This window comes from Heterodontus francisci, chromosome 7 (genome assembly GCF_036365525.1).
Source record: "Heterodontus francisci isolate sHetFra1 chromosome 7, sHetFra1.hap1, whole genome shotgun sequence".
Classification (NCBI taxonomy): domain Eukaryota; kingdom Metazoa; phylum Chordata; class Chondrichthyes; order Heterodontiformes; family Heterodontidae; genus Heterodontus; species Heterodontus francisci.
Window position 1 is genome coordinate 12474396 of NC_090377.1, and position 72089 is coordinate 12546484.

Sequence of the window (72089 nt, forward strand, 5' to 3'; positions counted from 1 at the left end):
AAAAAAAAAAATCAAAAAGCTAATGAAATGTTGACCTTTATGATAAGTGGGCTGAATCACAAAGAGGTGGAAGTTTTGAAATAGCTGTACAGAACTGTGATTAGACCACATCTGGAGCACTGCATTCAGTTCTGGACACCACACCTCTGGAAGGATATTTTGGCCTTTTTGGAGGTGCAGTCCGGATTCACCAGAATGATACTTGGAATAATAGGGTTAAATTATGAGGAAAGGTTGCATAGATTAGGCTAGTATTCCCTCGAGCGTCAGAGATTAAGTCCTGACCTAATTTAGATGTTTAAGATGATTAAAGGAGTTGATATTGTAGAGAGAGAGAAACTATTTCCTCTGGTGGGGGAGGCCAGAACAAGGAGGGCAAAACCTTAAAATTAGAGCTAGACTGTTCAAGGGTGATGAGAGAAATCTTGAACTCTCTTCCCCGAAAAGCTGTTGAAGCTGGGAGTCAATTGAAAATATTAAAACTGAGATTGATCAGTCTTTGTTGTGTAATGGTATTGAGGGTTAGAATCAAGGCAGGTAAATTGAATTAAGATACAGATTGACTGTGATCTGATTAAATGGCAAAACAGACTTAAGGAGCTGAATGGCCTCTTCCTACTTGTATGTCAACAAAAAATTGTACACAACTGCGAAATATAGACAAGATTTTATTTAATCATTATTGCTACATATATTCCATGTATTCCAAAGATTTGATCTGCAATATTATTTTTCTAACTAGGGAGTGTTTGATTGTTTCTTTTGATTGGTTTTAAACTAGATGGAACAAACTTTTTGCGCAATGCACTGCAATTTTGTTTATTAAAAGAAAGACAGGAATCTGCATACACTGAAGATCTGAAGTAAAACAGGTCAAACAGCCCCTGCAATGAGAAAAGACAACTTCAGGGGCAGGATCCTTTGCCAGATTTGCTAACTTTACTTTTCAGCTGGCCTGTGATCTATTTCTGTTTGTCGTTTACCATTTTTTGTCGATTTGCTTATTAAGAATGTCTGAGAACAAAGGATTTTAAAATTGAATCACACCAGTTTATTGATCCCAAATATTGTCACCGTCAGGACTACTTTTGAGGGTCTAATACTCCTCACCTTCTTCTGCCTCACCTTCACCCTCAATGCTGTCAGTGCCTACCTCCTCGTAATCTTTCTCCAAGGCTGCCATGTCTTCACGGGCCTCCGAGAACTCCCCTTCCTCCATCCCCTCACCCACATACCAATGCACAAAGGCACGCTTGGCGTACATCAGATCAAACTTGTGATCGAGGCGAGCCCAGGCTTCAGCGATGGCTGTGGTGTTGCTCAGCATACACACAGCACGCTGCACCTTGGCCAGGTCCCCACCAGGCACCACAGTGGGAGGCTGGTAGTTGATGCCAACCTTAAAACCAGTTGGGCACCAGTCAACAAACTGAATGGTGCGTTTGGTCTTGATGGTTGCAATGGCAGCATTGACATCTTTTGGCACCACGTCACCCCGATACAGTAAGCAACAAGCCATGTATTTGCCATGGCGAGGGTCACACTTGACCATCTGATTGGCTGGCTCAAAGCAGGCATTGGTGATCTCGGCCACAGACAGTTGTTCATGGTAAGCTTTCTCAGCTGAGATCACAGGGGCATAGGTAGCTAGAGGGAAGTGGATACGGGGGTATGGAACTAAATTGGTCTGGAACTCTGTCAGATCAACATTCAAAGCACCGTCAAAGCGAAGGGAGGCTGTAATGGAGGATACAATCTGACCAATCAGCCTGTTCAAATTAGTGTAGGTTGGGCGCTCAATGTCCAGGTTTCTGCGGCAGATATCATAGATGGCTTCATTGTCTACCATGAAGGCGCAGTCTGAGTGCTCGAGGGTGGTGTGCGTGGTCAGGATGGAATTGTAGGGTTCGACTACAGCCGTGGAGATCTGAGGAGCTGGGTAGATCGAAAATTCCAGTTTGGACTTCTTGCCATAGTCAACGGAGAGACGTTCCATCAGGAGGGACGTGAAACCGGAGCCGGTGCCTCCACCAAAGCTGTGGAAAATGAGGAAACCCTGGAGTCCTGTGCACTGGTCAGCCTGTGAAAACAATGCATAGATTTATACAAAAACAATACAGCAGAACTAGGCAGGAAGTTGCCTCCTGCAGTGCAATTCACCCTTAATACAAAGGATTTTGTGCTGGAGACAGGTATCACAGCGCTGGGCCGAAAAGGCTGGGGAGGAACCCTGCCTCTGCCTTTTTGTGTGGCTATTAATAGGGCCTCAATTGGCCTCTGGGTGGGAAGACTGTCGTTAGCCTATCCAGCCCCCGGGAAGATCCTCCGCACCCCCCCCCGCCACTTGTTACGATACTCTGTGCTCCCCCGCCTCCTACCCCGCCTCAAGGGCCTCACAAGATCCCGGCCAAAGAGTGCAAAGGAGAGCCACTAGACTAATTCCCAGTTTAAAGCCCCTTAGTTATCAAGATAGGCTAAAAGGGCTGGGACGCTATACTTTAGAGAAGCGTTTGACTTAGGAGTGATCTGATGATGATGGGACTAGATTGTGTTCAACCAGAAGTCATAGATTTAGAATCATTGATAAAAGATCTAGAGGGAAGATGAGGAGAATTTTTTTCACTAACCATAGAGTTGTTGGGATCTGGAATGCTGTCGCTGAAAAGGCAGTGGAAGCTGATTCTGTACATAATTTTAAAAGGGAGTTGGACAGAACCTGAAGATTAGAAGCTTACAGGGTTATAGACAAAAAGCTGGGGTGTGGAATTGAGCGTGACTGCTATACAAAAATAAAAATTAAAGGGCTTTGGTGAACACAAGAACACAAGAACTAGGAGCAGAAGTAGACCATATGGCCCATCGAGCATGCTCTGCCATTCAATACGATCATGGCTGATCTTGGGCTTCAATTCATAAGATTCACAACCCTTTGAGTGAAGTCATTTCTACTCATCTCTCATCTCAGTCCTGAATGATTGACCCCTAATCCTGAGACTGTGTCCCCGTGTTCCAGATTCCCGGACAACTGGAAACAATCTCTCAGCTTCTACTCTGAATCTTGTGTGTCTCAATTAGATCACCTCTCATTCTTCTAAACTCCAGAGAATATAGGAGACCGCACAGGAGTACTGTGTGCAGTTTTGTTCTCCATATTTCTGGAAGGATATACTTTCAATGGAGGGAGTACAGCGAAGGTTCACTAGATTGATCCCTGGGCTGAAAGGGTTGTCCTTTGATGACAGGCTGTGTAAATTGGGACTATATTCTCTGGAGCTTACAAGAATGAGAGGTGATCTCAAAGAAATTTACAAGATTCTGAAGGGGCTTGACAGGGTAGACAGTGAAAGGTTGTTGCCTCTGGCTGGGGAATCTAAAACATGGGGGGCACAGTCTCAGGCCGATCATTTAGGACTGAGATAAGGAGAAATTTCTTCACTCAAAGGGTTGTGAATCTTTGGAATTCTCTACCCCATAGGGTTGTGGATGCTTCATCATTGAATATATTTAAGGCGGAGATAGATTTTTGGTCTCACAGGGAATCAAGGGATATGGGGAATGGGCAGGAAAATGGAGCTGAAGCCGAAGATCAGCCATGATGGTATGGAAAGGCGGAGCAGGCTCGACAGGCTGTATGGACTACTTCTGCTCCCATTTCTTACGTTCTGACTCGGGCACAATGGGCTGAATGGCCTCCTTGTGTGCTCTATATTTCCATGACTCTTAAGTTGGCTGTGTGCTTCATTTAAAAAGGTTAGGGAGGACCAGGGGTCACAATTGTAAGTCGTACAAGGCCAGATCTAGGTTAGATGTCAGGAGGTGGTTCTTTTCACAGAGAACGTTGGAATTGTGGAACAGGAGCTGTGTTGAACAGTGAACACCAGTTTACTGAATTCCTTCAAGCAGGTTTCAGGCTGGGTTGGAGATCACCGCAAACAAGAGATAGCTACCTGGTAACGTTAATCAGTGCCAGAGTGGCCAACTGAACTAATTTAATCACCTGAAGGGAGGGAGAGTAATTTCCTACATTTTTCACCCAAATTGGCCTGGGTTTTATTGAGTGTTTTGCCTGTCTTAGGAGATCATGTGGTTTTGTGTGGGGTGGAGAATGTATATTTTGTGATGCACAAGGCATCACAATTGTGTGGGACTGAATGGAATAGAGGTTCTTTTCCTGTTCTCCATCATCCCTCTGTAACACCCACTGATTAGATACAAGCTCTTAGGATACTGGGCATCGTAGACTATGTTGAGTTGTGCCCACTTTCATCCATCGTTAAGAGTACCATTGGCGGCTGTCCGGGCACTAAACTCTGGAATTTCCTCCCTAAACATCTCCACCTCTCTCCCCTCCTTTAAGATGCTCCTTAAAACCTACTTTTTTGACCAAGCTTTTGGTCACCTGTACTAATATCTCTTTATATGACTTGGAATAAAACTTTTGTCTGATAATTGCTCCTGGGAAGCACCTTGGGACATTTTACTATGATAAAGGCACTATATAAATACCAACTGTTGTTGAAGAAACCAGGGCCTCTGAACCTTTATGATGCAAGTCCAACTACATCAACAGATTTTTGCACAAGTGAACAAGTTGGTATTCCAACTAAACATGCACTGCCGATGAGCACTGAAAACAACATTTTCCAAATCTCTAGGGCCAGGGAATTGAAACTGGAGAAATCAAGGAAAGCTGGGCTGCCAGGACTTGGAGGTCCCACAGGCAAAGATTTAGACATCCCTTAGTTAAGCTGTTGGATAAGACTAGAGCCCATAATCCAGGCCAACACTCAGTGCCAGTACTGAAAGGGTGCTGCACCTTCCAAGCTATCGTCTTTCTGATGAGATGTTCAACTGATGACTCCATTTGTCCTCTTGGGTGGATGCCAAAGATTCCACAGCCACTACTTGGAAGAAAAGCAGGAGTGGTTCTCACCCAGGTGACCTGGCGCCATTATTTATCCCTCAACCAAAATCATTAGAAAAAAAGAAACAGATGTTTTGGTCATATATCTCATTGGTGATTGTGGGATCTTGCTTTGCACAAATTGGCTGCCGTATTTCCCTACATTACAATTGTGACTACACTTCAATAAGCACTTCATTGGCTGTAAAGGTGCTCTAGAAATGCCAGTTCTTTCTCTTTATAATTCACAAACCCCTCGCCATTTGCTCAATTCTTACCAGCTTGCGAAGTCTGTCCAGAACCAAGTCAATCAGCTCTTTGCCGATGGTGTAGTGCCCACGGGCGTAGTTGTTGGCAGCATCTTCCTTCCCGGTAATGAGCTGCTCAGGGTGGAACAGCTGGCGATAGGTACCAGTACGGACCTCATCTGGAATGCAGAATTATGAAAAGTTTGTTTGCTTGTCTAAGAACGTAGATACTGACTCATACGCATGCATGTGACATATCATCAGACCCGAAGCATTAACTCTGCCTCTCTCGCCACAGATGCTGTCAGACCTGCTGAGTATTTCCAGCACTTTCTGTTATTATTTCCATTTCCAGCATCTACAGTATTTTGCTTTTGCCATAGTAGAGGACACTATCAAAGTTGGTAGGAACTGCGTCTATGATGGAACCACCATCTAGTCCTGTATACCAACTCACATATACTGGGATAACAAAGACCCAGGATGTGGAACACTGGGATGTTAGTCAACAGGACAGTTCTGCCTGTTACTCAGAGGAAAGTCAAACTAGTAACAAATCTAGAATTGCACTGTGCAATCTACCTAGCAGTACTTGATCTGACATACCAGGCCCAAGATAGTGTCTGAACAGAAATTGTAACAGCCCAACTCTCCCATTGAAATGTTTAAGGTGATTAAAGGAATTGATAGGGAGATAGAGAGAAACTATTTCCTCTGGTGGAGGAAGTCTAGAATAAGGGGGCATAACCTTGAAATTAGAGCTAGGCTGTTCAGGAGTGTTGCATGGAGTCACTTCTTCATACAAAGGGTAGTAGATATCTGGAACTCTCATCCCCTAAAAGCTGTTGAGGCTGGAGGTCAATTGAAAATTCATAAACTGAGGTTAATAGATTTTTGTTAGGTGGGTGAATTAGGGGTTATGGAAACAAGGTGGTTAAGTAGATTTAAGTTACAGATCACCCATGATCTAAATGAAAGACGGAACATGTTTGAGGGGCTGAATGGCGGAAGTTCTCCTGTCCTATGTTCCCAAGAAGAAAACTGAAAATATACATAAAGGAGAAGAACAGTGTGTGTGAGAGGGTTCTGACTTGGAGAACCATGGCCCCGTGGTTCTTGGACTTACCAATCACAGTTGGTTCCAAATCAACAAAGACAGCTCGTGGGACGTGTTTTCCCGCTCCAGTCTCACTGAAGAAGGTGTTGAAGGAGTCATCGCCACCTCCAATGGTCTTGTCACTGGGCATCTGTCCATCAGGCTGGATACCATGCTCCAGACAGTACAGCTCCCAGCAGGCATTGCCCATCTGGACACCAGCCTGGCCAACATGGATGGAGATACATTCACGCTGTGGGACAGAAATAAGCAATTATTATTACATAGGAGTTAGTTAGAACTAACAGCACAGTTATGGAAACAAGGCGGTTAAATGGAGTTGAAATACAGACCACCCGTGATCTAACTGAAAGACGGAACAGGCTCGAGGGGCTGAATGGCGGAACACTTCTCCTGTCCTGTGTTCCCAAGAATAAGAAAATTGAAAATATACTTAAAAGGAGAAGAACAGTGTGTGTGAGAGAGACCCAACAGGTCTATGCCAGTGTTTATGCTCCATGCTTGCCTCCTTCCACCTTGTTTTATCTCATCCTGGTCACATAAGTTTGCATTCCTTTCTCCCTCATGTGCTTATCTAGCTTCCCCTTGAAAGTATCTATGCTATTCGTCTTGACCAGCCACTTGGTAGCGAGTTCCACATTCTAACCACTCTGAGGAAATAAGTTTTTCCTGAGTCCCCTATTGGATTTATTAGTGACCATCTTGTAGTTTCAGACTGCAGCACAAGTGGAAACATCTTAACTACATCTACCCCATAAAATCTCTTCATCATTCATAATTAGAACTCTACAACCCTCCAAAACTTTGAGCCCCTTCAACTCTGGTCTCTTGCCTATCCCTGACTTCCTTCTCTCCACCATTCGCAGCTGTGCCTTCAGCAGCCCAGGCCCTAAGCTGTGCAATACCCTCCCTACACCTCCCCGGCTCTCTCCCAACAACAACTTGCATTTATATGGTGCCTTTAACAAAGTAAAACATTCCAAGGCTCTTCACAGCAGCGATTGTCAAACAAAATTTTACACCGAGCCACATAAGGAGATATTAGGAAAAATGACCAAAAGATTGGTCAAAGAGGTAGATTTTAAGGAGCGTCTTGAAGGAGGAGACGCGGAGAGGTTTAGGGAGGGAATTCCAGAGCTTAGGATCCAGGAAGCTGAAGGCACGGCCATCAATGATGCAGCGAAGAAAATCAGGGATGCAAGTACTCTTCTACATCTTAAAAGGAATACAATATGGCCTGAAACTACCCCCACCCGCACCACTCCTTCACTATGAGTTCTGCAAATTCGTTTCTGACATAAGGGACGGAATTTTTCATTGGGCAGGAAGCCCCTCTCACTGGCCGAAGCCAGACCAGGATTTTTTGCTCCCCAGGCCCTTAATTGGTCTTGGGTGGGACTTCCACCTCCTTGAAGCAGGAAGTCCCACCTAATAGAGCTGCTGGCCAATCAGCGGGCCAGCAGCTCTTAGTCCCAGCAGCGCCACTGGGAGCGGTGGCCACTGCTGGGACTACACCCAGCCATTGGAAGCAAGGTGAAGGTGAAGGTGAAAGTTTTTAGGGCCTTGCCTTCAGTTGCTTTGGAGTCTGGTGTTTCAAGTCAGGAACTGCACAGGCCCATCAAATAGACTAATATTGGCATTTATACTTCATTCAGTCCTGAGAGTGTGCCACTTGTGCCTCAGTTCTTTTGCTTTCAAATCTGTTACCACAGAAACAGAAGGCTAGGGGGGAAATAGGAAGGGTGGGTAGAGAGGGAGGTGAGGTGGGAGAGGGAGAGAGAGAAGCGTGGGAGAGAGAAGGTGGGGGAGAGGGAAAGGTGAGGTGGTGGAGAGGGAGGGTGGGAGATAAAATGGGGTGTGGCGGAGACAGTGGACGGAGAAGAGAGGGAGAGGGTAGGAGAGTGGGAGAGGGAGGGTGGAAGAATGAGAAGGGGAGAGAGAGAGTGAGGAGGGGAGAGAAGAAAGAAAGGGAGAGAGAAGGGAAGGCAGGGAGAGTTAGAAACAGAGAGAGGGCAGATAACACGGGGAAGAGGGAGAGAGGGGAGAGAGCATGGAAAAGCGGGTGAGAAGGGGAAGTCAGAAAAACAGATAGAAACAGGGGTGGGGGGGAAAGAGGGAGAGGAGGAGAGAGCAGGGAACTGAAGAGAGAAAAGGGGAAGGAGAGATTCAGAGAGAGGGAGCAAGATAACAGGGAAAAAGGGAGAGAAAAATGGAGCAAGGGAAGAGGGGGATCATGGAGAGAGCTTGATCCCAGTAATCTGGAGTAGGTTTAAACCCACATCCCTGTTGTAAACGGAAGAGTATCCAACCCACCCCACAACCATCAAAAACTTTGTAAAAGTATTTCTTTGGGTGGGGCACTATTTGAATTCCGATGAAATTCTCGAACCTTTGGCCAGGACTTCTAATAAATCATGCAAAGGGATTATAATGTGGATAAGTGTGAGGAACGGAGGTGCAGAGTATTTCTTAAATGGCGAGAGTTTGGAAAGTATTGATGTCCAAAGGGACCTAGGTGTCCTTGTTCATAAGTCACTGAAAGCTAACATGCAGGTGCAGCAATCAAATAGGAAGGCAAACGGTATGTTAACCTTTATCACAAGAGGATTTGAGTACAGGAGCAAAGAAGTCTTGCTTCAATTATATAGTGCATTGGTGAGGCTGCACCTGGAATACTGTGTGCAGGTCTGGTCCCTTACCTGAGGAAGGATACATTTGCCATAGAGGGAGTGCAGCGGAGGTTCACCAGACTGATTCCTGGGATGGTGGGTTTGTCCTACGAGGAGAGATTGAGGAGACTGGGCCTGGATTCTCTGGAGTTTAGAAGAGTGAGAGGTGATCTCATAGAAAGTTACAAAATTCTTAAAGGGATAGACAGGGTAGATGCAGAAAGGATGTTTCTCCTGGCTGTGGGGTCTAGAACCAGGGGACACAATCTCAGAATAAGGGGCAAGCCATTTAGGACTGAGACGAGGAGGAATTTCTTCACTCAGAGGGTGGTGAATCTTTGGAATTCTCTGCCCCAGAGGGCGGTGGAAGCTCAGTCACTGAGTAAGTTCAAGTCAGAGATCGATAGATTTCTAGTTATTAATGACATCAAGGGATTTGGGGATAGTGCGGGAATATGGTGTTGAGGTAGACGATCATCCATGATCTAGAATGGCAGAGCAGGCTTGAAGGGCTGAATGGCCTACTCCAACTCCTTTGTTCCTATGTAAACTCAGACATTCAATTGATGGAGCAGGATTTTTCTGGCCACAAGATCTGAAGCCGAAAGTCTAAATTACCCCGGAAATTCTAGGAATGTAAATTGCAGTCCAAATTTTCTGTCCCTTCACAATTTACCTTTTTTAACCCCCACCTTTCAAGTCACATTCCCTGAGCAGCAAGCACTTTAAGCCACTAGTTTTATCCCCATGCATTAGAATATCTTTTATTTGCACAGCGAGGTACTGCCATATGAGGTATCAGATCCAATCCCCACCCTGTCTATAAAGAGCACTTCTAGTTATTGACCACTCTAGGACCTGCTACCAAGGTCCAGGACGACATACTGAGGGACAAACTAAAGCTTGGGGCAGCCACAGCAAAGGTTCAAAGGGGAAAGACCACTGTGTAAAGCCCTCCCACCATAGTATACCAAGGAGCTGGAAACTGTGTAAAACTCCTCGGGCTGTACGCACCAGAAAATGTTGGATGTGTGATGTAAATGCATATTTTAAATAGAACCTGAAATGGCAAGTGTAGTGAGGCACCTCGGACTGTATTGAAAGAAACTGATTTGCATTGCACTTTATGTAATGCCAAATTTGAACTGTTAATAATGTAATTTTTAAAATTTTATGAGTCAGGTATACTTTTGGAAAAAAAACCATAACACCTCAGCATTCTGCTAGTCATGTTGCAAAATCCTTTGTTCCCCAACCCATTACAGAGATCCAGACTAAACAAAGAGCTATGGGGAAAGAACAGGGGAGTGAGACTAATTGGATAGCACTCTCAGAGACAGTTCTAGAAAAGAGAAGGCTGAGGGGGTGACCTAATGAAGGTCTTTAAATTTATGATCACGTTTGATAGAGTACACGTAGAATGTTTCTGCTTGTGGGGATATCGAAAACTGGGGCTCAAAATTAGGGGTGAGCCAAGCTAAACTATTTAATCCAGTGCTGTGCTTCATTCCAGCTATTGAGTGAATAAATAAATAAGATAGACAGTCACTCATAAATCCAATAGCAAATTCAGGAGAAATTTATTTTGCCAGAGAGTGGTGAGAGTGTGGAACTCGCCACCACAAAGAGTGGCTGAGGTGAATAGTATGGTGAAGCTGGATAAACACGAGACAGAAAGGAATAGAGGATATGTCGATCGGGTGAGATGAAGTGGGTGGGAGAAAGCTCGGGTGAAGCATAAGCACCGGTATAGACCGGTTGGGCTGAATGATTTGGTTCTGTACTGTAAATTCTATGTAACTCTCGAAGAACAATGGTGGGGGCGGGGAATGCAAAAAATGATGCTAAGCTCATGACAAAGTCCAAACTCTCCTGCTCCCTCAGATTCTCCACCCTTCCCATAGGTGAAGTGCCAGATCACTTCCACCCACCTCTGACGGACTCCACAGTAACATAGCAACTGTTCTAGGCAAACAAAGACCTTCAGCCATCTAGCCCATGATTAATCCCATCCTTTGATAAGGAACCTGTCTGGTTCCTTTCTGAAACCTCTTGATGGTTTCTTGTTTCAGCACCTGTGTCTATAATAATCTGATCCACACATTTACTGCCGAGAATCCCAACTGTGAACATACATCCGCCGGTCCAGACACGAAACAGAGACGCTGGGATAAAGCAACCATGGTCTGCAAGGCACCCCAGGCAGAGACTCCCCAGGCAGCAAGACTCTAGAAACAGAAGACTCCCCAGGCAGCGAGACAACCCAGACAATGGCTTGTCAGACAGCAAGACTCCCAAGGCGACAAAAATCAGCAGATATTACTGGTTCTACAGAACACTGCAGTCCCCTAACCCCACCCCCACACTGCCCAACCGATTGGCAGGGTTTCAAAGCGTAGCAAGTTGAGAGATATGCCCTTGTGCAGTATCCATCATACTAGCCCATTATCCACGCATATCATCCAGAGCTCATTGCCTCATTACCAGCACCCTCTCTCTCCTATACAGCAGCACCTCACATTAAAAATTCCCATCTCTGTTTTCAAATCGCTCCATGGCCGCACCCCTCCCTGTCTCTGAAACTCCTTCAGCCCGACAACCCTCTGAGATCTCCGCATTGCTCCCAATTCTGGCCTCTTATCTATCTCCCACGTCCTTCATTCCACAATTAACAGCCGTGCCTTCAACTATCTCGGCCTTAATCTCTGGAATTCTCTCCCTAAGCCTCTCTGTCTTTCTCTCTCCTCTTTACAATGCTTTTTAAAAATCTACCTCTTTGACCAGGTTTCTCGGTTACCTGTTCTAAAGTCAAATTTTTGTCTGATTAATGCTTCGGTGAAGCATCTTGGAAATTTTTATTAACCATATTAAAAGCTCTGTTTAAATGCAAGTTGTTGAACAGTATTTAGCATGTCTGAATAAAGCCAGCAAGCTCACCATGGTTTTAGCTCTCCTTTTGTACGACCTTCAGGATCGACGAAGAAAATTTTCAGCAGACTGTAGGCTGCCTCCTTCCCTGGATTTATAGCAAAGCAGGGACAAAGGGTTGTGAAAGGAAGCTCGGAGGGAGTTTGTTGGTAGCAACCAGCAGAGAGATCCGATTGTTTACGCAATCAGCTTTCTCCAGGAGACGAACGGTCAAATTACTCGACTCAGTCACCAACGCAACAGAGACAGGCTACCAAGGGAGTGAGATCTTAGTGACAAGAAGTTAAACATGGTATTTGCAAACACACTGAAAATAGCCTAACAAGACGGCTGCCTAATTTTACTGTAGCCCCAAGCAATCAGCTCCAGCGAGTATATTTTCAGCTTGAATTTCATGCCTTCAGCACACTTTCAAGTGTTTATTAACTCTGTGTGTTGCTGGGGAGGGGGGTGGAAGTGGGGGTAATGCTGGGTGGTGGTAGAATGCAAAAGGAAAAAGAAAGAACTTGCATTTCTACAGCACCGCTCCCCCAGGCAAGTGCAACATTGCATTTGGGATCAGGAATGCAGCAGCTGAATGGGGTTAAGGGATATAGTAATACTTGCATTTCAATTAAGAGAGAACTCGCATTTATATAATACAGCAGGTTCCATAACTTCAGTCCCAAAGCATGTTACAGCCAATGAAGAATTTTTGAAATGTAGTCACTGTTGTAGGAAATGTGATAGCCATTTTACGCCCAGCAAGATCCCACAAACAGCACTGCGATGACAACCAGATAATCTGTTTTCAGTGCCGCCAAAGCAAAATACTGACGATGCTGGAAACACTCAGTGGGTCAGGCAGTATTTGTAGAGAGAAAAACAGAGTTAACAGATCAGCAGAACTGGAAGATGCTCGAGATGCAATAGTTTTTAAGCAAGTACAGAACCAGGTAAAAGCGGGAGGGTGGGGGAGATACAGTGAGGGGAGGAAAGAACAAAAGGGAAGGTCTGTGATTGGGCGGAGAGATTAAATGACAAAAAGGATGAGGTAATGAGACCAGTAAAAGAAACAAAAGATGGGACCATTGGAGGTGTAAACAATTACAGCAGAATATCAGAGAGGAAGGAGCATATACGAAAGAAAGAACTGCTATTTCTACTGCACGTTTCGTGGTTTTAGGAAGTCCCAAAGCGCTTTACAGCTAATTAAGTATTTTTGAAGTGAGGTCTCTGTTGTAATGTAGGAAAGATGGCAGCCAATTTGCACAGCAAGCTCCCACGAATATCAATGTGTTAATGATCAGATTCTCTGTTATTTTCAGTGATATTGGTTGAGGGATAAATATTGGCCAGGACACCAGGGAGAACTCCCCTGCTCATCTTCAAAATTGCCCCATGGGATCTTTTACTTCCATCTGAGAGGGCAGACAGGGCCTCAGTTTAATACTTTGCCTGAATGATGGCACCTCCAACAGTGCAGCACTCCTTCAGTCCTGCACTGAAGTGTCAGCCTAGATGTTTGTGCTCAAGTCCTGTAGTGGACTTGAATCCACAAGGTTCTGGAATGCACTGCCTGAAAAAGTGGTGGAGGCAGATTCGATCAAGACCGTCAAAAGAGAATTGGATAATTATCTGAAGAGATAAATTTGCAGGGCTACAGGGAAAAGGCAGGCGTGTGGTACCAGGTAAGTTCCTCTTGCAGAGAGCCAGCACAGGCATGATGGGCTGAATGGCCTTCTATGACTCTGACAGGAGTAGCTGACAAATGATCTTATGCCCCAGTGAGATATATATATATTAATACATAAATAGAATAGAAATAGCAGATATAGTAGAACAGACTTTATGATACAGATCAATTTATAATTTTTTTTATTGATGAAATTTAATTTAATTCCACTTCTATAATTTAAAATGGTAAAATATGATTTTCCTACCACAATGTTCATTTAAACACAAGGAAAATAATTTTACTGTCCAGACGATTAGATGATGAAGCATGGTCATGCCAATGTTATTTTTATCAGCTGTTAGTAGGATGGTTTATATTGATGGGGATGGAGCATCATTGATGACATTTTCATATAAGTGATTGAGTCTGGAGACCCAATATCACTGGAGATCAAGTTAATCCTGAGTGTTGATGCCATTGTCAGGTTTCAATTTAGAACTAAATGTGCCTTCATATTTGGACAGGTACAAAGGAGGGGGAGAAAGGGCTGTGTTAGGGCATGTGTGTGCGCGCGTGTGTATGCTTAATAATATTCGAACCAGTGCCTCGTCTTATTGAACATTTGAAACCTTCTAGAAATGGGTCTTGGGTTCGATAGAGTAAAATTCCCCCTCCCCTGCCCCATTCCCTCTTTAGTTTTACGTTACCCCAATGATGAGCCCTCTCCTTGCCCTGCCCGGAGTCCAGCAGCTGTGAGGCCCACGTTTTACATCCAGTACCTTTAGCTGTATGCTCACTGGCATTGGACCCCTCTCAGGTGGCCGCAATCACACCTGCATAACAGGTGAAAACATTTTCAGCTGCACTAATAAAGCTCTGCAGAACCTGTTCGAGATTAAATAAACCACTAATGAGGTTTATAAGCCAACTGTCAATCAATAATGGTTTATGTTGGAAAAAAAATAGCAACTCATGATTTTTATAACAAATTTCTTGATTTTTATGAGCTTGTCTCTTGATTTATGAGACAGTGGGGTTGGCATGTCTGTACAAGTCTAGTCTGTGCAACCTGACCTCATGATTTAACCCTTTTAGCCCCGGTATCATTCTGATGAATCTAGACTTCACCCTCTCCACCTTGTCCTTGCTGAGGTGCAATGCCCAAAGCTGAACTCAGTTACTCCAGATGGGGGTCTGACCATTGGGTCAGGCTTAGCAAAATTAGTCGACAAAGTTACAGGTCACCTCAAACTGTGCGGCAACTGAATGGAAAATTATACAGACTCCTGGTTCTCACACCGACAGCTAGAGTGTTATATAACTGTATAACTGTAGTTATACAGTTATGTAGTTATGCCAGAAGTACTGCACAAAGAACAGCTAGGCGTTGCGCAAACGACTACTGGCAACACCTATGCAGTCATATTCAGCTGGCCTCAGACACCGGAAACATCAGAGGAATGTATGATGGCATGAAGAGAGCTCTTGGGCCAACCATCAAGAAGATCACCCCCCTCAAATCTAAATCGGGGGACATAATCACTGACCAACGCAAACAGATGGACCGCTGGGTTGAGCACTACCTAGAACTGTACTCCAGGGAGAATGTTGTCACTGAGACTGCCCTCAATGCAGCCCAGCCTCTACCAGTCATGGATGAGCTGGACATACAGCCAACCAAATCGGAACTCAGTGATGCCATTGATTCCCTAGCCAGCGGAAAAGCCCCTGGGAAGGACAGCATTACCCCTGAAATAATCAAGAGTGCCAAGCCTGCTATACTCTCAGCACTACATGAACTGCTATGCCTGTGCTGGGACGAGGGAGCAGTACCCCAGGACATGCGCGATGCCAACATCATCACCCTCTATAAAAACAAAGGTGACCGCGGTGACTGCAACAACTATCGTGGAATCTCCCTGCTCAGCATAGTGGGGAAAGTCTTTGCTCGAGTCGCTCTGAACAGACTCCAGAAGCTGGCCGAGCGCGTCTACCCTGAGGCACAGTGTGGCTTTCGTGCAGAGAGATCGACTATTGACATGCTGTTCTCCCTTCGTCAGATACAGGAGAAATGCCGTGAACAACAGATGCCCCTCTACATTGCTTTCATTGATCTCACCAAAGCCTTTGACCTCGTCAGCAGACGTGGTCTCTTCAGACTACTAGAAAAGATCGGATGTCCACCAAAGCTACTAAGTATCATCACCTCATTCCATGACAATATGAAAGGCACAATTCAACATGGTGGCTCCTCATCAGAGCCCTTTCCTATCCTGAGTGGTGTGAAACAGGGCTGTGTTCTCGCACCCACACTTTTTGGGATTTTCTTCTCCCTGCTGCTTTCACATGCGTTCAAATCCTCTGAAGAAGGAATTTTCCTCCACACAAGATCAGGGGGCAGGTTGTTCAACCTTGCCCGTCTAAGAGCGAAGTCCAAAGTACGGAAAGTCCTCATCAGAGAACTCCTCTTTGCTGACGATGCTGCTTTAACATCTCACACTGAAGAATGCCTGCAGAGTCTCATCGACAGGTTTGCGTCTGCCTGCAATGAATTTGGCCTAACCATCAGCCTCAAGAAAACGAACATCATGGGGCAGGATGTCAGAAATGCTCCATCCATCAATATTGGCGACCACGCTCTGGAAGTGGTTCAAGAGTTCACCTACCTAGGCTCAACTATCACCAGTAACCTGTCTCTAGATGCAGAAATCAACAAGCGCATGGGTAAGGCTTCCACTGCTATGTCCAGACTGGCCAAGAGAGTGTGGGAAAATGGCGCACTGACACGGAACACAAAAGTCCGAGTGTATCAGGCCTGTGTCCTCAGTACCTTGCTCTACGGCAGCGAGGCCTGGACAACGTATGCCAGCCAAGAGCGACGTCTCAATTCATTCCATCTTCGCTGCCTTCGGAGAATACTTGGCATCAGGTGGCAGGACTATATCTCCAACACAGAAGTCTTTGAAGCGGCCAACACCCCCAGCTTATACACACTACTGAGTCAGCGGCGCTTGAGATGGCTTGGACATGTGAGCCGCATGGAAGATGGCAGGATCCCCAAAGACACATTGTACAGCGAGCTCGCCACTGGTATCAGACCCACCGGCCGTCCATGTCTCCGTTATAAAGACGTCTGCAAACGCGACATGAAATCGTGTGACATTGATCACAAGTCGTGGGAGTCAGTTGCCAGCATTCGCCAGAGCTGGCGGGCAGCCATAAAGACAGGGCTAAATTGTGGCGAGTCGAAGAGACTTAGTAGTTGGCAGGAAAAAAGACAGTGGCGCAAGGGGAGAGCCAACTGCGCAACAGCCCCAACAAACAAATTTCTCTGCAGCACCTGTGGAAGAGCCTGTCACTCCAGAATTGGCCTTTATAGCCACTCCAGGCGCTGCTTCACAAACCACTGACCACCTCCAGGCGCGTATCCATTGTCTCTCGAGATAAGGAGGCCCAAAAGAACTGTAGCATTTCTCAGGACAATCGGAAACGTTCAACGAACATGCCTTGCCTGCATCAGTTACACGCCGAAAGTAAACTCTGTTCTGCTACAGTCACATTTCGGGCCCACAGCCCACCTCAAATTGAGGCCGGACCTCCCTCCAATAATCTCGGGAAGGTTGGCTATGTATTCCACCTGTCCACCATCCCAATAGTCAAAATCTAGATAACGTACAGTAGGTGTTTCCACATGTGGGCAACTAAGAACTAGGGGGCCATAAATATCACATGACCTCCTGCTCCCACCCACACTCCCACTATTGGTCGATGCGCACTGCCTTTGCATGCCAATTGAAAACTTTTTGTTGCCTAATTGGATTGATTTTGACTGTCAGTGAAATAACCTGCCCCATTGCTCATATATTTTGTAATTTATTTTTTATTTTATTTAGAGATACAGCACTGAAACAGGCCCTTTGGCCCACCGAGTCTGTGCCGACCATCAACCACCCATTTATACTAATCCTACACTAATCCCATATTCCTACCATATCCCCACCTGTCCCTATATTCCCCTACCACCTACCTATACTAGGGGCAATTTATAATGGCCAATTTACCTATCAACCTGCAAGTCTTTGGTGGTGGGAGGAAACCAGAGCACCTGGCGAAAACCCACGCAGACACAGGGAGAACTTGCAAATTCCACACAGGCAGTACCCAGAATTGAACCCGGGTCACTGGAGCTGTGAGGCTGCGGTGCTAACCACTGCGCCACTGTGCCGCCCAAATAAATGAAAGTGTTCAGAGAAAATGCCCCTATGATTTTTCTCAGGTTTTCCTCATAGCAGTGTCCTATAGATTAATATTCAATTCTTGGAGAATCGGGGCCAATCCTGGAGGGTTAACTACCCCTATTCTGAAGGGCAGCGATTGTGTGGGAAAATGTAGCAAGGGATGAGAGAGTCACTTGTAAATCCAATGAGGAATTCCAGAGAAAAGTCTTTACCAAGATAGCAGCTATCGAAAAATAGCAAGTTCCATATTCTCACCATTCTCTGGATTTATAATTGTTTGGTTGGCATCCTTCCATCCATGAATGATGATGGACACGCAGCAAACAATCCATTTAGGTGGGTGTCTTCTCTTGGTGCACCTTTGCTGATGACTGTGAAGGGCAATCCTTGACAGGCAGGTTCTGCTGCACGTGAAGTTGCTAAGTGATGTTGTCAGTTGTTCTTTTTGACATTGGCGCCTGTTGCTAACCTGCTGTAGCAACTGGTCATCATGGTAGGGCACACCAGTCCACAGGAAGTGTCTGCATTTCCCTCTTTCGCCAGCTAGTGACTCCCAAGTCCCGTAGTCAACGTTTAGGACCTTCATGTCATGCTTGCAAGCATCCTTGAAGCGGAGCTTTGGGCACCCCACTGGTCATCTGGTCCCAGCTACCTCACCATACAGAAGGTCCTCGGGTATCCAACCATCTTCCATCCTGTGGATGTGTCCGATCCATCGAAGCCACCTCTGTTTGATTAGTGCCAACGTACTTGGGAGCTATGCCTTTGAGAGGCGGCATTTGTGATTTTATCGTGTCTGGATATACCCATAATGTGCTACAGACAGCGAGGATGGAAATTATTGAACTTCTTTTGGATTTGTGAGTGACTATCTTGTCCCTCCTTGCAGGTCATTTCTAAAGCACTGCCCATCCTCCTACGATGTTTGCACTCTGTTTTGCTCAGCGAGCTCTGGATCTTTTCTCAAATTTGACTTTCAAATTCCTGGACTTCTCTGGATATCAAGATAACGTTTCTGCACTGTGCTACACTGTGTCTCTGACCTGCTCTCTGTTGCTTAAATTTTAAAGTAACTTACAGCCCTTCCCCCACTGCTGCTTCTCTGGCTTGACTGACAGGTTCTACCAGTTTTTCAGCTTCAGCTATGGTCTGTTTCTGGCCAGAGATACACTCTCCTGGGGCAAAGTACATTTCTCCAATGCTTCTAGATCTTACGGTGACCTCCAAATTCGCCACCATTTTTTTTTCTGCTCCGCAACTGATTCTGCACAACTCCTGGATCTCCATTCCCATGGAATTACCTCCAGTGAAATGCCCTCACTCTACCCTACAAGTAGCCTCTGGACTTCACTCACCCACCATCAAACTTGGACAACAGTTTGTCAACTCCACCCTTCCTACATTAACGTTATCCCACCACAGGACCTTTGACTTTTATTCTGGACTTTCTATTCGCCTGTTTGCTACCAGCTACATATATCCTGATTATTGCTATGTAACTTGTGTTTTTCCTGAGTCCATTTTTTAAAAATTCATTTGTGGCGTGTAGGTGTCTCTGGCATGGCTGGCATTTATTGTCCATCCCTAACTGACCCCTTGAACTGAGTGGCTTACTGGGCCATTGCAGAGGGCATTTTTTAAAGAGTCAACCAGATTGCTGTGGGTCTGGAGTCACAGGGGAAGGCAGTGGCGAGGGGGAGGCGATGGCGTAGTGGTATTGTCACTGGACTAGTAACCCAGAGACCTGGGGTATTGCTCTGGGGACATGGGTTCAAATCCCACCACAGCAGAAGGTGGAATTTGAATTTAATTATTAAAAATCTGGAATTAAAAAGCTAGTCTAATGATGGCCATGAAACCATTGTCAACTGTTGTAAAAATCCATCTGGTTCACTAATGTCCCTTAGGGAAGGAAACCCGCTGTCCTTACCTGGTCTGGCCTACATGTGACTCCAGGCCCACAGCAATGTGTTTAACTCTTACATGCCCTCTGAAATGGCCTAGCAAGCCACTCAGTTGTACCTAACTGCTACGAAGTCAATAAAAAGGAATGAATCCGGACGGACCACCCGGCATCAACTGAGGCACCGGAACCAACAACAGCAAACCCAGCCCTGTCGACCCTGCAAAGTCCTCCTTACTAACATCTGGGTGCTTGTGCCAAAGTTGGGAGAGCTGTCCCACAGACATAGTCATACTCATGGAATAATACCTTACAGACAATGTCCCAGACACTGCAATCACTATCCCTGGGTATGTCCTGTGAAGCTACAACACAGGACTATCTGCATGCCAAACTGCAGAAGCAGCATGCAATAGACAGAGCTAAGCGATCCCATAACCAACAATCAGATCTAAGCTCTGCAGTCCTGCCACATCCAGCCGTGAATGGTGGTGGACAATTAAACAAACTGGAAGAGGTGGCTCCACAAATATCCCCATCCTCAATGATGGGGGAGCCCAGCACATCAGTGCGAAAGATAAGGCTGAAGCATTTGCAACAATCTTCAGCCAGAAGTGCCAAGTTGATGATCCATCTCGGCCTCCTCCGAAAGTCCCCAGCATCACAGATGCCAGACTTCAGCCAATTCGATTCACTCCACGTGATATCAAGAAACGACTGAAGGCACAGGATATTGCAAAGGCTATGGGCCCTGACAATATTCCGGCAATAATACTGAAGACCTGTGCTCCAGAACTTGCCACACCCCTGGCCAAGCTGTTCCAGTACAGCTACAACACTGGCATCTACCCTGCAATGTGGAAAATTGCCCAGGTATGTCCTGTACACAAAAAGCAGGACAAGTCCAACCTGGCCAATTACTGCCACATCAGTTTACTCTCAATCATCAGTAAAGTGATGGAAGGTGTCATCAACAGTGCCATCAAGCAGCACTTGCTTAGCAATAACCTGCTCAGTGACACTCAGTTTGGGTTCCGCCAGGGCCACTCAGTTCCTGACCTCATTACAGCCTTGGTTCAAACATGGACAAAAGAGCTGAACTCAAGAGGTGAGGTGAGATTGACTGCCCTTGACATCAAGGCAGCATTTGACCGAGTATGGCATCAAGGAGCCCTAGTAAAACTGAGGTCAACAAGAATCAGGGGGAAAACCCTCTACTGGTTGGAGTCATACCGAGTGCAAAGGAAGATGGTTGTGGTTGTTGGAGGTCAAACATCTGAGCTCCAGGACATCACTGCAGGAGTTCCTTAGGGTAGTGTCCTAGGCCCAACCATCTTCAGCTGCTTAATCAATGACCTTTCTTTAATTATAAGGTCAGAAGTGGGGCTGTTCGCTGATGATTGCACAATGTTCAGCACCATTCATGACTCCTCAGATACTGAAGCAGTCGGTGTAGAAATGCAGCAAGACCTGGACAATATCCAGGCTTGGGCTGATAAATGGCAAGTAACATTCGCGCCACACAGGTGCCAGGCAATGACCATCTCCAACAAGAGAGAATCGAACCATCTCCCCTTGACATTCAACGGCATTACCATCGCTGAATCCCCCAATATCAACATCCTAGGGGTTACCATTGACCAGAAACTGAACTGCAGTAGCCATATAAATACCGTGGCTACAAGAGAAGGTCAGAGGCTAGGAGTCCTGCGGCGAGTAACTTACCTCCTGATTCCCCAAAGCCTGTCCACCATCTACAAGGCACAAGTCAGGAGTGTGATGGAATATTCTCCACTTGCCTGGATGGGTGCAGCTCCAACAACACTCAAGAAGCAGCCTGCTTGATTGGCACCCCATCTACAAACATTCACTCCCTCCACCACTGACGCACAGTTGCAGCAGTGTGTACCATCTACAAGATGCACTGCAGCAACGCACCAAGGCTCTTTAGACAGCACCTTCCAAACTTGCGACCTCTACCAACTAGAAGGACGAGGGCAGCAGATGCATGAGAACACCACCACCTGCAAGTTCCCCTCCAAGTCACACACCATCCTGACTTGGAACTATATCGCCGTTCCTTCACTGTCGCTGGGTCAAAATCCTGGAACTCCCTTCCTAACAGCACTGTGGGTGTACCTACCTCACATGGCCTGCAGCGGTTCAAGAAGGCAGCTCACCACCACCTTCTCAAGGGCAATTAGGGATGGGCAATAAATGCTGGCATAGCCAGTGATGCCCACATCCCATGAATGAATAAGATGTAGGCCAGACCAGGTAAGGACAGCAGGTTTCCTTCTCTAGGGAACATTCGTGAACCAGATGGGTTTTTAAACAGCAATTGATAACAGTTTTATGATCACCACTAGACTAGCTTTTTAATTCCAGATTTATTCATGGAATTCAAATTTCACCATCTACCATGGTGGGAATCAAACCCATCAGTATGACCACTAGGGATAAGCGTGACAATCTCCTCCCCAGCCAACTCACACCCCCACCCTCTGCCAGTGCTGACCTGTGGACTTTGTCAGCAGATCAGCCCAACTCCACATCTCCCTCCAGAATGTCTGTTCACTTGTGAACAAAGCCCTTGCCATCCATGAGCCTGTTGGGGATTATTGCATCAACATCATGGCCTTGATGGAAACCTGGCTGATGAGTGGTGACACCTTCCCCATAAATGAAACCCCCCACCTGGCTGTATCTTCCATCACTTGTCCTCCCAGACCGGGACTGGCTCTTATCACCAAATCACACCTGGGTCTGTTCCTCTACTCCTCTGTTGCTTTCTCCTCCATTGAGCAACTCTCTTGCTCCACCCCTCTTACCTCTCATTTAAAATCCTCATTCTCTACCACCCTTCCAGTACCATCAACATTTTTTCACCGGGATATCTTCACTGCTTTTCTCCCTCAGCCTCTACACCAAACAATTTCTCATCCTCACTAATTTCAACCTCCATTTCGATTCATCATGCTCTCTCTCTCTCTCTCCTCTGCATTCATTACCCTCCTGTCTTTCCTTAATCTTGCCTTCCATACAAGCTCCCCAATCCATATTCACGACCACCCCCTCGACCTTGTCATCTCAGTAGTGGTCTCACTACTCCCATCGTATCCATCACGATAAGCCCATCTCTCATCACTTCCTTATATCACTCTGAACCCACAACTCCTTGCCCCTTCCAACCCTACTTCCTTCCATGTCCACCTCTGGAAAAATCTCTCTCTCAATTCACTTACAACTGTCCTTTCAAAATAGCTGCTCTCTAGCCTTTGTGACCTTCCGTTCACCATGACATCGTTGAGTTACTGATCTACTCAACCACACCCTCACTTCCACCTTTGATGCCCTAGTCCCCATCAAAAGCATTACCCTCTCACCCTGGCCCTTCCCTCAGTTTGGCCCTTGCCTCCGCTTCCTTAAGTCCAAGGGATGCTGACTTGAAAGGATATGGAATGCTTTCCTTTATTGGCTGAGCTATAACGTACAAAAGCGAGGATGGAATGCTGGAACTGTATAAAACACTGGTTAGGCCACAGCTGGAATATTGCTTACAGTTCTGGTCACCACATTACAGGAAGGACATAATTGCTCTGGAGACATTACAGATGAGATTTACAAGAATGTTGCCAGGGCTTGAAAGTTGCAGCTATGAGGAACGGCTAGGCTAGGGTTGTTTTCCTTAGAACAGAGGAGGCTGAGGGGTGACTTAATAGAGGTGTACAAAATTATGAGGGGCCTAGATAGAGTAGACAGGAAGGACCTGCTTCCCCTAGCGGAGAGGTCAATTACCAGGGGGGCACAGATTTAAGGTGATTGGTAGAAGGATTAGAGGGGACATGAGGGAAAAACGTTTTCACCCAGAGGGTGGTGGGTGTTTGGAATTCACTGCCAGGAATGGTGGTGGAGGCAGAAACCCTCAATTCTTTTAAAAGTTACCTGGACATGCACCTGAAGTGCTGTAACCTGCAAGGCTATGGACCAGGCGCTGGAAGGTAGATTGGGCGGCTAGTTTTTTCGGCCGGCACAGACACGATGGGCTGAATGGTCTCCTTCTGTGCCGCAATTTTTCTTTGGTTCTATGATATGACAGACTGGCTGGAGAACATAATACAGTCTCAGGTCCTGCTCTCATCTGCCAAAACTGTTTACCATTCTAGGATCGTCCTGGAATTCCAGGAAGTTCCCCGGCTTCTTTTCTCTAAAGCAAACTGTCTTATTAAACCCCTCTCCCCCGTTTCCTTCGCCCTCAAGTGCAAGGAGCATGAACTTCTTTGTCACTGACTGAAATCATCCAATCAGCTGCCTCTGCCGCTTCTCTCCCTTCCCTTAGCCCATTAGGCCAAACTTCCTCTAAAGCTCACTCCAGCCCTAACCATAGAAACATAGAAAATAGGAGCAGGAATAGGCCATTCGGCCCTTCGAGCCTGCTCCGCCATTCATTATGATCATGGCTGATCATCCAATGCAGTAACCTGTTCCCGCTTTCTCACCATGTCCTTTGATCCCTTTCGCACCCCCCCCCCCCCACCTTTAGCCCTGAATTAGCAACTTTTAATTTCTTCCCATCTCCCCTCATGTCCTCTCCAAGCTCATCTTGTCCATGAGACCCACCTCCTGCTCCCTCGACCCTATTCCCACGAAACTGCTGACCCAACTTCCCTTCCTGGCCCCCACGTTAGCTGATATTGCTAATGGTTCTCTCTGCTCGGATACTGTACCCTCCTCATTAAACTCTGCCATCATCACTCCTCTCCTCCAAAGAAAACCCTTGACCCCTCTGTCCTTTCAAACCACTGCTCCATCTCCAACGTCCTTTCCTCTCCAAAGTCCTCCAATCCCCCAGGTTTCTATCTCTGCCACAGTACCGAAACAGCTCTTACCAAAGTCACAAATGACATCCTACGTGACTGTGACAGAGGTAAACTATTCCTCCTCATCCTTCTCAACCTGTCTGCAGCCTTTGACACGTTTGACCACACCATCCTCTTCCAATGCCTTTCCATCATTGTCCAACTGGGTGGGACTGTACTCGTCTGGTTCCATTCTTAACTATCTAATCATAGCCAGAGAATCACCTGCAATGGCTTCTCTTCCAACTCCTTCATCAAGGATCTATCCTTGGCTCTCTCCTATTCTCATCTACATACTGCCCTTTGGTGACATCATCCAAAAACACAGCATCAGTTTCCACGTGCACGCTGTGACACCCAGCTCTACCTCACCACCACTTCTTTCGATCCCTACACTGTCTCTAAATGGTCAGACTGCTTGACCAACATCCAATACTGGATAAGCAGAAATTTCCTCTAAATAAATATCGGGAAGACTGAAGCTATTGTCTTTGGTCCCCGTCACAAACTCTGTTCCTTAGCCACCAATTCCATCCCTCTCATTGGCAGTTGTCTGAGACTGAAGCAGACTATTTGCAACCTTGGTGTTATATCTGTCCCCACGAGGAGCTTCCAACCACATATTCGCAGCATCACGATGATAGCCTATTTCCACCTCAGTAACGTCGCTCAACTCCACCCCTATCTCACTCTATCTACTGCTGAAACCCTCATTCATGCCTTCATTATCTCTAGACTTGACTATTCTAACAAACTCCTGGCTGGCTTCCCACATTCTACCCTCCGTAAACTTGAGGTCATCCAAAACTCTGCTGCCTGTGTCATAGCTCTCACCAAATCCCATTCACTTATCACACCTGTGCTCTCTGACCTCCATTGACTCTCAGTTAAGCAACACCTTGATTTTAAAATTCTCATCCTTGTTTTCAATTCCCTCCATGACCTTGTCCCTCCCTAACTCTGTAACCTCCTCCAGCCCCACAGCCCTCTGTGCTCCTCCAATTCTCACCTTTTGAGCAGCCCCGACTTTCATCTTTCCACCATTGGTAGCTGTGTCTTCAGCTGCCTGGGCCCATTGTAGGTGATTCTCTGGCTATGATTAGATAGTTAAGAATGGAACCAGACCAATGTCGTCCCACCCAGCTGGATGATGGTGGAAAGGCATTGGAGGAGGATGGTGTGGTCAAACGTGTCAAAGGCTGCAAACAGGTCGAGAAGGATGAGGAGGAATAGTAAACTGGACCCTAAGCTCTGGAATTTCCTTCCTCTCCACCTCTCTCTATCTTTAAAACCCACCTCTTTGACCGCCTTTGGTGGCCTGTCCTTATATGTCATATGTGGCTCAGTGTTAAATGTTTGATGATGTTTCTTTGAAACGCCTTGGGACGTTTTACCACATTTAAGATACTATATAAATAGTTGTTGTTGTTTTTGTGATAGGGTAGCGAGTTGGCAGCCCATTTAACATAGAAACTCACGGTATAGAAGGAGGCCATTCTTCCCATTTTTATTTCCGTTACTGATTCACTATCGCCCATTTTACACTGTTGCACAAAGTCAAGATCTATCCTACCCATGAGTCACACAAACCATATTTGAAATAAAAAGAGATTTAAAATTAGTCTTTGCTTTACGTTAGCCTTGGTATAGTGGCTAGCACACTTGCTTGAGTTAGGAGGTCATGGGTTCAACTCCCACACCAGAGACTTGAGCACAAAAATCCAGGCAGACAATCCCCGTGCAGTACTGAGGGCGTGCTGCACTGTCAGAGGTAACATCTTTCTGATGAGATGTTAAACAGAGGCCCACGTTGACGGAAAAGATCCCATGGCCGCTATCTCACAAGAAAGAATAGGAGTTCTCCCTAATGTCCTGGGCCAATATTGATCCCTCAATCAATACCACTAAAAAGCAGATTATCTGCCCATTATCACATTGCTGTTTGAGGGATCTTGCTGTGTGCAAATTGATTGCCACATTTCCTATATTACAATAGGGACTACACTTCAAACAGTGCTTAATTGGCTCTAAAGCACTTTGGGGTGTCCAGAGGTTTTGGAAGGTGCTATATAAATGCATGTACTTTCTTTGGTTATCAGGCCCAGTTTATTGATTGTGACAGTCAGTGTGACTCTCCCTCCTCCTCGCTGTTGCTGGGAAGCCTAGTTTTGTTTAAGGTAGGCATAGAAACCGTAGGAACCTCAGTGCCATGCAGTCGGCTCTAAATGCAGTATTGACACGGCCTCCCCTTCCCTCCCCTCCCCTCCACTCCACATCATCTCCAGCCAGCAACATTACCCTCCCCCACTGTGCTTTCAAGTATTGCTTCTTGAACCTACACTGGTGTGTACTATTACTCCTTTGTTGCTTGAAGAGATCCTAAAGTCCTAAATATTTAGTTACAAAACACCATTAAGTACTTGCTATTCAGTTGCACATTCCTTTGCTTCAGTGGGGCTGTGTTAAAGGATGATTGTAATTGGGTGTCAGACGGGTGGAAAGAGAGGGAAGAAGAGGCGGGAATCTGTTTCTGTGCTGCAAATACTTTGTAATTATATGTAGCCAACTCCACCAGAAAGACAGATTATCTGGCCATGTCTCATGGTAGTTTGAGGGAAGTTAGTTGGGTGCAAGATGACTGCAATGTTTGCCTCAATAAAAGTTGCTTTGTGGCAAAAATAATTCTTTATTGAGAAGCACTGAAACGTTATGATAATTTGACAAGGTTGCAATTAAATACTCATAAGTGAGCTGGAAGTAGCCAAATTCATTGCCTCAATAAGGCACTTAAATGTGTGAGTCAGTGTGAAATCAGAGTGTGGAATGCCACAGAGATGAGTTACTGACTCGGAATATAAAGATATGTTTTTCATGAGTAAATCTATTAAAAGCAACTCCAAGAGGGTCAAACTCCTGCACAGATCACGAGGGAATCCTTTGACCAAGCCACGGGATTGCAGCAAGACGGACTTGCATTTCTATAGCACCTTTCACAACCTCAGGATGTCCCAAAGTGCTTTACAGTAATTGAAGTACTTTTGATGTGCAGTCACTGTTGTAAAGTAGGAAATGCCGCAGCTAATTTGTGCACAGCAAGATCCAACAAACATCAATGTGATCATCTGTTTTAAGTGATGTTGGTTGAGGGATAAATATAGGACACTACGGATATCACCCCCCACCACCCCCCAGTCTTCATTGAAGAAGTGCTCATGGGATCTTTTACATCCACCTGACAGGGTCTTGGTTTAATGTCTCATCTGAAAGATGGCACCTCCGACAGTTCAGTGCTCCCTCAGTACTGCACTGTCAGACTAGATTATGTGCTCAAGTCTCTGGATTGGGGTTTGAACCCACAACCTTCTGACCCAAAGGGGAGAGAACGGACACCTGCAGCTGAAACACAATAAAATAAACAATTCATATTGAACTGCTGTAAAACAATCATAAGAAATAGGAGTAGGCCATTCGGCCCTTTGAGCCTGCTCTGCCTTTTAATAAGATCATGGATGATTTCTACCTCAACTCCACCTTCCTGCTCTATCCCATCTCCTTGGTTCCCACAGTACCTAAAAATGTATTGACCTGTTTTTCAATGACTGAGCATCCACAACTCTCTGGGGTAGAGAATTCCAAAGATTCATAACCCCTTTGAGTGAAAAAAAACAGTCCAAAATGGGTGACCCTTTATTCTGAGATTGTGACCTCTAGTTCTAGACTCCCCAGCCAGGGGAACATCTTCCTAGCATCTACCCTGTCAAGCCCCCTAAGAATTTTTACGTTTCAATGCGATCCCCTCTCATTCGTCTAAACTATAGGGAATGTAATCTTCGTCTACTCAATCTCTCCTCGTAGGACAATCCCTCATCCCAGGAATCAGTCTAGTGAGCCTTCATTGCACTCTGAAGGCACGGATATCCTTCATTACGTAGGGGGGATCAAAACGGTACACAGTACTCCAGGTGTAATTGTAGCAAACCTTCTTTACTCTTATATTCCAATCCATTTGTAATAAAGGTTAACATACCATTTGCATTCCTAATTGTTTGCTGTACCTGCAAGTTAACTAGCTGATTTAATGGACACGTGTTAAACTCCTGGAAGCTTGTTACGTAAGGACAATGCTGGAACCTATGTTTACTCAGTTTCACATTTATTGTGCAGAATAAAAAGGATTACAAACATGTAGCTCCTCACTCAAACCCTTCCCCAGTCTCAGTGAGTGTCTGTTTACAAGTGCTCAACTCAGACCCCAATTAACACCCTTCGCTTGCATATAATCAAATCATTGACACACAATTAACAGATTCCCTTCTTTCTTTTACAATACAACTCGGATTAAAATACTCAAACATTTCAAAATAAATTCCAATTATGCACAATGTATTAACATGCTCAAAGAACATTTCAATAAATCAAAATAAATTCCAGATTGAGTACAAAGTATTACATTGTGAGACGCCCCTCCCCTAACGCCCCTACCAATTTCTTTGTTTCACAAAGAAATGCTAGTACAATCGGATAGCTGATGACGTGCATCTACCCATTTAAGTTTGGAGATGTCCTTTCTCTCCAGCATTTGTTTCAATCCAGCGAGGTCAATACATAGTCTTTTCTCACTCACACTTTTTGTAGAGTGTTCTTTCTTTTTTCTTTCTTTCTTTTGGGCCTCCTTATCTCGAGAGACAATGGGTAAGCGCCTGGAGGTGGTCAGTGGTTTGTGGAGCAGCGCCTGGAGTGGCTATAAAGGCCAATTCTAGAGTGACAGACTCTTCCACAAGTGCTGCAGAGAAATTTGTTTGTCGGGGCTGTTGCACAGTTGGCTCTCCCCTTGCGCCTCTGTCTTTTTTCCTGCCAATTACTAAGTCTCTTCTACTCGCCACATTTTAGCCCTGTCTTTATGGCTGCCCGCCAGCTCTGGCAAACGCTGGCAACTGACTCCCACGACTTGTGATCAATGTCACAGGATTACATATCGCGTTTGCAGACGTCTTTAAAGCGGAGACATGGACAGCCAGTGGGTCTGATACCAGTGGCGAGCTCGCTGTACAATGTGTCTTTGGGGTTCCTGCCATCTTCCATGCAGCTCACATGGCCAAGCGATCTCAAGCGCCGCGGACTCAGTAGTGTGTACAAGCTGGGGATGTTGGCCGCCTCGAGGACTTCTGTGTTGGAGATACGGTCCTGCCACCTGATTCCAAGTATTCTCCGGAGGCTACGAAGATTGAATGAATTGAGACGTCGCTCTTGGCTGACATACGTTGTCCAGTCCTCGCTGCCATAGAGCAAGGTACTGAGGACACAGGCCTGATACACTCGGACTTTTGTGTTCCGTGTCAGTGCGCCATTTTCCCACACTCTCTTGGCCAGTCTGGACATAGCAGTGGAAGCCTTACCCATGCGCTTGTTGATTTCTGCATCTAGAGACAGGTTACTGGTGATAGTTGAGCCTAGGTAGGGGAACTCTTGAACCACTTCCAGAGCGTGGTCGCCAATATTGATGGATGGAGCATTTCTGACGTCCTGCCCCATGATGTTCGTTTTCTTGAGGCTGATGGTTAGGTCAAATTCATTGCAGGCAGCCGCAAACCTGTCGATGACACTCTGCAGATACTCTTCAGTGTGGGATGTTAAAGCAGCATCGTCAGGAAAGAGGAGTTCCCTGATGAGGACTTTCCATACTTTGGACTTCATTCTTAGACGGGCAAGGTTGAACAACCTGCCACCTGATCTTGTGTGGAGGAAAATTCCTTCTTCAGAGGATTTGAACGCATGTGAAAGCAGCAGGGAGAAGAAAATCCCAAAAAGTGTGAGTGCGAGAACACAGCCCTGTTTCACGCCACTCAGGATAGGAAAGGGCTCTGATGAGGAGCCACCATGTTGAATTGTGCCTTTCATATTGTCATGGAATGAGGTGATGATACTTAGTAGCTTTGGTGGACATCCGATCTTTTCTAGTAGTCTGAAGAGACCACGTCTGCTGACGAGGTCAAAGGCTTTGGTGAGATCAATTAAAGCAATGTAGAGGGGCATCTGTTGTTCACGGCATTTCTCCTGTATCTGATGAAGGGAGAACAGCATGTCAACGGTCGATCTCTCTGCACGAAAGCCACACTGTGCCTCAGGGTAGATGTGCTTGGCCAGCTTCTGGAGCCTGTTCAGCGCGACTCGAGCAATGACTTTCCCCACTATGCTGAGCAGGGAGATTCCACGGTAGTTGTTGCAGTCACCACGGTCACCTTTGTTTTTATAGAGGGTGATGATATTGGCATCGCGCATGTCCTGTGGTACTGCTCCCTCGTCCCAGCACAGGCAAAGCAGTTCATGTAGTGCTGAGAGTATAGCAGGCTTGGCACTCTTGATTATTTCAGGGGTAATGCTGTCCTTCCCAGGGGCTTTTCCGCTGGCTAGAGAATCAATGGCATCACTGAGTTCCGATTTGGTTGGCTGTATGTGCAGCTCATCCATGACTGGTAGAGGCTGGGCTGCATTGAGGGCAGTCTCAGTGACAGCATTCTCCCTGGAGTACAGTTCTAGGTAGTGCTCAACCCAGCGGTCCATTTGTTTGCGTTGGTCAGTGATTATGTCCCCGATTTAGATTTGAGGGGGGCGATCTGTCCCAAAAAGATTATCCACAAAACATTCAATGGGTCTGCAGTTTGTCCCTTGTTCAGAATATCCTCCAAAATATTTGACAAATAGAACCCCATGTCCACTGCCTCCACATGACCCAGCTAAAGGGCTTTTAACAACCCGTGTTATTTTCTTCGCCTCCCAAGCTAAAGGACAACAACATTTCCCCCCCCCCCGCATCAGAAATATTATGAAGCCAGCTGTACTCAAATACCCAACAGCAATAATTAGCATGTGAAGCATCACTAAAAATTAGCTTCATGTTCTTTGGGTCACCCAAGGATGGGAACTTCACTACACATTACACTAGATTTAGTTTTTTCAATGTTTTATTTGCCCTTAAAACATTCCCAAATTTTGGATGTTTCATCATTGTGCTTAACTCCAGGCCTAGTCTTAGAGCACAACCAGTTCACCCAAGTACCTACTCGGGGCAATTGGCCTTTGGATGCGATAGCTCTTTCCTGAGCATCATGATCGGTCACATTACTATCCAACTCTTTATCTACTATATTCTGTGCCTCAGGACCTTCATCACAAAACACAGGAATATTTGAGGTACAAGGTGCCTCTTTTCCCTCAATCAGCTGCTCAGATTTTGTAATCAACCCCGATTAATTGTGAGGAATGAAACCTAACAGTTTGATTTCCATGCTTGATAACCACTGTCTTACCAGCACAACCGATTACCTTACCAGGACCCTTCCATTCATAATGGCCCTCTGTTATAATACACCAAATCTCTTGAATTAAATTCTGCCTCAGATGGCCTAATGATGCCTCCGAGCCCTGTGAATTTTCTCAAAGACCTCAGCCTTGATGAAAGTCAGTCGCTTTGCATGTCATAGAGAGATACAGCACTGAAAACAAGCCCTTTGGCCCACCAAGTCTGTGCCAACCAACAATCACCCATTTATACTAATCCTACATTAATCCCATATTCCCTACCACATCCCCACCATTCTCCTACCACCTACCTACACCAGGGGCAATTTACAATGGCCAATTTACCTATCAACCTGCAAGTCTTTGGCTGTGGGAGGAAACCGGAGCACCTGGCAGAAACCCACACGGTCACAGGGAGAACTTGCAAACTCCGCACAGGCAGTACCCAGAATCAAACCCGGGTCACTGGAGCTGTGAGGCTGTGGTGCTAACCACTGCGCTGCCCTTAAAGCATTCAAATATGTCGAAACAAAATGGAACTAATTGCAGTATCTTCTGGAACAGGAGGACTGTCACACAGTACACAAGGCAATTTGGGATTCTGCCCATAGACCAATTGTTAGGGACCATATCCTCCAACCGTTTGAAGCAAAGTCTTTGCATGAACTGCTCATGCCTGGGCAGTAGTCAACTTGCAGTTTGGCTGGTCAGCTAAGATTTTATGTAACATTTCATCAACCACTGCGTGATTCCTTTCACAAAACCCATTGCTGAAAAGGACTTTCAGCTGCAGCATTCATAACCATAATGTTCATGTTTTCACACATGTCTCTGAACTCGTCAATGGCAAATTTCCCTCCATTATCAGTCAGAAACTTAGTTGGTGCCCCAAGTCTAGTCCCTATCCATTTCTCCATAATTTTATCTATAATCACCATTTTGCCCTTACTATTATTGTATAAAGACTAAAACTAGTTGCTAGATCTATAAAATGTAGAATGAAAATATTCTGGTCATTGTCCCATATCTTTAAATCAATGGCAACTATTCATTAAAGTCACGTGCCAATGGAAGGCTCACAATAGGACGTGCTTGTGTCCTCCGATACTTTTTACAGATTTCATACTTTTCACTACTCTCTATTATCCTCGTATACTCATCTAATCACACCTGCATCCTTTAGCAGGGTTTTTAATCTGACAAGAAGGGTGAGAAAATCGTCTGTGTAACTTTAAGACAATTTGCCTTTTATCCCTGATTCTTAACATCTGATGCTATCAATACTTCTAACACTCTGACTAGAAACATCAGGTTTTTTAAAAAGGGGATACAATAATGCCCTGACTGGGTAAACTGCAAATTCTTTGACTTCCCAAAAACAGTTGCCTCATCATGCTCCATATCAAGTGTCATTTGTGCCTTTTTCATTGAAAGTTTACTCAACAGTAAAGGTATCTCACTGGAGACTACACCGGTACTGACAATAAAAGCAAAATACTGCGGATGCTGGAAATCTGAAACAAAAACAAGAAATGCTGGATTCACTCAGCAGGTCTGGCAGCATCTGTAGAAAGAGAAGCAGAGTTAACGTTTCGGGTCAGTGACCCTTCTTCGGAACTGACAAATATTAGAAAAGTCACAGATTATAAACAAGTGAGGTGGGGGTTGGGCAAGAGATAACAAAGGAGAAGGTGCAGATTGGACCAGGCCACATAGCTGACCAAAAGGTCACAGAGCAAAGGCAAACAATATGTTAATGGTGTTTTGAAAGACAAAGCATTAGTACAGATTAGGTGTGAATATACTGAATATAGAACATCAGCAAGTGCAAACCTGAAGAAAAACAACCTGAAAAAAACAGTGGGTAAGCAAACTGAACAAACTAAGATGAAATGAAATAAATGCAAAAAATGTAAAAAGGAATGCAAAAAAAAGGAAGAAAAAATAACTAAAAATGACTAAAAATGAAAGTAAAGTGGGGGGCTGTCATGCTCTGAAATTATTGAACTCAATGTTCAGTCCGGCAGGCTGTAGTGTGCCTAATCGGTAGATGAGATGCTGTTCCTCGAGCTTGCGTTGATGACAACGTTGATGACCGGTACTGACAAGGTGGCTTACCCCAGCTATTTAACATGGGATTACTACTCTCTTCAGTGACTTCAATGTCTCGTCATCACCAAACCTGAAACTGGTAGTACTTTTATACTCCTTAACCTTGCATCCATCCTCACTACTGAGTGAATCCAGATAACACTGTAACTAATCAATCCACATACCGTTGACATGCAAGCATTATCCAATACAGCACAGTTGAACGATTCTGCAAAGAACATATTCATCACAGGACTAAAACTCCTTGTGACTAGTACAATTCATTCAGATCCATCAGTATCTTCCTCTTCTGTCTCAGTATTCTCGGTGTTGTGTTTTATTTCAAAGACTATGCCCCTCTGCTTAGGGAAATTCATTACATAATGATACTTTGATTCACATCTGAAGGACTTAATAACTGTTCCTTGGGAATTCCTGGGATTTATTTGCCTAAGATTGCTGTTCCAATTCTGTCTTCCACCATAATAGTCAGACCTGCCAAAGGGGCTTTCATCCTCATTCCTCCTGTCTTTAACTCTTCCATTGTACTTAGGCCTGCTTCCAGGACCTGGACTACTTCTGAATCTAGTAAACATTGAGTCCTCCATTCTTAGTGTTACCGCAGATTGCCCTGTTTGTTCTACCAGGGCTGCAGGAAATGACGGTTTCCCCGGGAATTTCTTTAAGGCTGCAGACACTTGATCCAACAGGGAGTCTTTGTCCAAGAACCGAACCTTTGTTAGTGCCAGGGGCCTGTCCATATGCGACACCTGAGCGTAATCTAGCAATTAATGCTAGCACTGAACCAGGGATCTCCAAATTGAATTTCTTTGATATTCTATCGAGTCTGTGAAAGTCAATGACATATTCCTCCATTGAATAACCATCTGTTTTCTGAAATCAAAGTCTGACCATGCCTCATACGCATTCAATACATCATCTTTCTTGTAAGTTTCATCCAAGTATTCTAACAACCCTTCATCAGTAACCAACTGATGAGCATCCAGTTCACAAAACACTTTACTCCTGATTTTACTTTTGGCTGGAAGTGACAACACCAAGGCCATACCTTGTTTCCTCTTTGCTGGAGATGTAATCCATGTCCACTTCATTCTTCCACTGGTCATATGGTTCAGACTCAGAACATCAGAGGGTAATCACACCCTAACAATTTACACCTGCTTTCTGCCATATTTTCCATAATAGTCCTTGAGATTTTAGTTTTCTATCCAAAAAGAATTTCCTAGTTTCCAATCTTTAACTTTAGACAACCATCCTCTGCGACTATGTTAAACTCCAGAAAGCTTGTTATGGAACCTATATTTACTCAGTTTCATATTTATTGTGCAGAGTAAAAGGATTACAAACATGCAGTTCCTCACACAAACCTTTCCGCAGGCTCAGTGAGTGTCTGCTTATCAGTGCTCAACTAAGACCCCAATTAACACCCTTCACCTGCATATAATCAAACACAATTAACAGATTAACAAGGACACCCAGATCCCTTTCAATACCAATATTTCCCAGTGCCTCATCATTTAAAAAATATTCTGCTTCTCTATTTTTCCTTACAAAGTGGATAACTTCACACTTCCCCACATTATATTCCATCTGCCATGTTCTTTCCCATTTGGTTAACCAGTCTATATCCCTTTGCAGCTTACTTGCATCCTCCTGACTTTCCCACCTAACTTTGTATCATCAGAAAACTTCGATACATTACACTCAGTCCCCTCGTCTAAAGTCATTAACATAGATTGTAAATAGCTGAGGTCCGAGCACTGATCCTTGTGGTGGTATCTCACTAGTTACAGCCTGTCAACCCAAAAATTATCCGCTTATTCCGACTCTCTGTTTTGTCTCCATTAACAAATCCGCAATCCATGGTAATATATTACCTCTGCACAATGAGCTCACATTTTGTGCAATAATCTCCTGTGTGGCACTTTATCGAGAGCTTTTTTAAACATCCAAAAACACTACATCCACTGGTTCCCCTTATGCATTTTACTAGTTACATCCTCCAAAAATTGTTCACAGATTTGTTAAACATGACTTCTCATTCATAAATCCGTGTTGACTCAGCCCAATCATTTTATGAGCTGGGATTTTACAGGACCCCGCAGGAAAGGGAAGGTGAAATTAGAAGAGGGAGGCGAAGGCCCTCCCACTCTGATTCCCTTTCTCGGGTGGATCTTATGCCAGCTGGTCAATTAACAGTCGAAAGGCGGGATGGCCGAAAGGTCCGCGGCCGGAGGCGGGCATTGAGACAATGGCCACGACGTCACCTGATGCGGAGGGAAGTGCTGGCACCATATAAAGGGCCACCAGAAAACTAACCCTGATGCAAACATCCTATCGTGCAGCACTCATCCCTGCAAACCTCCTGGGAACACAGAAAACCTCCATCATCTTCGAAACACTGAACACCTCCATCATCCTCCAAACATTGAACCCTCCAACATCCTCGGAAAACTGAACACCTCCATCATCCTCCAAACACTGAACCCTCCATCATCCTCCAAACACTGAACACCTTCATCATCCTCCAAACGCTGAACACCTTCATCATCCTCCAAACACTGAACACCTCCATCATCCTCCAAAGACTGAACACCTTCATCATCCTCCAAACACTGAAACCTCCATCATCCTCCAAACACTGAACACCTCCATCATCCTCCAAACACTGAACACCTCCATCATCCTCCAAACACTGAACACCTTCATCATCCTCTAAACACTGAACACCTCCATCATCCTCCAAACACTGAACCCTCCATCATCCTCCAAACACTGAACACCTCCATCATCCTCCAAACACTGAACCCTCCATCATCCTCCAAACACTGAACCCTCCATCATCCTCCAAACACTGAACACCTCCATCATCCTCCAAACACTGAACACCTCCATCATCCTCCAAACACTGAACATCTCCATCATCCTCCAAACACTGAACACCTTCATCATCCTCCAAACACTGAACACCTCCATCATCCTCCAAACACTGAACACCTTCATCATCCTCCAAACACTGAACACCTTCATCATCCTCCAAACACTGAACACCTTCATCATCCTCCAAACACTGAACACCTCCATCATCCTCCAAACACTGAACACCTTCATCATCCTCCAAACACTGAACCCTCCATCATCCTCCAAACACTGAACACCTCCATCATCCTCCAAACACTAAACACCTCCATCATCCTCCAAACACTGAACACCTCCATCATCCTCCAAAGACTGAACACCTCCATCATCCTCCAAACACTGAACACCTTCATCATCCTCCAATCACTGAACCCTCCATCATCCTCCAAACACTGAACACCTCCATCATCCTCCAAACACTGAACACCTCCATCATCCTCCAAACACTGAACACCTCCATCATCCTCCAAACACTGAACACCTTCATCATCCTCCAAACACTGAAACCTCCATCATCCTCCAAAAACTGAACATCTCCATCATCCTCCAAACACTGAACACCTCCATCATCCTCCAAACACTGAACACCTCCATCATCCTCCAAACACTGAACACCTTCATCATCGTCCAAACACTGAACACCTCCATCATCCTCGGAACACTGAAACCTCCATCATCCTCCAAACACTGAACATCTCCATCATCCTCCAAACACTGAACACCTCCATCATCCTCCAAACACTGAACACCGCCATCAGCCTCCAAACACTGAACACCTTCATCATCCTCCAAACACTGAAACCTCCATCATCCTCCAAACACTGAACATCTCCATCATCCTCCAAACACTGAACACCTCCATCATCCTCCAAACACTGAACACCTCCATCATCCTCCAAACACTGAACACCTTCATCATCCTCCAAACACTGAACACCTCCATCATCCTCCAAACACTAAACACCTTCAACATCCTCCAAACACTGAACACCTCCATCATCCTCCAAACACTAAACACCTTCACCATCCTCCAAACACTGAACACCTCCATCATCCTCCAAACACTAAACACCTTCAACATCCTCCAAACACTGAACACCTTCATCATCCTCCAAACACTAAACACCTTCAACATCCTCCAAACACTGAACACCTTCATCATCCTCCAAACACTGAACACCTTCATCATCCTCCAAACACTGAACACCTTCATCATCCTCCAAACACTGAACACCTTCATCATCCTCCAAACACTGAACACCTTCATCATCCTCCAAACACTGAACACCTTCATCATCCTCCAAACACTGAACACCTTCATCATCCTCCAAACACTGAACACCTTCATCATCCTCGGAACACTGAACACCTCCATCATCCTCCAAACATTGAACCCTCCATCATCCTCCAAACACTGAAACCTCCATCATCCTCCAAACACTGAACACCTCCATCATCCTCCAAACACTGAACACCTCCATCATCCTCCAAACACTGAACACCGCCATCAGCCTCCAAACACTGAACACCTTCATCATCCTCCAAACACTGAACACCTCCATCATCCTCCAAACACTGAACACCTCCATCATCCTCCAAACACTAAACACCTCCATCATCCTCCAAACACTGAACACCTCCATCATCCTCCAAAGACTGAACACCTCCATCATCCTCCAAACACTGAACACCTTCATCATCCTCCAATCACTGAACCCTCCATCATCCTCCAAACACTGAACACCTCCATCATCCTCCAAACACTGAACACCTCCATCATCCTCCAAACACTGAACACCTCCATCATCCTCCAAACACTGAACACCTTCATCATCCTCCAAACACTGAAACCTCCATCATCCTCCAAAAACTGAACATCTCCATCATCCTCCAAACACTGAACACCTCCATCATCCTCCAAACACTGAACACCTCCATCATCCTCCAAACACTGAACACCTCCATCATCCTCCAAACACTGAACACCTCCATCATCCTCGGAACACTGAACACCTCCATCATCCTCCAAACATTGAACCCTCCATCATCCTCGGAAAACTGAACACCTCCATCATCCTCCAAACATTGAACCCTCCATCATCCTCCAAACACTGAAACCTCCATCATCCTCCAAACACTGAACATCTCCATCATCCTCCAAACACTGAACACCTCCATCATCCTCCAAACACTGAACACCGCCATCAGCCTCCAAACACTGAAACCTCCATCATCCTCCAAACACTGAACATCTCCATCATCCTCCAAACACTGAACACCTCCATCATCCTCCAAACACTGAACACCTCCATCATCCTCCAAACACTGAACACCTTCATCATCCTCCAAACACTGAACACCTCCATCATCCTCCAAACACTAAACACCTTCAACATCCTCCAAACACTGAACACCTCCATCATCCTCCAAACACTAAACACCTTCACCATCCTCCAAACACTGAACACCTCCATCATCCTCCAAACACTAAACACCTTCAACATCCTCCAAACACTGAACACCTTCATCATCCTCCAAACACTAAACACCTTCAACATCCTCCAAACACTGAACACCTTCATCATCCTCCAAACACTGAACACCTTCATCATCCTCCAAACACTGAACACCTTCATCATCCTCCAAACACTGAACACCTTCATCATCCTCGGAACATTGAACACCTCCATCATCCTCCAAACATTGAACCCTCCATCATCCTCCAAACACTGAAACCTCCATCATCCTCCAAACACTGAACACGTCCATCATCCTCCAAACACTGAACACCTCCATCATCCTCCAAACACTGAACACCGCCATCAGCCTCCAAACACTGAACACCTTCATCATCCTCCAAACACTGAACACCTCCATCATCCTCCAAACACTGAACACCTTCATCATCCTCCAAACACTGAACACCTCCATCATCCTCGGAACACTGAACACCTCCATCATCCTCCAAACATTGAACCCTCCATCATCCTCGGAAAACTGAACACCTCCATCATCCTCCAAACATTGAACCCTCCATCATCCTCCAAACACTGAAACCTCCATCATCCTCCAAACACTGAACATCTCCATCATCCTCCAAACACTGAACACCTCCATCATCCTCCAAACACTGAAACCTCCATCATCCTCCAAACACTGAACATCTCCATCATCCTCCAAACACTGAACACCTCCATCATCCTCCAAACACTGAACACCTTCATGATCCTCCAAACACTGAACACCTTCATCATCCTCCAAACACTGAACACCTTCATCATCCTCCAAACACTGAACACCTCCATCATCCTCCAAACACTGAACACCTTCATCATCCTCCAAACACTGAACACCTCCATCATCCTCCAAACACTGAACACCTCCATCATCCTCCAAACACTGAACACTTCCATCATCCTCCAAACACTGAACACCTTCATCATCCTCCAAACACTGAACACCTTCATCATCCTCCAAACACTGAACACCTCCATCATCCTCCAAACACTGAACACCTCCATCATCCTCCAAACACTGAACACCTCCATCATCCTCCAAACACTGAACACCTTCATCATCCTCCAAACACTGAACACCTCCATCATCCTCCAAACACTGAACACCTCCATCATCCTCCAAACACTGAAACCTCCATCAGCCTCCAAACACTGAACACCTTCATCATCCTCCAAACACTGAACACCTTCATCATCCTCCAAACACTGAACACCTTCATCATCCTCCAAACACTGAACACCTTCATCATCCTCCAAACACTGAACACCTTCAACATCCTCCAAACACTGAACACCTCCATCATCCTCCAAACACTGAACACCTTCATCATCCTCCAAACACTGAAACCTCCATCATCCTCCAAACACTGAACACCTTCATCATCCTCCAAACACTGAACACCTCCATCATCCTCCAAACACTGAACACCTTCATCATCCTCCAAACACTGAACACCTCCATCATCCTCGGAACACTGAACACCTTCATCATCCTCCAAACACTGAACACCTTCATCATCCTCCAAACACTGAACACCTTCATCATCCTCCAAACACTGAACACCTTCATCATCCTCCAAACACTGAACACCTTCAACATCCTCCAAACACTGAACACCTCCATCATCCTCCAAACACTGATCACCTCCATCATCCTCCAAACACTGAACACCTTCATCATCCTCCAATCACTGAACCCTCCATCATCCTCCAAACACTGAACACCTCCATCATCCTCCAAACACTGAACACCTCCATCATCCTCCAAACACTGAACACCTCCATCATCCTCCAAACACTGAACACCTTCATCATCCTCCAAACACTGAAACCTCCATCATCCTCCAAAAACTGAACATCTCCATCATCCTCCAAACACTGAACACCTCCATCATCCTCCAAACACTGAACACCTCCATCATCCTCCAAACACTGAACACCTCCATCATCCTCCAAACACTGAACACCTTCATCATCCTCCAAACACTGAACACCTCCATCATCCTCGGAACACTGAACACCTCCATCATCCTCCAAACATTGAACCCTCCATCATCCTCGGAAAACTGAACACCTCCATCATCCTCCAAACACTGAACACCTTCATCATCCTCCAAACACTGAACACCTTCATCATCCTCCAAACACTGAACACCTTCATCATCCTCGGAACACTGAACACCTCCATCATCCTCCAAACATTGAACCCTCCATCATCCTCCAAACACTGAAACCTCCATCATCCTCCAAACACTGAACACCTCCATCATCCTCCAAACACTGAACACCTCCATCATCCTCCAAACACTGAACACCGCCATCAGCCTCCAAACACTGAACACCTTCATCATTCCCAAACACTGAACACCTCCATCATCCTCCAAACATTGAACCCTCCATCATCCTCCAAACACTGAACACCTTCATCATCCTCCAAACACTGAACACCTTCATCATCCTCCAAACACTGAACACCTTCATCATCCTCCAAACACTGAACACCTTCATCATCCTCGGAACACTGAACACCTCCATCATCCTCCAAACATTGAACCCTCCATCATCCTCCAAACACTGAAACCTCCATCATCCTCCAAACACTGAACACCTCCATCATCCTCCAAACACTGAACACCTCCATCATCCTCCAAACACTGAACACCGCCATCAGCCTCCAAACACTGAACACCTTCATCATCCTCCAAACACTGAACACCTCCATCATCCTCCAAACACTGAACACCTCCATCATCCTCCAAACACTAAACACCTCCATCATCCTCCAAACACTGAACACCTCCATCATCCTCCAAAGACTGAACACCTCCATCATCCTCCAAACACTGAACACCTTCATCACCCTCCAATCACTGAACCCTCCATCATCCTCCAAACACTGAACACCTCCATCATCCTCCAAACACTGAACACCTCCATCATCCTCCAAACACTGAACACCTCCATCATCCTCCAAACACTGAACACCTTCATCATCCTCCAAACACTGAAACCTCCATCATCCTCCAAAAACTGAACATCTCCATCATCCTCCAAACACTGAACACCTCCATCATCCTCCAAACACTGAACACCTCCATCATCCTCCAAACACTGAACACCTCCATCATCCTCCAAACACTGAACACCTTCATCATCCTCCAAACACTGAACACCTCCATCATCCTCGGAACACTGAACACCTCCATCATCCTCCAAACATTGAACCCTCCATCATCCTCGGAAAACTGAACACCTCCATCATCCTCCAAACATTGAACCCTCCATCATCCTCCAAACACTGAAACCTCCATCATCCTCCAAACACTGAACACCTCCATCATCCTCCAAACACTGAACACCTCCATCATCCTCCAAACACTGAACACCTTCATCATCCTCCAAACACTGAACACCTCCATCATCCTCCAAACACTGAAACCTCCATCAGCCTCCAAACACTGAACACCTTCATCATCCTCCAAACACTGAACACCTTCATCATCCTCCAAACACTGAACACCTTCATCATCCTCCAAACACTGAACACCTTCATCATCCTCCAAACACTGAACACCTTCAACATCCTCCAAACACTGAACACCTCCATCACCCTCCAATCACTGAACCCTCCATCATCCTCCAAACACTGAACACCTCCATCATCCTCCAAACACTGAACACCTCCATCATCCTCCAAACACTGAACACCTCCATCATCCTCCAAACACTGAACACCTTCATCATCCTCCAAACACTGAAACCTCCATCATCCTCCAAAAACTGAACATCTCCATCATCCTCCAAACACTGAACACCTCCATCATCCTCCAAACACTGAACACCTCCATCATCCTCCAAACACTGAACACCTCCATCATCCTCCAAACACTGAACACCTTCATCATCCTCCAAACACTGAACACCTCCATCATCCTCGGAACACTGAACACCTCCATCATCCTCCAAACATTGAACCCTCCATCATCCTCGGAAAACTGAACACCTCCATCATCCTCCAAACATTGAACCCTCCATCATCCTCCAAACACTGAAACCTCCATCATCCTCCAAACACTGAACACCTCCATCATCCTCCAAACACTGAACACCTCCATCATCCTCCAAACACTGAACACCTTCATCATCCTCCAAACACTGAACACCTCCATCATCCTCCAAACACTGAAACCTCCATCAGCCTCCAAACACTGAACACCTTCATCATCCTCCAAACACTGAACACCTTCATCATCCTCCAAACACTGAACACCTTCATCATCCTCCAAACACTGAACACCTTCATCATCCTCCAAACACTGAACACCTTCAACATCCTCCAAACACTGAACACCTCCATCATCCTCCAAACACTGAACACCTTCATCATCCTCCAAACACTGAACACCTTCAACATCCTCCAAACACTGAACACCTCCATCATCCTCCAAACACTGAACACCTTCATCATCCTCCAAACACTGAAACCTCCATCATCCTCCAAACACTGAACACCTTCATCATCCTCCAAACACTGAACACCTCCATCATCCTCCAAACACTGAACACCTTCATCATCCTCCAAACACTGAACACCTCCATCATCCTCGGAACACTGAACACCTCCATCATCCTCCAAACACTGAACAGCTTCATCATCCTCCAAACACTGAACACCTTCATCATCCTCCAAACACTGAACACCTTCATCATCCTCCAAACACTGAACACCTTCAACATCCTCCAAACACTGAACACCTCCATCATCCTCCAAACACTGAACACCTTCATCATCCTCCAAACACTGAACACCTTCATCATCTTCCAAACACTGAACACCTTCATCATCCTCCAAACACTGAACACCTTCATCATCTTCCAAACACTGAACACCTTCATCATCCTCCAAACAATGAACACCTCCATCATCCTCCAAACACTGAACACCTTCATCATCCTCCAAACACTGAACACCTTCATCATCCTCCAAACACTGATCACCTCCATCATCCTCCAAACACTGAACACCTTCATCATCCTCCAATCACTGAACCCTCCATCATCCTCCAAACACTGAACACCTCCATCATCCTCCAAACACTGAACACCTCCATCATCCTCCAAACACTGAACACCTCCATCATCCTCCAAACACTGAACACCTTCATCATCCTCCAAACACTGAAACCTCCATCATCCTCCAAAAACTGAACATCTCCATCATCCTCCAAACACTGAACACCTCCATCATCCTCCAAACACTGAACACCTCCATCATCCTCCAAACACTGAACACCTCCATCATCCTCCAAACACTGAACACCTTCATCATCCTCCAAACACTGAACACCTCCATCATCCTCGGAACACTGAACACCTCCATCATCCTCCAAACATTGAACCCTCCATCATCCTCGGAAAACTGAACACCTCCATCATCCTCCAAACACTGAACACCTTCATCATCCTCCAAACACTGAACACCTTCATCATCCTCCAAACACTGAACACCTTCATCATCCTCGGAACACTGAACACCTCCATCATCCTCCAAACATTGAACCCTCCATCATCCTCCAAACACTGAAACCTCCATCATCCTCCAAACACTGAACACCTCCATCATCCTCCAAACACTGAACACCTCCATCATCCTCCAAACACTGAACACCGCCATCAGCCTCCAAACACTGAACACCTTCATCATCCTCCAAACACTGAACACCTCCATCATCCTCCAAACATTGAACCCTCCATCATCCTCCAAACACTGAACACCTTCATCATCCTCCAAACACTGAACACCTTCATCATCCTCCAAACACTGAACACCTTCATCATCCTCCAAACACTGAACACCTTCATCATCCTCGGAACACTGAACACCTCCATCATCCTCCAAACATTGAACCCTCCATCATCCTCCAAACACTGAAACCTCCAACATCCTCCAAACACTGAACACCTCCATCATCCTCCAAACACTGAACACCTCCATCATCCTCCAAACACTGAACACCGCCATCAGCCTCCAAACACTGAACACCTTCATCATCCTCCAAACACTGAACACCTCCATCATCCTCCAAACACTGAACACCTCCATCATCCTCCAAACACTAAACACCTCCATCATCCTCCAAACACTGAACACCTCCATCATCCTCCAAAGACTGAACACCTCCATCATCCTCCAAACACTGAACACCTTCATCACCCTCCAATCACTGAACCCTCCATCATCCTCCAAACACTGAACACCTCCATCATCCTCCAAACACTGAACACCTCCATCATCCTCCAAACACTGAACACCTCCATCATCCTCCAAACACTGAACACCTTCATCATCCTCCAAACACTGAAACCTCCATCATCCTCCAAAAACTGAACATCTCCATCATCCTCCAAACACTGAACACCTCCATCATCCTCCAAACACTGAACACCTCCATCATCCTCCAAACACTGAACACCTCCATCATCCTCCAAACACTGAACACCTCCATCATCCTCGGAACACTGAACACCTCCATCATCCTCCAAACATTGAACCCTCCATCATCCTCGGAAAACTGAACACCTCCATCATCCTCCAAACATTGAACCCTCCATCATCCTCCAAACACTGAAACCTCCATCATCCTCCAAACACTGAACATCTCCATCATCCTCCAAACACTGAACACCTCCATCATCCTCCAAACACTGAACACCGCCATCAGCCTCCAAACACTGAACACCTTCATCATCCTCCAAACACTGAATCCTCCATCATCCTCCAAACACTGAACATCTCCATCATCCTCCAAACACTAAACACCTTCACCATCCTCCAAACACTGAACACCTCCATCATCCTCCAAACACTAAACACCTTCACCATCCTCCAAACACTGAACACCTCCATCATCCTCCAAACACTAAACACCTTCAACATCCTCCAAACACTGAACACCTTCATCATCCTCCAAACACTAAACACCTTCAACATCCTCCAAACACTGAACACCTTCATCATCCTCCAAACACTGAACACCTTCATCATCCTCCAAACACTGAACACCTTCATCATCCTCCAAACACTGAACACCTTCATCATCCTCCAAACACTGAACACCTTCATCATCCTCCAAACACTGAACACCTTCATCATCCTCCAAACACTGAACACCTTCATCATCCTCGGAACACTGAACACCTCCATCATCCTCCAAACATTGAACCCTCCATCATCCTCCAAACACTGAAACCTCCATCATCCTCCAAACACTGAACACCTCCATCATCCTCCAAACACTGAACACCTCCATCATCCTCCAAAGACTGAACACCTCCATCATCCTCCAAACACTGAACACCTTCATCACCCTCCAATCACTGAACCCTCCATCATCCTCCAAACACTAAACACCTCCATCATCCTCCAAACACTGAACACCTCCATCATCCTCCAAAGACTGAACACCTCCATCATCCTCCAAACACTGAACACCTTCATCACCCTCCAATCACTGAACCCTCCATCATCCTCCAAACACTGAACACCTCCATCATCCTCCAAACACTGAACACCTCCATCATCCTCCAAACACTGAACACCTCCATCATCCTCCAAACACTGAACACCTTCATCATCCTCCAAACACTGAAACCTCCATCATCCTCCAAAAACTGAACATCTCCATCATCCTCCAAACACTGAACACCTCCATCATCCTCCAAACACTGAACACCTCCATCATCCTCCAAACACTGAACACCTCCATCATCCTCCAAACACTGAACACCTTCATCATCCTCCAAACACTGAACACCTCCATCATCCTCGGAACACTGAACACCTCCATCATCCTCCAAACATTGAACCCTCCATCATCCTCGGAAAACTGAACACCTCCATCATCCTCCAAACATTGAACCCTCCATCATCCTCCAAACACTGAAACCTCCATCATCCTCCAAACACTGAACACCTCCATCATCCTCCAAACACTGAACACCTCCATCATCCTCCAAACACTGAACACCTTCATCATCCTCCAAACACTGAACACCTCCATCATCCTCCAAACACTGAAACCTCCATCAGCCTCCAAAGACTGAACACCTTCATCATCCTCCAAACACTGAACACCTTCATCATCCTCCAAACACTGAACACCTTCATCATCCTCCAAACACTGAACACCTTCAACATCCTCCAAACACTGAACACCTCCATCACCCTCCAATCACTGAACCCTCCATCATCCTCCAAACACTGAACACCTCCATCATCCTCCAAACACTGAACACCTCCATCATCCTCCAAACACTGAACACCTCCATCATCCTCCAAACACTGAACACCTTCATCATCCTCCAAACACTGAAACCTCCATCATCCTCCAAAAACTGAACATCTCCATCATCCTCCAAACACTGAACACCTCCATCATCCTCCAAACACTGAACACCTCCATCATCCTCCAAACACTGAACACCTCCATCATCCTCCAAACACTGAACACCTTCATCATCCTCCAAACACTGAACACCTCCATCATCCTCGGAACACTGAACACCTCCATCATCCTCCAAACATTGAACCCTCCATCATCCTCGGAAAACTGAACACCTCCATCATCCTCCAAACATTGAACCCTCCATCATCCTCCAAACACTGAAACCTCCATCATCCTCCAAACACTGAACACCTCCATCATCCTCCAAACACTGAACACCTCCATCATCCTCCAAACACTGAACACCTTCATCATCCTCCAAACACTGAACACCTCCATCATCCTCCAAACACTGAAACCTCCATCAGCCTCCAAACACTGAACACCTTCATCATCCTCCAAACACTGAACACCTTCATCATCCTCCAAACACTGAACACCTTCATCATCCTCCAAACACTGAACACCTTCATCATCCTCCAAACACTGAACACCTTCAACATCCTCCAAACACTGAACACCTCCATCATCCTCCAAACACTGAACACCTTCATCATCCTCCAAACACTGAACACCTTCAACATCCTCCAAACACTGAACACCTCCATCATCCTCCAAACACTGAACACCTTCATCATCCTCCAAACACTGAAACCTCCATCATCCTCCAAACACTGAACACCTTCATCATCCTCCAAACACTGAACACCTCCATCATCCTCGGAACACTGAACACCTCCATCATCCTCCAAACACTGAACACCTTCATCATCCTCCAAACACTGAACACCTTCATCATCCTCCAAACACTGAACACCTTCATCATCCTCCAAACACTGAACACCTTCAACATCCTCCAAACACTGAACACCTCCATCATCCTCCAAACACTGAACACCTTCATCATCCTCCAAACACTGAACACCTTCATCATCTTCCAAACACTGAACACCTTCATCATCCTCCAAACACTGAACACCTTCATCATCTTCCAAACACTGAACACCTTCATCATCCTCCAAACAATGAACACCTCCATCATCCTCCAAACACTGAACACCTTCATCATCCTCCAAACACTGAACACCTTCATCATCCTCCAAACACTGATCACCTCCATCATCCTCCAAACACTGAACACCTTCATCATCCTCCAATCACTGAACCCTCCATCATCCTCCAAACACTGAACACCTCCATCATCCTCCAAACACTGAACACCTCCATCATCCTCCAAACACTGAACACCTCCATCATCCTCCAAACACTGAACACCTTCATCATCCTCCAAACACTGAAACCTCCATCATCCTCCAAAAACTGAACATCTCCATCATCCTCCAAACACTGAACACCTCCATCATCCTCCAAACACTGAACACCTCCATCATCCTCCAAACACTGAACACCTCCATCATCCTCCAAACACTGAACACCTTCATCATCCTCCAAACACTGAACACCTCCATCATCCTCGGAACACTGAACACCTCCATCATCCTCCAAACATTGAACCCTCCATCATCCTCGGAAAACTGAACACCTCCATCATCCTCCAAACACTGAACACCTTCATCATCCTCCAAACACTGAACACCTTCATCATCCTCCAAACACTGAACACCTTCATCATCCTCGGAACACTGAACACCTCCATCATCCTCCAAACATTGAACCCTCCATCATCCTCCAAACACTGAAACCTCCATCATCCTCCAAACACTGAACACCTCCATCATCCTCCAAACACTGAACACCTCCATCATCCTCCAAACACTGAACACCGCCATCAGCCTCCAAACACTGAACACCTTCATCATCCTCCAAACACTGAACACCTCCATCATCCTCCAAACATTGAACCCTCCATCATCCTCCAAACACTGAACACCTTCATCATCCTCCAAACACTGAACACCTTCATCATCCTCCAAACACTGAACACCTTCATCATCCTCCAAACACTGAACACCTTCATCATCCTCGGAACACTGAACACCTCCATCATCCTCCAAACATTGAACCCTCCATCATCCTCCAAACACTGAAACCTCCATCATCCTCCAAACACTGAACACCTCCATCATCCTCCAAACACTGAACACCTCCATCATCCTCCAAACACTGAACACCGCCATCAGCCTCCAAACACTGAACACCTTCATCATCCTCCAAACACTGAACACCTCCATCATCCTCCAATCACTGAACACCTCCATCATCCTCCAAACACTAAACACCTCCATCATCCTCCAAACACTGAACACCTCCATCATCCTCCAAAGACTGAACACCTCCATCATCCTCCAAACACTGAACACCTTCATCACCCTCCAATCACTGAACCCTCCATCATCCTCCAAACACTGAACACCTCCATCATCCTCCAAACACTGAACACCTCCATCATCCTCCAAACACTGAACACCTCCATCATCCTCCAAACACTGAACACCTTCATCATCCTCCAAACACTGAAACCTCCATCATCCTCCAAAAACTGAACATCTCCATCATCCTCCAAACACTGAACACCTCCATCATCCTCCAAACACTGAACACCTCCATCATCCTCCAAACACTGAACACCTCCATCATCCTCCAAACACTGAACACCTCCATCATCCTCGGAACACTGAACACCTCCATCATCCTCCAAACATTGAACCCTCCATCATCCTCGGAAAACTGAACACCTCCATCATCCTCCAAACATTGAACCCTCCATCATCCTCCAAACACTGAAACCTCCATCATCCTCCAAACACTGAACATCTCCATCATCCTCCAAACACTGAACACCTCCATCATCCTCCAAACACTGAACACCGCCATCAGCCTCCAAACACTGAACACCTTCATCATCCTCCAAACACTGAATCCTCCATCATCCTCCAAACACTGAACATCTCCATCATCCTCCAAACACTAAACACCTTCACCATCCTCCAAACACTGAACACCTCCATCATCCTCCAAACACTAAACACCTTCACCATCCTCCAAACACTGAACACCTCCATCATCCTCCAAACACTAAACACCTTCAACATCCTCCAAACACTGAACACCTTCATCATCCTCCAAACACTAAACACCTTCAACATCCTCCAAACACTGAACACCTTCATCATCCTCCAAACACTGAACACCTTCATCATCCTCCAAACACTGAACACCTTCATCATCCTCCAAACACTGAACACCTTCATCATCCTCCAAACACTGAACACCTTCATCATCCTCCAAACACTGAACACCTTCATCATCCTCGGAACACTGAACACCTCCATCATCCTCCAAACATTGAACCCTCCATCATCCTCCAAACACTGAAACCTCCATCATCCTCCAAACACTGAACACCTCCATCATCCTCCAAACACTGAACACCTCCATCATCCTCCAAACACTGAACACCGCCATCAGCCTCCAAACACTGAACACCTTCATCATCCTCCAAACACTGAACACCTCCATCATCCTCCAAACACTGAACACCTTCATCATCCTCCAAACACTGAACACCTCCATCATCCTCGGAACACTGAACACCTCCATCATCCTCCAAACATTGAACCCTCCATCATCCTCGGAAAACTGAACACCTCCATCATCCTCCAAACATTGAACCCTCCATCATCCTCCAAACACTGAAACCTCCATCATCCTCCAAACACTGAACATCTCCATCATCCTCCAAACACTGAACACCTCCATCATCCTCCAAACACTGAAACCTCCATCATCCTCCAAACACTGAACATCTCCATCATCCTCCAAACACTGAACACCTCCATCATCCTCCAAACACTGAACACCTTCATGATCCTCCAAACACTGAACACCTTCATCATCCTCCAAACACTGAACACCTTCATCATCCTCCAAACACTGAACACCTCCATCATCCTCCAAACACTGAACACCTCCATCATCCTCCAAACACTGAACACCTCCATCATCCTCCAAACACTGAACACCTTCATCATCCTCCAAACACTGAACACCTTCATCATCCTCCAAACACTGAACACCTCCATCATCCTCCAAACACTGAACACCTCCATCATCCTCCAAACACTGAACACCTCCATCATCCTCCAAACACTGAACACCTTCATCATCCTCCAAACACTGAACACCTCCATCATCCTCCAAACACTGAACACCTCCATCATCCTCCAAACACTGAACACCTCCATCATCCTCCAAACACTGAACACCTTCATCATCCTCCAAACACTGAACACCTCCATCATCCTCCAAACACTGAACACCTCCATCATCCTCCAAACACTGAACACCTTCATCATCCTCCAAACACTGAAACCTCCATCATCCTCCAAACACTGAACATCTCCATCATCCTCCAAACACTGAACACCTCCATCATCCTCCAAACACTGAACACCTTCATGATCCTCCAAACACTGAACACCTTCATCATCCTCCAAACACTGAACACCTTCATCATCCTCCAAACACTGAACACCTCCATCATCCTCCAAACACTGAACACCTCCATCATCCTCCAAACACTGAACACCTCCATCATCCTCCAAACACTGAACACCTTCATCATCCTCCAAACACTGAACACCTTCATCATCCTCCAAACACTGAACACCTCCATCATCCTCCAAACACTGAACACCTCCATCATCCTCCAAACACTGAACACCTCCATCATCCTCCAAACACTGAACACCTTCATCATCCTCCAAACACTGAACACCTCCATCATCCTCCAAACACTGAACACCTCCATCATCCTCCAAACACTGAAACCTCCATCAGCCTCCAAACACTGAACACCTTCATCATCCTCCAAACACTGAACACCTTCATCATCCTCCAAACACTGAACACCTTCATCATCCTCCAAACACTGAACACCTTCATCATCCTCCAAACACTGAACACCTTCAACATCCTCCAAACACTGAACACCTCCATCATCCTCCAAACACTGAACACCTTCATCATCCTCCAAACACTGAAACCTCCATCATCCTCCAAACACTGAACACCTTCATCATCCTCCAAACACTGAACACCTCCATCATCCTCCAAACACTGAACACCTTCATCATCCTCCAAACACTGAACACCTCCATCATCCTCGGAACACTGAACACCTCCATCATCCTCCAAACACTGAACACCTTCATCATCCTCCAAACACTGAACACCTTCATCATCCTCCAAACACTGAACACCTTCATCATCCTCCAAACACTGAACACCTTCAACATCCTCCAAACACTGAACACCTCCATCATCCTCCAAACACTGAACACCTTCATCATCCTCCAAACACTGAACACCTTCATCATCTTCCAAACACTGAACACCTTCATCATCCTCCAAACACTGAACAATTTCATCATCTTCCAAACACTGAACACCTTCATCATCCTCCAAACAATGAACACCTCCATCATCCTCCAAACACTGAACACCTTCATCATCCTCCAAACACTGAACACCTTCATCATCCTCCAAACACTGATCACCTCCATCATCCTCCAAACACTGAACACCTTCATCATCCTCCAAACACTGAACACCTTCATCATCCTTCAAACACTGAACACTTCCATCATCCTCCAAACACTGAACACCTTCATCATCCTCCAAACACTGAACACCTTCATCATCCTCCAAACACTGAACACTTCCATCATCCTCCAAACACTGAACACCTTCATCATCCTCCAAACACTGAACACTTCCATCATCCTCCAAACACTGAACACCTTCATCATCCTCCAAACACTAAACCCTCCATCATCCTCAAAACACTGAACACCTCCATCATCCTCCAAACACTGAACACCTTCATCATCTTCCAAACACTGAACACCTTCATCATCCTTCAAACCCTGAACACCTCCATCATCCTCCAAACACTGAACACCTTCATCATCTTCCAAACACTGAACACATTCATCATCCTCCAAACACTGAACACCTTCATCATCCTCCAAACACTGAACACCTCCATCATCCTCCAAACACTGAACACCTCCATCATCCTCCAAACACTGAACACCTTCATCATCCTCTAAACACTGAACACTTCCATCATCCTCCAAACACTGAACACCTTCATCATCCTCCAAACACTGAACACTTCCATCATCCTCCAAACACTGAACACCTTCATCATCCTCCAAACACTGAACACTTCCATCATCCTCCAAACACTGAACACCTTCATCATCCTCCAAACACTGAACACTTCCATCATCCTCCAAACACTGAACACCTTCATCATCCTCCAAACACTGAACACCTTCATCATCTTCCAAACACTGAACACCTTCATCATCCTCCAAACACTGAACACTTCCATCATCCTCCAAACACTGAACACTTCCATCATCCTCCAAACACTGAACACCTCCATCATCCTCCAAACACTGAACACCTTCATCATCCTCCAAACACTGAACACCTTCATCATCCTCCAAACACTGAACACTTCCATCATCCTCCAAACACTGAACACCTTCATCATCCTCCAAACACTGAACACCTTCATCATCCTCCAAACACTGAACACTTCCATCATCCTCCAAACACTGAACACCTCCATCATCCTCCAAACACTGAACACTTCCATCATCCTCCAAACACTGAACACTTCCATCATCCTCCAAACACTGAACACTTCCATCATCCTCCAAACACTGAACACCTTCATCATCTTCCAAACACTGAACACCTTCATCATCCTCCAAACACTGAACACTTCCATCATCCTCCAAACACTGAACACCTTCATCATCCTCCAAACACTGAACACTTCCATCATCCTCCAAACACTGAACACCTTCATCATCTTCCAGACACTGAACACCTTCATCATCTTGCAAACACTGAACACCTCCATCATCTTCTAAACACTGAACACCTTCATCATCCTCTAAACACTGAACACCTCCATCATCCTCCAAACACTGAACACTTCCATCATCCTCCAAACACTCAACACCTTCATCATCCTCCAAACACTGAACACCTTCATCATCCTCCAAACACTGAACACTTCCATCATCCTCCAAACACTGAACACCTTCATCATCCTCCAAACACTGAACACTTCCATCATCCTCCAAACACTGAACACCTTCATCATCCTCCAAACACTGAACACTTCCATCATCCTCCAAACACTGAACACCTTCATCATCCTCCAAACACTGAACACCTCCATCATCTTCCAAACACTGAACACCTTCATCATCCTCCAAACACTGAACACCTCCATCATCCTCCAAACACTGAACACCTTCATCATCCTCCAAACACTGAACACCTTCATCATCCTCCAAACACTGAACACCTTCATCATCCTCCAAACACTGAACACCTTCATCATCTTCCAAACACTGAACACCTTCATCATCCTCCAAACACTGAACACCTTCATCATCCTCCAAACACTGAACACCTTCATCATCCTCCAAACACTGAACACCTTCATCATCCTCCAAACACTGAACACCTTCATCATCCTCCAAACACTGAACACCTTCATCATCTTCCAAACACTGAACACCTCCATCATCCTCCAAACACTGAACACCTCCATCATCCTCCAAACACTGAACACCTTCATCATCTTCCAAACACTGAACACCTTCATCATCCTCCAAACACTGAACACTTCCATCATCCTCCAAACACTGAACACCTCCATCATCCTCCAAACACTGAACACCTCCATCATCCTCCAAACACTGAACACCTCCATCATCCTCCAAACACTGAACACCTCCATCATCCTCCAAACACTGAACACCTTCATCATCTTCCAAACACTGAACACCTTCATCATCCTCCAAACACTGAACACCTCCATCATCCTCCAAACACTGAACACCTTCATCATCTTCCAGACACTGAACACCTTCATCATCTTCCAAACACTGAACACCTCCATCATCCTCCAAACACTGAACACCTCCATCATCCTCCAAACACTGAACACCTCCATCATCCTCCAAACACTGAACACCTCCATCATCCTCCAAACACTGAACACCTCCATCATCCTCCAAACACTGAACACCTCCATCATCCTCCAAACACTGAACACCTTCATCATCTTCCAAACACTGAACACCTCCATCATCCTCCAAACACTGAACCCTCCATCATCCTCCAAACACTGAACACCTCCATCATCCTCCAAACACTGAACACCTCCATCATCCTCCAAACACTGAACACCTTCATCATCCTCCAAACACTGAACACCTTCATCATCTTCCAAACACTGAACACCTTCATCATCCTCCAAACACTGAACACCTCCATCATCCTCCAAACACTGAACACCTCCATCATCTTCCAAACACTGAACACCTCCATCATCCTCCAAACACTGAACACCTCCATCATCCTCCAAACACTGAACACCTCCATCATCCTCCAAACACTGAACACCTCCATCATCCTCCAAACACTGAACACCTTCATCATCTTCCAAACACTGAACACCTTCATCATCCTCCAAACACTGAACACTTCCATCATCCTCCAAACACTGAACACCTCCATCATCCTCCAAACACTGACCACCTCCATCATCCTCCAAACACTGAACCCTCCATCATCCTCCAAACACTGAACACCTCCATCATCCTCCAAACACTGAACACCTCCATCATCCTCCAAACACTGAACACCTTCATCATCCTCCAAACACTGAACACCTTCATCATCCTCCAAACACTGAACACCTCCATCATCCTCCAAACACTGAAACCTCCATCAGCCTCCAAACACTGAACACCTTCATCATCCTCCAAACACTGAACACCTTCATCATCCTCCAAACACTGAACACCTTCATCATCCTCCAAACACTGAACACCTTCATCATCCTCCAAACACTGAACACCTTCAACATCCTCCAAACACTGAACACCTCCATCATCCTCCAAACACTGAACACCTTCATCATCCTCCAAACACTGAAACCTCCATCATCCTCCAAACACTGAACACCTTCATCATCCTCCAAACACTGAACACCTCCATCATCCTCCAAACACTGAACACCTTCATCATCCTCCAAACACTGAACACTGCCATCATCCTCGGAACACTGAACACCTCCATCATCCTCCAAACACTGAACACCTTCATCATCCTCCAAACACTGAACACCTTCATCATCCTCCAAACACTGAACACCTTCATCATCCTCCAAACACTGAACACCTTCAACATCCTCCAAACACTGAACACCTCCATCATCCTCCAAACACTGAACACCTTCATCATCCTCCAAACACTGAACACCTTCATCATCTTCCAAACACTGAACACCTTCATCATCCTCCAAACACTGAACACCTTCATCATCTTCCAAACACTGAACACCTTCATCATCCTCCAAACAATGAACACCTCCATCATCCTCCAAACACTGAACACCTTCATCATCCTCCAAACACTGAACACCTTCATCATCCTCCAAACACTGAACACCTCCATCATCCTCCAAACACTGAACACCTTCATCATCCTCCAAACACTGAACACCTTCATCATCCTTCAAACACTGAACACTTCCATCATCCTCCAAACACTGAACACCTTCATCATCCTCCAAACACTGAACACCTTCATCATCCTCCAAACACTGAACACTTCCATCATCCTCCAAACACTGAACACCTTCATCATCCTCCAAACACTGAACACTTCCATCATCCTCCAAACACTGAACACCTTCATCATCCTCCAAACACTAAACCCTCCATCATCCTCCAAACACTGAACACCTCCATCATCCTCCAAACACTGAACACCTTCATCATCTTCCAAACACTGAACACCTTCATCATCCTTCAAACCCTGAACACCTCCATCATCCTCCAAACACTGAACACCTTCATCATCTTCCAAACACTGAACACCTTCATCATCCCCCAAACACTGAACACCTTCATCATCCTCCAAACACTGAACACCTCCATCATCCTCCAAACACTGAACACCTCCATCATCCTCCAAACACTGAACACCTTCATCATCCTCTAAACACTGAACACTTCCATCATCCTCCAAACACTGAACACCTTCATCATCCTCCAAACACTGAACACTTCCATCATCCTCCAAACACTGAACACCTTCATCATCCTCCAAACACTGAACACTTCCATCATCCTCCAAACACTGAACACCTTCATCATCCTCCAAACACTGAACACTTCCATCATCCTCCAAACAATGAACACCTTCATCATCCTCCAAACACTGAACACCTTCATCATCTTCCAAACACTGAACACTTCCATCATCCTCCAAACACTGAACACTTCCATCATCCTCCAAACACTGAACACCTCCATCATCCTCCAAACACTGAACACCTCCATCATCCTCCAAACACTGAACACCTCCATCATCCTCCAAACACTGAACACCTCCATCATCCTCCAAACACTGAACACCTTCATCATCCTCCAAACACTGAACACTTCCATCATCCTCCAAACACTGAACACCTTCATCATCCTCCAAACACTGAACACCTTCATCATCCTCCAAACACTGAACACTTCCATCATCCTCCAAACACTGAACACCTCCATCATCCTCCAAACACTGAACACCTCCATCATCCTCCAAACACTGAACACCTCCATCATCCTCCAAACACTGAACACCTCCATCATCCTCCAAACACTGAACACCTTCATCATCCTCCAAACACTGAACACTTCCATCATCCTCCAAACACTGAACACTTCCATCATCCTCCAAACACTGAACACTTCCATCATCCTCCAAACACTGAACACCTCCATCATCCTCCAAACACTGACCACCTCCATCATCCTCCAAACACTGAACCCTCCATCATCCTCCAAACACTGAACACCTCCATCATCCTCCAAACACTGAACACCTCCATCATCCTCCAAACACTGAACACCTTCATCATCCTCCAAACACTGAACACCTTCATCATCCTCCAAACACTGAACACCTCCATCATCCTCCAAACACTGAAACCTCCATCAGCCTCCAAACACTGAACACCTTCATCATCCTCCAAACACTGAACACCTTCATCATCCTCCAAACACTGAACACCTTCATCATCCTCCAAACACTGAACACCTTCATCATCCTCCAAACACTGAACACCTTCAACATCCTCCAAACACTGAACACCTCCATCATCCTCCAAACACTGAACACCTTCATCATCCTCCAAACACTGAAACCTCCATCATCCTCCAAACACTGAACACCTTCATCATCCTCCAAACACTGAACACCTCCATCATCCTCCAAACACTGAACACCTTCATCATCCTCCAAACACTGAACACCTCCATCATCCTCGGAACACTGAACACCTCCATCATCCTCCAAACACTGAACACCTTCATCATCCTCCAAACACTGAACACCTTCATCATCCTCCAAACACTGAACACCTTCATCATCCTCCAAACACTGAACACCTTCAACATCCTCCAAACACTGAACACCTCCATCATCCTCCAAACACTGAACACCTTCATCATCCTCCAAACACTGAACACCTTCATCATCTTCCAAACACTGAACACCTTCATCATCCTCCAAACACTGAACACCTTCATCATCTTCCAAACACTGAACACCTTCATCATCCTCCAAACAATGAACACCTCCATCATCCTCCAAACACTGAACACCTTCATCATCCTCCAAACACTGAACACCTTCATCATCCTCCAAACACTGAACACCTCCATCATCCTCCAAACACTGAACACCTTCATCATCCTCCAAACACTGAACACCTTCATCATCCTTCAAACACTGAACACTTCCATCATCCTCCAAACACTGAACACCTTCATCATCCTCCAAACACTGAACACCTTCATCATCCTCCAAACACTGAACACTTCCATCATCCTCCAAACACTGAACACCTTCATCATCCTCCAAACACTGAACACTTCCATCATCCTCCAAACACTGAACACCTTCATCATCCTCCAAACACTAAACCCTCCATCATCCTCCAAACACTGAACACCTCCATCATCCTCCAAACACTGAACACCTTCATCATCTTCCAAACACTGAACACCTTCATCATCCTTCAAACCCTGAACACCTCCATCATCCTCCAAACACTGAACACCTTCATCATCTTCCAAACACTGAACACCTTCATCATCCCCCAAACACTGAACACCTTCATCATCCTCCAAACACTGAACACCTCCATCATCCTCCAAACACTGAACACCTCCATCATCCTCCAAACACTGAACACCTTCATCATCCTCTAAACACTGAACACTTCCATCATCCTCCAAACACTGAACACCTTCATCATCCTCCAAACACTGAACACTTCCATCATCCTCCAAACACTGAACACCTTCATCATCCTCCAAACACTGAACACTTCCATCATCCTCCAAACACTGAACACCTTCATCATCCTCCAAACACTGAACACTTCCATCATCCTCCAAACAATGAACACCTTCATCATCCTCCAAACACTGAACACCTTCATCATCTTCCAAACACTGAACACTTCCATCATCCTCCAAACACTGAACACTTCCATCATCCTCCAAACACTGAACACCTCCATCATCCTCCAAACACTGAACACCTCCATCATCCTCCAAACACTGAACACCTCCATCATCCTCCAAACACTGAACACCTTCATCATCCTCCAAACACTGAACACCTTCATCATCCTCCAAACACTGAACACTTCCATCATCCTCCAAACACTGAACACCTTCATCATCCTCCAAACACTGAACACCTTCATCATCCTCCAAACACTGAACACTTCCATCATCCTCCAAACACTGAACACCTCCATCATCCTCCAAACACTGAACACCTCCATCATCCTCCAAACACTGAACACCTCCATCATCCTCCAAACACTGAACACCTCCATCATCCTCCAAACACTGAACACCTTCATCATCCTCCAAACACTGAACACTTCCATCATCCTCCAAACACTGAACACTTCCATCATCCTCCAAACACTGAACACTTCCATCATCCTCCAAACACTGAACACCTTCATCATCTTCCAAACACTGAACACCTTCATCATCCTCCAAACACTGAACACTTCCATCATCCTCCAAACACTGAACACCTTCATCATCTTCCAGACACAGAACACCTTCATCATCTTCCAAACACTGAACACCTCCATCATCTTCTAAACACTGAACACCTTCATCATCCTCCAAACACTGAACACCTCCATCATCCTCCAAACACTGAACACTTCCATCATCCTCCAAACACTGAACACCTTCATCATCCTCCAAACACTGAACACCTTCATCATCCTCCAAACACTGAACACTTCCATCATCCTCCAAACACTGAACACCTTCATCATCCTCCAAACACTGAACACCTTCATCATCCTCCAAACACTGAACACTTCCATCATCCTCCAAACACTGAACACCTCCATCATCCTCCAAACACTGAACACCTTCATCATCCTCCAAACACTGAACACTTCCATCATCCTCCAAACACTGAACACTTCCATCATCCTCCAAACACTGAACACCTTCATCATCCTCCAAACACTGAACACTTCCATCATCCTCCAAACACTGAACACCTTCATCATCCTCCAAACACTGAACACTTCCATCATCCTCCAAACACTGAACACTTCCATCATCCTCCAAACACTGAACACTTCCATCATCCTCCAAACACTGAACACCTTCATCATCCTCCAAACACTGAACACTTCCATCATCCTCCAAACACTGAACACCTTCATCATCTTCCAGACACTGAACACCTTCATCATCTTCCAAACACTGAACACCTCCATCATCTTCTAAACACTGAACACCTTCATCATCCTCCAAACACTGAACACCTCCATCATCCTCCAAACACTGAACACTTCGATCATCCTCCAAACACTGAACACCTTCATCATCCTCCAAACACTGAACACCTCCATCATCCTCCAAACACTGAACACCTTCATCATCCTCCAAACACTGAACACCTCCATCATCCTCCAAACACTGAACACCTTCATCATCCTCCAAACACTGAACACCTCCATCATCCTCGGAACACTGAACACCTCCATCATCCTCCAAACACTGAACACCTTCATCATCCTCCAAACACTGAACACCTTCATCATCCTCCAAACACTGAACACCTTCATCATCCTCCAAACACTGAACACCTTCAACATCCTCCAAACACTGAACACCTCCATCATCCTCCAAACACTGAACACCTTCATCATCCTCCAAACACTGAACACCTTCATCATCTTCCAAACACTGAACACCTTCATCATCCTCCAAAAACTGAACACCTTCATCATCTTCCAAACACTGAACACCTTCATCATCCTCCAAACAATGAACACCTCCATCATCCTCCAAACACTGAACACCTTCATCATCCTCCAAACACTGAACACCTTCATCATCCTCCAAACACTGATCACCTCCATCATCCTCCAAACACTGAACACCTTCATCATCCTCCAATCACTGAACCCTCCATCATCCTCCAAACACTGAACACCTTCATCATCCTCCAAACACTGATCACCTCCATCATCCTCCAAACACTGAACACCTCCATCATCCTCCAAACACTGAACACCTTCATCATCCTCCAAACACTGAAACCTCCATCATCCTCCAAAAACTGAACATCTCCATCATCCTCCAAACACTGAACACCTCCATCATCCTCCAAACACTGAACACCTCCATCATCCTCCAAACACTGAACACCTCCAGCATCCTCCAAACACTGAACACCTTCATCATCCTCCAAACACTGAACACCTCCATCATCCTCGGAACACTGAACACCTCCATCATCCTCCAAACATTGAACCCTCCATCATCCTCGGAAAACTGAACACCTCCATCATCCTCCAAACACTGAACACCTTCATCATCCTCCAAACACTGAACACCTTCATCATCCTCGGAACACTGAACACCTCCATCATCCTCCAAACATTGAACCCTCCATCATCCTCCAAACACTGAAACCTCCATCATCCTCCAAACACTGAACACCTCCATCATCCTCCAAACACTGAACACCTCCATCATCCTCCAAACACTGAACACCGCCATCAGCCTCCAAACACTGAACACCTTCATCATCCTCCAAACACTGAACACCTCCATCATCCTCCAAACATTGAACCCTCCATCATCCTCCAAACACTGAACACCTTCATCATCCTCCAAACACTGAACACCTTCATCATCCTCCAAACACTGAACACCTTCATCATCCTCCAAACACTGAACACTTCCATCATCCTCGGAACACTGAACACCTCCATCATCCTCCAAACATTGAACCCTCCATCATCCTCCAAACACTGAAACCTCCATCATCCTCCAAACACTGAACACCTCCATCATCCTCCAAAAACTGAACACCTCCATCATCCTCGGAACACTGAACACCTCCATCATCCTCCAAACACTGAACACCTTCATCATCCTCGGAACACTGAACACCTCCATCATCCTCCAAACATTGAACCCTCCATCATCCTCCAAACACTGAAACCTCCATCATCCTCCAAACACTGAACACCTCCATCATCCTCCAAACATTGAACACCTCCATCATCCTCCAAACACTGAACACCGCCATCAGCCTCCAAACACTGAACACCTTCATCATCCTCCAAACACTGAACACCTCCATCATCCTCCAAACACTGAACACCTCCATCATCCTCCAAACACTGAACACCTCCATCATCCTCCAAACACTGAACACCTCCATCATCCTCCAAACACTGAACACCTTCATCATCCTCCAAACACTGAACACCTTCATCATCTTCCAAACACTGAACACCTTCATCATCCTCCAAACACTGAACACCTTCATCATCTTCCAAACACTGAACACCTTCATCATCCTCCAAACAATGAACACCTCCATCATCCTCCAAACACTGAACACCTTCATCATCCTCCAAACACTGAACACCTTCATCATCCTCCAAACACTGAACACCTCCATCATCCTCCAAACACTGAACACCTTCATCATCCTCCAAACACTGAACACCTTCATCATCCTTCAAACACTGAACACTTCCATCATCCTCCAAACACTGAACACCTTCATCATCCTCCAAACACTGAACACCTTCATCATCCTCCAAACACTGAACACTTCCATCATCCTCCAAACACTGAACACCTTCATCATCCTCCAAACACTGAACACTTCCATCATCCTCCAAACACTGAACACCTTCATCATCCTCCAAACACTAAACCCTCCATCATCCTCCAAACACTGAACACCTCCATCATCCTCCAAACACTGAACACCTTCATCATCTTCCAAACACTGAACACCTTCATCATCCTTCAAACCCTGAACACCTCCATCATCCTCCAAACACTGAACACCTTCATCATCTTCCAAACACTGAACACCTTCATCATCCCCCAAACACTGAACACCTTCATCATCCTCCAAACACTGAACACCTCCATCATCCTCCAAACACTGAACACCTCCATCATCCTCCAAACACTGAACACCTTCATCATCCTCTAAACACTGAACACTTCCATCATCCTCCAAACACTGAACACCTTCATCATCCTCCAAACACTGAACACTTCCATCATCCTCCAAACACTGAACACCTTCATCATCCTCCAAACACTGAACACTTCCATCATCCTCCAAACACTGAACACCTTCATCATCCTCCAAACACTGAACACTTCCATCATCCTCCAAACAATGAACACCTTCATCATCCTCCAAACACTGAACACCTTCATCATCTTCCAAACACTGAACACTTCCATCATCCTCCAAACACTGAACACTTCCATCATCCTCCAAACACTGAACACCTCCATCATCCTCCAAACACTGAACACCTCCATCATCCTCCAAACACTGAACACCTCCATCATCCTCCAAACACTGAACACCTTCATCATCCTCCAAACACTGAACACCTTCATCATCCTCCAAACACTGAACACTTCCATCATCCTCCAAACACTGAACACCTTCATCATCCTCCAAACACTGAACACCTTCATCATCCTCCAAACACTGAACACTTCCATCATCCTCCAAACACTGAACACCTCCATCATCCTCCAAACACTGAACACCTCCATCATCCTCCAAACACTGAACACCTCCATCATCCTCCAAACACTGAACACCTCCATCATCCTCCAAACACTGAACACCTTCATCATCCTCCAAACACTGAACACTTCCATCATCCTCCAAACACTGAACACTTCCATCATCCTCCAAACACTGAACACTTCCATCATCCTCCAAACACTGAACACCTTCATCATCTTCCAAACACTGAACACCTTCATCATCCTCCAAACACTGAACACTTCCATCATCCTCCAAACACTGAACACCTTCATCATCTTCCAGACACAGAACACCTTCATCATCTTCCAAACACTGAACACCTCCATCATCTTCTAAACACTGAACACCTTCATCATCCTCCAAACACTGAACACCTCCATCATCCTCCAAACACTGAACACTTCCATCATCCTCCAAACACTGAACACCTTCATCATCCTCCAAACACTGAACACCTTCATCATCCTCCAAACACTGAACACTTCCATCATCCTCCAAACACTGAACACCTTCATCATCCTCCAAACACTGAACACCTTCATCATCCTCCAAACACTGAACACTTCCATCATCCTCCAAACACTGAACACCTCCATCATCCTCCAAACACTGAACACCTTCATCATCCTCCAAACACTGAACACTTCCATCATCCTCCAAACACTGAACACTTCCATCATCCTCCAAACACTGAACACCTTCATCATCCTCCAAACACTGAACACTTCCATCATCCTCCAAACACTGAACACCTTCATCATCCTCCAAACACTGAACACTTCCATCATCCTCCAAACACTGAACACTTCCATCATCCTCCAAACACTGAACACTTCCATCATCCTCCAAACACTGAACACCTTCATCATCCTCCAAACACTGAACACTTCCATCATCCTCCAAACACTGAACACCTTCATCATCTTCCAGACACTGAACAACTTCATCATCTTCCAAACACTGAACACCTCCATCATCTTCTAAACACTGAACACCTTCATCATCCTCCAAACACTGAACACCTCCATCATCCTCCAAACACTGAACACTTCCATCATCCTCCAAACACTGAACACCTTCATCATCCTCCAAACACTGAACACCTCCATCATCCTCCAAACACTGAACACCTTCATCATCCTCCAAACACTGAACACCTCCATCATCCTCCAAACACTGAACACCTTCATCATCCTCCAAACACTGAACACCTCCATCATCCTCGGAACACTGAACACCTCCATCATCCTCCAAACACTGAACACCTTCATCATCCTCCAAACACTGAACACCTTCATCATCCTCCAAACACTGAACACCTTCATCATCCTCCAAACACTGAACACCTTCAACATCCTCCAAACACTGAACACCTCCATCATCCTCCAAACACTGAACACCTTCATCATCCTCCAAACACTGAACACCTTCATCATCTTCCAAACACTGAACACCTTCATCATCCTCCAAAAACTGAACACCTTCATCATCTTCCAAACACTGAACACCTTCATCATCCTCCAAACAATGAACACCTCCATCATCCTCCAAACACTGAACACCTTCATCATCCTCCAAACACTGAACACCTTCATCATCCTCCAAACACTGATCACCTCCATCATCCTCCAAACACTGAACACCTTCATCATCCTCCAATCACTGAACCCTCCATCATCCTCCAAACACTGAACACCTTCATCATCCTCCAAACACTGATCACCTCCATCATCCTCCAAACACTGAACACCTCCATCATCCTCCAAACACTGAACACCTTCATCATCCTCCAAACACTGAAACCTCCATCATCCTCCAAAAACTGAACATCTCCATCATCCTCCAAACACTGAACACCTCCATCATCCTCCAAACACTGAACACCTCCATCATCCTCCAAACACTGAACACCTCCAGCATCCTCCAAACACTGAACACCTTCATCATCCTCCAAACACTGAACACCTCCATCATCCTCGGAACACTGAACACCTCCATCATCCTCCAAACATTGAACCCTCCATCATCCTCGGAAAACTGAACACCTCCATCATCCTCCAAACACTGAACACCTTCATCATCCTCCAAACACTGAACACCTTCATCATCCTAGGAACACTGAACACCTCCATCATCCTCCAAACATTGAACCCTCCATCATCCTCCAAACACTGAAACCTCCATCATCCTCCAAACACTGAACACCTCCATCATCCTCCAAACACTGAACACCTCCATCATCCTCCAAACACTGAACACCGCCATCAGCCTCCAAACACTGAACACCTTCATCATCCTCCAAACACTGAACACCTCCATCATCCTCCAAACATTGAACCCTCCATCATCCTCCAAACACTGAACACCTTCATCATCCTCCAAACACTGAACACCTTCATCATCCTCCAAACACTGAACACCTTCATCATCCTCCAAACACTGAACACTTCCATCATCCTCGGAACACTGAACACCTCCATCATCCTCCAAACATTGAACCCTCCATCATCCTCCAAACACTGAAACCTCCATCATCCTCCAAACACTGAACACCTCCATCATCCTCCAAAAACTGAACACCTCCATCATCCTCGGAACACTGAACACCTCCATCATCCTCCAAACACTGAACACCTTCATCATCCTCGGAACACTGAACACCTCCATCATCCTCCAAACATTGAACCCTCCATCATCCTCCAAACACTGAAACCTCCATCATCCTCCAAACACTGAACACCTCCATCATCCTCCAAACATTGAACACCTCCATCATCCTCCAAACACTGAACACCGCCATCAGCCTCCAAACACTGAACACCTTCATCATCCTCCAAACACTGAACACCTCCATCATCCTCCAAACACTGAACACCTCCATCATGCTCCAAACACTAAACACCTCCATCATCCTCCAAACACTGAACACCTCCATCATCCTCCAAAGACTGAACACCTCCATCATCCTCCAAACACTGAACACCTTCATCATCCTCCAATCACTGAACCCTCCATCATCCTCCAAACACTGAACACCTCCATCATCCTCCAAACACTGAACACCTTCATCATCCTCCAAACACTGAACACTTCCATCATCCTCCAAACACTGAACACCTTCATCATCCTCCAAACACTGAACACTTCCATCATCCTCCAAACACTGAACACTTCCATCATCCTCCAAACACTGAACACTTCCATCATCCTCCAAACACTGAACACCTTCATCATCCTCCAAACACTGAACAGTTCCATCATCCTCCAAACACTGAACACCTTCATCATCTTCCAGACACTGAACACCTTCATCATCTTCCAAACACTGAACACCTCCATCATCTTCTAAACACTGAACACCTTCATCATCCTCCAAACACTGAACACCTCCATCATCCTCCAAACACTGAACACTTCCATCATCCTCCAAACACTGAACACCTTCATCATCCTCCAAACACTGAACACCTCCATCATCCTCCAAACACTGAACACCTTCATCATCCTCCAAACACTGAACACCTCCATCATCCTCCAAACACTGAACACCTTCATCATCCTCCAAACACTGAACACCTCCATCATCCTCGGAACACTGAACACCTCCATCATCCTCCAAACACTGAACACCTTCATCATCCTCCAAACACTGAACACCTTCATCATCCTCCAAACACTGAACACCTTCATCATCCTCCAAACACTGAACACCTTCAACATCCTCCAAACACTGAACACCTCCATCATCCTCCAAACACTGAAACCTCCATCATCCTCCAAACACTGAACACCTCCATCATCCTCCAAACATTGAACACCTCCATCATCCTCCAAACACTGAAGACCGCCATCAGCCTCCAAACACTGAACACCTTCATCATCCTCCAAACACTGAACACCTCCATCATCCTCCAAACACTGAACACCTCCATCATGCTCCAAACACTAAACACCTCCATCATCCTCCAAACACTGAACACCTCCATCATCCTCCAAAGACTGAACACCTCCATCATCCTCCAAACACTGAACACCTTCATCATCCTCCAATCACTGAACCCTCCATCATCCTCCAAACACTGAACACCTCCATCATCCTCCAAACACTGAACACCTTCATCATCCTCCAAACACTGAACACTTCCATCATCCTCCAAACACTGAACACCTTCATCATCCTCCAAACACTGAACACTTCCATCATCCTCCAAACACTGAACACTTCCATCATCCTCCAAACACTGAACACTTCCATCATCCTCCAAACACTGAACACCTTCATCATCCTCCAAACACTGAACAGTTCCATCATCCTCCAAACACTGAACACCTTCATCATCTTCCAGACACTGAACACCTTCATCATCTTCCAAACACTGAACACCTCCATCATCTTCTAAACACTGAACACCTTCATCATCCTCCAAACACTGAACACCTCCATCATCCTCCAAACACTGAACACTTCCATCATCCTCCAAACACTGAACACCTTCATCATCCTCCAAACACTGAACACCTCCATCATCCTCCAAACACTGAACACCTTCATCATCCTCCAAACACTGAACACCTCCATCATCCTCCAAACACTGAACACCTTCATCATCCTCCAAACACTGAACACCTCCATCATCCTCGGAACACTGAACACATCCATCATCCTCCAAACACTGAACACCTTCATCATCCTCCAAACACTGAACACCTTCATCATCCTCCAAACACTGAACACCTTCATCATCCTCCAAACACTGAACACCTTCAACATCCTCCAAACACTGAACACCTCCATCATCCTCCAAACACTGAACACCTTCATCATCTTCCAAACACTGAACACCTTCATCATCCTCCAAACACTGAACACCTTCATCATCTTCCAAACACTGAACACCTTCATCATCCTCCAAACAATGAACACCTCCATCATCCTCCAAACACTGAACACCTTCATCATCCTCCAAACACTGAACACCTTCATCATCCTCCAAACACTGATCACCTCCATCATCCTCCAAACACTGAACACCTTCATCATCCTCCAATCACTGAACCCTCCATCATCCTCCAAACACTGAACACCTTCATCATCCTCCAAACACTGATCACCTCCATCATCCTCCAAACACTGAACACCTCCATCATCCTCCAAACACTGAACACCTTCATCATCCTCCAAACACTGAAACCTCCATCATCCTCCAAAAGCTGAACATCTCCATCATCCTCCAAACACTGAACACCTCCATCATCCTCCAAACACTGAACACCTCCATCATCCTCCAAACACTGAACACCTCCATCATCCTCCAAACACTGAACACCTTCATCATCCTCCAAACACTGAACACCTCCATCATCCTCGGAACACTGAACACCTCCATCATCCTCCAAACATTGAACCCTCCATCATCCTCGGAAAACTGAACACCTCCATCATCCTCCAAACACTGAACACCTTCATCATCCTCCAAACACTGAACACCTTCATCATCCTCGGAACACTGAACACCTCCATCATCCTCCAAACATCGAACCCTCCATCATCCTCCAAACACTGAAACCTCCATCATCCTCCAAACACTGAACACCTCCATCATCCTCCAAACACTGAACACCTCCATCATCCTCCAAACACTGAACACCGCCATCAGCCTCCAAACACTGAACACCTTCATCATCCTCCAAACACTGAACACCTCCATCATCCTCCAAACATTGAACCCTCCATCATCCTCCAAACACTGAACACTTCCATCATCCTCCAAACACTGAACACCTCCATCATCCTCCAAAAACTGAACACCTCCATCATCCTCGGAACACTGAACACCTCCATCATCCTCCAAACACTGAACACCTTCATCATCCTCGGAACACTGAACACCTCCATCATCCTCCAAACATTGAACCCTCCATCATCCTCCAAACACTGAAACCTCCATCATCCTCCAAACACTGAACACCTCCATCATCCTCCAAACACTGAACACCTCCATCATCCTCCAAACACTGAACACCGCCATCAGCCTCCAAACACTGAACACCTTCATCATCCTCCAAACACTGAACACCTCCATCATCCTCCAAACACTGAACACCTCCATCATCCTCCAAACACTAAACACCTCCATCATCCTCCAAACACTGAACACCTCCATCATCCTCCAAAGACTGAACACCTCCATCATCCTCCAAACACTGAACACCTTCATCATCCTCCAATCACTGAACCCTCCATCATCCTCCAAACACTGAACACCTCCATCATCCTCCAAACACTGAACACCTTCATCATCCTCCAAACACTGAAACCTCCATCATCCTCCAAAAACTGAACATCTCCATCATCCTCCAAACACTGAACACCTCCATCATCCTCCAAACACTGAACACCTCAATCATCCTCCAAACACTGAACACCTCCATCATCCTCCAAACACTGAACACCTTCATCATCCTCCAAACACTGAACACCTCCATCATCCTCGGAACACTGAACACCTCCATCATCCTCCAAACATTGAACCCTCCATCATCCTCGGAAAACTGAACACCTCCATCATCCTCCAAACATTGAACCCTCCATCATCCTCCAAACACTGAAACCTCCATCATCCTCCAAACACTGAACATCTCCATCATCCTCCAAACACTGAACACCTCCATCATCCTCCAAACACTAAACACCGCCATCAGCCTCCAAACACTGAACACCTTCATCATCCTCCAAACACTGAAACCTCCATCATCCTCCAAACACTGAACATCTCCATCATCCTCCAAACACTGAACACCTCCATCATCCTCCAAACACTGAACACCTCCATCATCCTCCAAACACTGAACACCTTCATCATCCTCCAAACACTGAACACCTCCATCATCCTCCAAACACTAAACACCTTCACCATCCTCCAAACACTGAACACCTCCATCATCCTCCAAACACTAAACACCTTCACCATCCTCCAAACACTGAACACCTCCATCATCCTCCAAACACTAAACACCTTCAACATCCTCCAAACACTGAACACCTTCATCATCCTCC

The 72089-nt window shown here is 45.7% G+C and overlaps 1 protein-coding gene across 1 annotated transcript; it reads right to left on the reverse strand.

The window, feature by feature from the left end:
• Positions 1-655: 655 nt before the first annotated feature.
• LOC137371853 (tubulin alpha-1D chain) lies at positions 656-12015 on the reverse strand. Its single transcript, XM_068034804.1, has 4 exons — positions 11875-12015; positions 6278-6500; positions 5182-5330; positions 656-2080 (listed from the first exon to the last, which is right to left on the reverse strand). Exons 1-4 carry the CDS (start codon positions 11875-11877, stop codon positions 1097-1099), a joined length of 1359 nt encoding a protein of 452 aa, XP_067890905.1. The 5' UTR covers positions 11878-12015; the 3' UTR covers positions 656-1096.
• Positions 12016-72089: the final 60074 nt, after the last annotated feature.

Bases quoted from the DNA above. Each gene is read 5' to 3' on its own strand.
- LOC137371853 (XM_068034804.1), bottom strand. The intron at 5,331-6,277 runs GTAAGTCCAAGA...TCTGCATTCCAG, and splicing joins TTTGGAACCAACTGTGATTG to ATGAGGTCCGTACTGGTACC. The intron at 2,081-5,181 runs GTAAGAATTGAG...TTGTTTTCACAG, and splicing joins TGGACAGACTTCGCAAGCTG to GCTGACCAGTGCACAGGACT.